We start from the raw sequence: 72,089 nt of genomic DNA on the forward strand, positions 1-72,089 counted from the left end.
AGAATAAAATAAAACATTCTCAGACATTTGAAGAATTATATTAAGATATATGTGTATACATAGTATAAAATATGAATACACATATATTGACTAGGAAGTATTTGAAGCATCACATTATTATAATGGTTATTACATTTTCTAGCTATTGGTCCACAGGATTTCAGAATTAGTATAGAACAATTTTCCATACTACTGATATTATAAATTTGTTATAACTTTCAAGGAGGTGTTTAATTAGAATAAAAATATGACTACTTAAGAACTCAGCAATAATAGATTGAGTCATAATAGCACACAGAAAATAGGGGAACAAAAGAGCAAAGTATTGTAAAGCACAATTTTTTTGTGTGAAGAGATGGTCAGATTGAATTCTACTTGAGAGGAAGCAATTGACTCCCTAAAGTATTTCTGTGGTATGCTTGAGGCAAACATTCATCTTAACTCAGGAAGTAAGTTGAAACAAGTGAGACTGACAGACTTCCGTGTGGTAGTCCTCCAAGACAGAGAGGTCACTGGGTTTGGGCTAGGTTGTCATGTTAAGAGGGCCTTGAGATTCTGTCTGTGTAGCCTTTTCCACCCTTCTCAAACACTTGCCTCCAACTTAGGGAAGTAGGTTGACCTCTAAAAACATTTTTAAGAAGATTCAACTTTCATAAAAACATCTTTAGTGCTGCTTCTCATTTCCTTATATTGAAACTTCTATAGTCCCTGAATAGTTTTCCTAATACTCCAGCCTGTCTCTGTTATACAATATGTTGTCTGGTCTTCCTTCTGTTTGGAAAGTTCACCTTGATATTCAAATGGATGATTTTTCCTAAATCAGATTTAACTATATGACATGGGTTTTAAAAGACTAATCATAAAAAAGCCATTTCTCCATTGAGTAAAATTTTAGAATTTTACATTGTCTTTCAAGCAGCCACTAACATGGCTACCATTTTACTTGAATGTCTCTGGATATTAATACTTTGGACAAACAATTATTTATTGTTAGGCACACTGACAGATTACCATCCCCAATCAAGCCAAATCTTATTTTATCTCCCTCCTCATGACCACACCACGAAAAGAACATAGACTAAAAGCTATCTTAAACATTTGAAAAAGTAAGAACTAGTGTAGTAAAACATTTATTGAGGCCCATGCAAAAACTGGTCTATACTAAGAAATTTAAGAGCAGGGCTCAAGGTGTGACATTTTAATTACTAATGTAAGCATAACTTTACCTACTCTATCAGTTTTAGCTTTCTTCTGGACTACAGAAGAACACACTTTCTTTGAGGTAATTGAAAATTCAATGGACTTGATCTCCACTGAGGGTGTTATCCATAATTAAATGGTAATTTTCTGGGATTTGGTCAAGGCTTTAGTAAAAGGGTAAACATATGGGCTGGCTAAACTTAGTGGAGATGACCTTACATTTTGAATCCCTTTTCATATTCTGTGGCTTAAAATGTACATGCTAAAATAAACCAAAATAAATATAAGCTGTAACTTCCATTCTCACAAAGACCATATGGTGCCCTGTTCCTTACTGTATAAGGACATAGTTTAAACTTGGTCTACACTTCAAGAACAAGTATGGGTATATTATGCTGATTAAAAATGTTGGTATACACAGATTCCCCGCCCCAAGATTTCAGCTTTCACACCCTCCTCTCAAAATGGCATACCTAATGCAAGATGGACATGAAGCTACCACCAGTATTCAGGGTTGATTTTATGGAAGACTTAGATCCTGTCAACCATTAAATGTTATATACAAGAAATAACTATATCCTTACTCATATTGTAGTTTGCTGTTCTCTTGAGCACAAAATTGAACCTGAAGGATGATTTTAGTATTCCAACTTTGCGGTCAGATATATGAGACTCTCTGTCCTTATTTATTCTGTGAAAATGATTACAAAAATGTAGAAAAGTTGACACAAAAGATGTAGTTTTAAAAACAGTTCTGGAACTTCCCAAGACTAGAAATGTATATTTTATTTAATTTGCCTTGATAACCTAAAAATTACAAAGTGAAATGTAGTTGTTGATTAGAATGAGGGCTTTTGCTTTTAGAGAAGGAAATATTTTCTTGTACTTGGAGTGATTACGCTCTGTAAATATTCACAAGAGACAATATTCAGCTAGTACACTAAGAATGTATTACCTGATGTTGAGACATTTTCATGTAGGCTGTTATTAAGGAGGCATTTCCTCAAGATTCTCAGAGGACCCTCTGTTTGCCTGACATTCTTGTCCTTCTCTTGGGATTGAAAGTTCATAAGTCACAGAGGGAATGACTGTCTCGGGGAGAGGACTCCAAAACTTTATTTATGTATTAACTCTGTGTTTTTTTTTTTTGGTCTTTGTTTAATACTAAACATTGCAGATCCCTGATTATTGTGTTTAAAAATTAAAATATTTATAAAAGATGTAATTGACAGTTTTTGATCAAGTTTCTTATTTTAAATACCTATGAAACACAAAATGAAATAACATCCCCTTTAAGGAATGGGAGAAATACCAAAAAAGTCAATATTTTAAAAACAACATGATATAATGTGGTATACTGACAGTCCAAATAGCACCCTTTTGATATATACACCCATTTGATAAAAATTTCCAGGGTTTTTGAAAATCAAGTCAGAATTTTGGAAATAAGTGCTATTTTCCTTTAGTTTCTCTCACCCTGTAATTGACTTTAGATCAATTACTGGCCTGATCTAATTTTGATTCTTACCCCCTGGTTTTTAAATTCATTGTAGTCAAGTCTTATGGCTTGTATGAATATATATTTTTAAATATCTAATATTCATCATCTATAAAATGGACAAATGTTGACTCAATAGAAATTATTTTTGAAGGTTATTTATCAGAATTGTGATATAGGAGAATCTAAACAGGATATAATTAATTGTTAATTTTTTTCAATTTTATTTACAGTGTTAATTTCAAAATTATTCTGTTTATTCAACTTAAAGGTAAGAAATAAAGAAAAATTATCTTTTAAAGTTTAATATTAGCAAAAATTTTATTTTTTCTACCTATTCAGGGTTAATTTCAAAGGATATTAATCTCATGTGTAATTCTTTTAAAAATCCTATCCAATGAATGATGTCAAAGAGCAGTGCTCATTCTACTTACCAGCTCTTTTTCATAATCCGGAGTCAATGTGTCAGTTAACATAATTCAAGAACAGAGACAAACCTGGGCACAACTATAAAGTAATTGAAGTCTCCTTCTGATCTTATCCACCATTTCTTTTAACACCCATCCTCATACTTCTGGACTATCTATGACTAGGACGCATCCCTCCTATATTCTTTTTCCATGATTAAAGAATTACCTTAAGACAAATTTTCAGAAATACGTTTTCTAAAAGGTCAAGTAATCATATATGAAAGCACTTTTTGGAATTTTCCATTTTAATAAGTCACAGAGTTTATAATCAAGGAAATGATCACCTACACTTAGTTTAGGTTGGCTTAGTTTCATATGGAGAATGAACTGTGGGTGAATCTCACGATCACAATGTTGGCAGTAGCTGATTTAATCTTTTGAATGGTTCTATTTAAAAAAATATTCAAAATCCAACCACATTTCACAGTTCTGATAATTATCATTCCAGTTCATAGGAAATCAAAAATATAGCATATTAGTTTGTCTAATATGCAATTTGTTTTCAACCAAACATTTTGTTATTCCAGCTGTTTTAATACAGTTATTTACAGTGAAAACTGAGCAGGAATCCAGCAACTACTTAGACCAACCATCTAGATTTATTCTTTTTGTTTGTTTGTTTTAGACTTACTCTTAATGAAAGATCTTTATCAATGGGACTAGAGTGGTAAAATAAAATTGAGTGCTGAGGCAAGGAATAAATACCACTCTCAGACATTTTAAAAAGAAGACAATCAGGAAAGGAGTGTTTCACTAATTTCCCAAATCATTCTCCATTGTTCCAGGCATTTAAAAATATAAACTGCAGAGAAGTATGCCTGAAATTGCTGGACTCTGTATTGTCCAAATATAATTGAATATTTAAGGATCTAGTTTTGAGAAGTACAAATAGGATGGAATTAATGCAGGAACACATCCACATTTATACTAGAAGAATGTGAGATTTGTAATTTGAGAACATGATCAGACACAGCACAGGCATGACTTTTAAAAAGGATCTAGAACAAGGCAATAACCAGAAAGAGATCATTTAATAGCCACACTTGACAACTTTACCTGCTTTCCAGTGGTGAAGGATATATAGGGATTACCATGTCATATTATAGTTCCAACTCCATAGTACATTAGAAGTAATGCTAATTGGCATCTATAGAATCTTTAATATGTGACAGCCATTATTTTAATACATTTTTATACATTAACAATTTATCCAAATGCCTACACTCTTGTTCTTGCTCTAACTGTATTTTCTTATTTATGTACCAGATCTTGTGCAAGAGCATCTAGGATGGACACCGATTCTTCATTTCAATATACAAATCAGGTGATTCTTATCCAGTCTTCATGTTTGAAAACATTGGTTATATTATTTCATCAAATTATCACATTAACAAAATTATATAGGCAGTACCCCTAATTTATGTGTAAAGATTCCTATAAATAAATAATCTAATTTTAAACTTAAATGATAAATAATATCATATTTAGTAGGTCATTATGTGCCAACATAATGAGGTTTCAGTAAGTGACTGACTGTATATACAATGGTAGTCTAATAGAAATATAATGGAGAAGAAAAATCCTGTCACCCAGGGACAACAAACCTATGGTAACATTGTAGTACAAAGATTATTTACATTTGTAGTAACAGTGGTGTAAACAAACCTAAAGCCCTAGAAAATTATAGCACATAAATTATGTATAGTACATAATAGTAGGTAATGATAATACACCGCTGTGCTACTAGTTTGTACATTTATGATGCTATACTTTTATAGCTATTTTAGAGTATATTTCTTACAAATTTTTACTATAAAATAGTATGTCATGTTACACTGTCACCAGCCTCAGACATCTTGTATTTATATCACTTGATTGTATCATTTCCTCTTGTGCTTTTTTTGGGGGGGATATTGGGGGTACTGGAAATTGAACTCAGGGTCACCCAGCCACTGAACCTCATCCCCAGCCCTATATTGTATTTTATTTAGAGAGAGGGTCTCACTGAGTTGTTTATTTCCTTGCTGTTGCTGAGGCTGGCTTTGAATGGGAGATCCTCCTCTCTCAACCTCCCGAGCCACCACACCCGGCTCCTCTTGTGCTTGTTTTTGTTTCATATTGTTTTGTTCAGCATTCGCCTAAAAGAAATACATTATACTATATATATAGGATAACTATTATGGTTGGATATGAGGTATACCCCAAAAGCTCCTGTTTATGCAGGCATATTCAAAGGTGAAATGAAATAATAGGTTTATGAGAGTTTTAACTGAATCCATCTATTCTAGTTTGAATGGACTGACTGGATAAAACTCTAGGCTTGTAGGCTGTGACTGGAGGGGGTGGAGTCACTGGGGGTATGGCCTGAAAGGGTTTCTCTTCCCTGAAGCCCTTTTCCTTGTCTGCCCCCTACTTTTCCTGACTCCAGCATAAGTTGAACAGCTTTCCTTCAGGGATCCCTTCCCTCATGATGTGCTGCTGCCTCAACTTGGGCTCAGAGCAATAGAGTTAACTATCTATGGATTGAAACCATGAACCCTAAGTAAACTTATCCTACTCTAAGTTGTTCTAGTTGGATGTTTTCATCACAGCAATGGAAGACTACTTATATAACAATAACCAAGACAATGACAATAAACAATAAAATAATAGAATTACTATACATTACCATATCTGTCCATATCTATGCTATAAAGCCTAGGCCTGGATATGTAGTAGAGTCTACCATCTAGGTTTGTGTGAGTGCACTCTATGATGTTCACATAGCATTAAAATCACTTAGTGACACATTTCTTTCATTAATGATGAATGACTATATTTAAAGAAGTACAAAAATAAGAACCATAAATTAAAATTAAATTCATTTCAATTTTACATCCTGTGTATGTTTTGCTCTAAATAGTGAATAAAATCCTGGTAGTTTTATTAAGCTAATATTGTGTGTTCTGATATTATTAGAAAGAACACAAAATTAAAAATATGGAAGAGGGCTGGGGATGTGGCTCAAGCGGTAGTGCGCTCGCCTGGCATGCGCGGGGCACTGGGTTCAATCCTGAGCACCACATAAAAATAAAATAAAGATGTTGTGTCCACTGAAAACTAAAAAATAAATATTAAAAAATTTTCTCTCTCTCTCTCTCTCTCTCTCTAAAAAAAATATGGAAGAAATAATGTACTTTTCCATCAAGGTGAACATTTCTCCTTATACTTAACAGGGGGGAGAGAGAGCTGATTCTCACATATGGGTGATTCATTTATTTTTGCAAGCCTGGAATCAACTCAGGGTTAGGAGGAAAACCTATCATGGGTGTGGAGATACTTTGCATTAGATTATGGAAGCTGAGCTTTAAAGGGGGGGGGGGCAAAGCAGAGTTGGGAATGGCATATTCTTCTTTGATTTTGTGAGACAGAATACCCAGAAATATGGCAACTAGAGTAGCATTTTCATTTCTTGACTGGGAAATGAAAAGACTCTGCCATTTCTATTTTATACTAATAAATATGGGGCAAAGAGCCATACTGGAGATGTGGCTGTTCAGACAAGTCAAATTATGAAAGGATGAAGGAGACAACAGCACTGAACTTGGAGGAATTTATTAAAGCCTATGTAAGTATAAGTTGGATGTCACTTCAGAGACTATACCAAGAAGGTATGGAAGAAAGATGATTTGTTCAGCATAGCCCTCTCTGGTTGAAATTTTAGACTAGGGAATAAATTAGTTTTTTTGCATGGCACTTTGATTAGTTCAGATAAAAGAGTAATTATAGAAGACTGCTGTTATTGGGGAATGGTGGCTGCCTGAATTAACTGAGCTTTAATGCAATACTAAATGTTGCTTTTGCTTTGGAATAAATAGAGTAGTAGTTGACAAAGTCAGTAATGGGTTTGAGGAAACACTAATTAATTCAAAGGGCTAACATATGGTTGAAATCTTTATCCTGGAAAGACAGTGAGCTGAAACTGAAGCAAAACTAAAGGCATTTGAGACATGTGCATAATAAGTTATCTTACTGCACAGAGCACTTCACTGGAAGAACTGATGACTGATTAACTTTAGCAAGCAAAAGTGTACCCTTAAGGAAGCAATGGAAAGAGTGCATCTATAATAATAAACTATGATTATAAAATCAATTATTCTAAAACAAATGTGACTATGGTTTTTACAAAAATGAATTTTTGAAGAAGACTTGAAAATAACATTAAAGGACTAAGTCATGAATAAAATAACAGGTTTTCTTAATTTGAAGTCTGATTATCTACTGAATAATTTAGACTTTAAAATTAAGCATATCTATCAATAATAGAAATAACCAATAAAATAGAGAATTATAATAAATTGCTTCTATTTATTCCCAAGATAAAAATTAGTGAAAAGTATATATAAAACAAATTCATCAATGAAACAGAAGGAAATAAATTTTAAAAAGGGAGGTAAGACAATGAATGCTAAAAAACAAAAATGTAATTGTGGAAAAAATTAGATCAATTTGTAATCAAATAATTCTATCAAATTAAACAAAGGTATTAAAAGATGGAGGCACCTAGATTAGATTTAAAAGTCAGCTAAATATTACTTATAAGAATATATTTTAAAATTCAATGATATTTAATAAATGGTAGGAAAAAAATATAATATCCTGTATATTTGTAGGCATTTATTTTTCTAAAAGACTTAGAATCGATTTCCAACATGGCGGCGGGCGTGGAGAGATCAAGTCTCTGATCTCTTCAGCTGTGCAGGCATAGGAAGTCGTAAACAACCTAAATCTGTTTGCTCAGGATCACTAGGCAATGCTGAGCTGACGTGGGTCTTGGGCAAACAGTCTGGGCCACTCAGAGCACACACTGAGCCCGGATCGGTTGAATTCAAGCTCCTGTTCGCCTGCTTCCCACAGACAAACAGCTGTGACTCAGCACTAATCCATCCGGATGGCTGAAACAACTGGTCAGCCCTTCTGATCCTACAGAGGTAAATGCCAACCGAGCCTTCATAGGTAGTGGCCACAGGTTTGAAACGGGGCTTGGGAGAGACAGTAAGGACCCACCTGTTGCATTGGTCACCCGGCAAAGGGAAACGAACTGTCGCCATTTGCAAGAGATACCACCATGGCAGAGAACTGACGTCATCAGACTGCAGCGGAGGAGATAACTTCATTGAAACCTGCAGGTACAGGTGTGTAATTCCCTAGCCTTCCCTCTCCACACATTGGGGAAACCTTAAGGGCCCCTCCTAGCTCTCCCGTGAGCGCGATAGCCAGACCGAGGGAATCAGAGGTGGCGTGGGACCTGTGGCGCGGAACTACTGCTCCCACCAGGGCTGACAGCTGAGGTCTCTTGCACCAGCTACCAGGGGCATGGCTACCGGAGGGCAAGTAAAATTCACTGAGGATTCCCAGCCCCAAGCTCTACAAACTTAGGGTCTGAGGGAATGGCAAACTGGAAGAGTGTGCCCAGTCGTTCATGAAAACAGGGCTCCCAGGAGCAACAGACCTGGCGTGTAGCCAGTATTGTGGTGAGCGGCACCCGTGAGAGGGGCCTGGCTAGAGGAAAAGTGGGGAAGTGACTAGACACAAGAGGAGGCCCTAGGCACTCAGGATTGGAGACTCACCCAGTCTGGGAGGAGGAGCTACTGCACAGTGATTGGTCCCCGCATATTGACAGGAGAAACTTGGCCTGGTGGGCACAGCGCCACCTACTGGAAGAGAAGTTAATCAAACTATAAGACTGCATTTATTAGTTTTTTTTTCTTTTTTCTTTTCTCTTTTTTTTTTCATTTGGGTTTTTCTATCATTTTCATTTTTTTTCTTGTTGTTTTTTTTAATTTTTTTTTACAGTTTTTTAAAATTTTTTTTCTTCTAATTTTAATTTTAATTTTTTTATTATTTTTTAAATTTTTTTTTCTTTTTTTATTTCCTATTTTTTTTCTTCTTTTCTTTTCATTCCTTTCAATTATCTTATCCCCCCTTCCTTGAATTCTACCTGCTTACTCTCATTCTCTTTAGTGACTTCTTCCCTTCCCTTCTAATACCTTACTTCCCAAGCATCAAATAAATTTATAGGAGTAAACAGTAACTCAGCAGTCAAACAGAACAAGAAGTAAAATGAGCAGCTTCAAAAATCAAGGAACAAAAGGAGTACAAACAATGCAGGACAGCCTAAGTATTCAGGAGGACCTAGCGTCATCAGAAAAATGGTCATATAAAGAACTCAAGGAACACCTAAGACAGATGGAATGGAACCTTAAAGAGGATACAAGACAGCAAATTCAAGCAGAGAAAGAACACATTGAGAATGAATTATATAAACAGATAAAAGAAGAAGTTAAGCATCTTTATCAGGAGATAGAGATTATAAAAAATAATCAAACAATAATTCTAGAAATGAAGGAAATGATAAACCAAATTAAAAACTCAATTGAGAGTATCACTAACAGAGTGGAGCAAGTAGAAGCCAGAACATCAGATAATGAAGACAAAATATATCATCTTGAAAAGAGTCTAGCCAACTCAGAAAGGCTGGTAAAAAATCACGAGTAAAACATCAAAGAGTTATGGGATAACATAAAAAAACCAAACTTACGAGTCATCGGGATAGAAGAAGGTACAGAGATTCAAACCAAAGAAATGAGTAACTTGCTGAATGAAATAATTACAGAAAACTTTCCAGAAATAAAAAAGGAAACAGATATACAAATTGAAGATGCATACAGGACACCAAGCACACAAAATCACAGTAGACCAATGCCAAGACACATTGTTATGAAGATATCCAATATACAGAACAAAGAGAAAATATTAAAAGCTACAAGAGAAAGGAGACAGATTACATTCAGGGGTAAACCAATAAGGTTAACAACAGATTTTTCATCACAGACACTGAAAGCACAAAGGTCATGGAACAATGTATTTCAAACACTGAAAGACAATGGATGCCAGCCAAGAATTCTATATCCAGAAAAACTAAGCTTCAGGTATGACAACGAAATAAAAATCTTTCATGATAAACAAAAGTTAAAAGAATTTGCAGCCAGAAAACCACCATTGCAAAGCATCTTGAGCAAAACACTACACAAGGAAGAAATGAAAAACAATAACCAAAACCATCAGTGGGAACTGCCTCAGTAAAGACAGAGGGCGAAGGGAAAGATAATCATGGAGAAACAAACTAAATTTTTTTTAAAAAGGATAAGTAATCAAACATGGATGGAAGTACAAACCATATATCAATAGTAACTCTGAATGTTAATGGCTTAAACTCTCCAATAAAGCGACATAGGCTGGTATCATGGATTAAAAAAACAAATCCAACAATATGCTGCCTCCAGGAGACACATCTGATTGGAAAAGACATACACAGGCTCAAGGAAAAAGGTTGGGAAAAAATATACCATGCACACGCTCCTTGTAAGCAAGCAGGGGTGGCCATCCTCATATCGAATAAAATCGACTTCAAGACTAAGTTAATCAAAAGGGATAAAGAAGGACATTATATACTGTTAAACGGAACCATTCACCAACAAGACATAACAATTATCAATATTTATGGACCAAATAATGGTGCTGCGACATTCATAAAACAAATTCCCCTCAAGTTCAAGAATCAAATAGACCACAACACAATAATTATGGGTGACTTCAACACACCTCTCTCACCATTGGACAGATCCTCCAAACAAAAGTTGAATAAAGAAACTATAGAACTCAATACCACAATCAATAACCTAGACTTAACTGACATATATAGAATATATCAACCATCATCAAATGGATATACTTTTTTCTCAGCAGCACATGGATCCTTCTCAAAAATAGACCATATATTATGCCATAGGGCAACCCTCAGTAAATATAAAGGGGTGGAGATAATACCATACATTTTATATGATCATAATGGAATGAAACTGATAATCAATGATAAAAGAAGGAAGGAAAAATCCTACATCACATGGAAAATGAACAATATGTTACTGAATGATCAATGGGTTACAGAAGACATAAAGGAGGAAATCAAAAAATTCTTAGAGATAAATGAAAATACAGACACAACATATCAGAATCTATGGGACACAATGAAAGCAGTTTTAAGAGGAAAATTCATCGCCTGGTGGTCATTCCTCAAAAAAAAAAAAAAAAAACCAACAAATAAATGAGCTCACACTTCATCTCAAAGCCCTAGAAAAGGAAGAGCAAAGCAACAGCAAATGTAGCAGAAGGCAAGAAAGATTAAAATCAGAGCAGAAATCAATGAAATTGAAACAAAAGAAACTATTGAAAAAATTAACAAAACTAAAAGTTGGTTCTTTAAAAAAATAAATAAGATCGACAGACCTTTAACCATGCTAACGAAGAGAAGAAGAGAGAGAACTCAAATTACTAACATACGGGATGAAAAAGGCAATATCACAACAGATGCTACAGAAATACAGAATACAATTAGAAATTATTTTGAAAACCTATATTCCAATAAAATAGAAGATAGTGAAGACATCGATAAATTTCGTAAGTCATATGATTTGCCCAGACTGAGTCAGGAGGATACACACAATTTGAACAGACCAATATCAATGGATGAAATTGAATAAGCCATCAAAAGACTACCAACCAAGAAAAGCCCAGGACCGGATGGGTATACAGCAGAGTTTTACAAAACCTTTAAAGAAGAATTAATACCAATATTTTCAAGTTATTTCAGGAAATAGAAAAAGAGGGAGCTCTTCCAAATTCATTCTATGAGGCCAACATCACCCTGATTCCAAAACCAGACAAAGACACTTCAAAGAAAGAAAACTACAGACCAATATCTCTAATGAACCTAGATGCAAAAATCCTCAATAAAATTCTGGCGAACCGAATACAAAAACACATGAAAAAAATTGTGCACCATGATCAAGTAGGATTCATCCCTGGGATGCAAGGATGGTTCAATATACAGAAATCAATAAATGTTATTCACCACATCAATAGACTTAAAGATAAGAACCATATGCTCATCTCGATAGACGCAGAAAAAGCATTTGACAAAGTACAGCATCCCTTTATGTTCAAAACGTTAGAAAAACTAGGGATAACAGGAACTTACCTTGACATTGTAAAAGCTATCTATGCTAAGCCTCAGGCTAGCATCATTCTGAATGGACAAAAGTTAAAGGCATTCCCTCTAAAATCCGGAACAAGACAGGGATGCCCTCTATCACCACTTCTATTCAATATAGTTCTTGAAACACTGGCCAGAGCAATTAGACTGATGAAAGAAATTAAAGACATAAAAATAGGAAAAGAAGAACTTAAATTATCACTATTTGCAGATGACATGATTCTATACCTAGAAGACCCAAAAGGGTCTACAAAGAAACTACTAGAACTAATAAATGAATTCAGCAAAGTGGCAGGATATAAAATCAACACGCATAAATCAAAGGCATTTGTGTATATCAGCAACAAAACTTCTGAAACGGAAATGAGGAAAAACACTCCATTCACAATATCCTCAAAAAAAAATAAAATACTTGGGAATCAACCTAACAAAAGAGGTGAAAGATTTATACAATGAAAACTACAGAACCCTAAAGAGAGAAGTAGAATAAGATCTTAGAAAATGGAAAAATATACCCTGTTCATGGATAGGCAGAACTAACATCATCAAAATGGCGACATTACCAAAAGTTCTCTATAGGTTTAATGCAATGCCAATCAGAATCCCAACGGCATTTCTTGTAGAAATAGATAAAGCAATCATGAAATTCATATGGAAAAATAAAAGACCCAGAATAGCAAAAGCAATTCTAAGCAGGCATTGTGAATCAGGCGGTATAGCGATACCAGATTTCAAACTATATTACAGAGCAATAGTGACAAAAACAGCATGGTACTGGTACCAAAACAGGCGGGTGGACCAATGGTATAGAATAGAGGACACAGAGACTAATCCACAAAGTTACAACTATCTTATATTTGATAAAGGGGCTAAAAGCATGCAATGGAGGAAGGATAGCATCTTCAACAAATTGTGCTGGGAAAACTGGAAATCCATATGCAACAAAATGAAACTGAATCCCTTTCTCTCACCATGCACAAAAGTTAACTCAAAATGGATCAAGGAGCTTGATATCAAATCAGAGACTCTGTGTCTGATAGAAGAAAAAGTTGGCTCCGATCTACATATTGTGGGGTCTGGCTCCAAATTCCTGAATAGGACACCCATAGCACAAGAGTTAATAACAAGAATCAACAAGTGGGACTTACTTAAACTGAAAAGTTTTTTCTCAGCAAGAGAAACAATAAGAGAGGTAAATAGGGAGCCTACATCCTGGGAACAAATTTTTACTCCTCACACTTCAGATAGAGCCCTAATATCCAGAGTATACAAAGAACTCAAAAAATTAGACAATAAGATAACAAATAACCCAATCAACAAATGGGCCAAGGACCTGAACAGACACTTCTCAGAGGAGGGCATACAATCAATCAACAAGTACATGAAAAAATGCTCACCATCTCTAGCAGTCAGAGAAATGCAAATCAAAACCACCCTAAGATATCATCTCACTCCAGTAAGATTGGCAGCCACTATAAAGTCAAACAACAACAAGTGCTGGTGAGGATGTGGAGAAAAGGGTACACTTGTACATTGCTGGTGGGACTGCAAATTGGTGCAGCCAATTTGGAAAGCAGTTTGGAGATTCCTGGGAAAGCTGGGAATGGAACCACCATTTGACCCAGCTATTGCCCTTCTCGGACTATTCCCTGAAGACCTTAAAAGAGCATGCTACAGGGATACTGCCACATCGATGTTCATAGTAGCACAATTCACAATAGCTAGTCTGTGGAACCAACCCAGATGCCCTTCAATAGATGAATGGATAAAAAAAAATGTGGCATCTATACACAATGGAGTACTATGCAGGAATAAAAAATGACAAAATCATAGAATTTGCAGGGAAATGGATGGCACTAGAGCAGATTATGCTTAGTGAAGCTAGCCAATCCCTTAAAAACAAATACCAAATGTCTTCTTTGATATAACTAGAGCAACTATGAACAGAGCAGGGAGGAAGAGCAGGAAGAAAAGATTAACATTAAACAGAGACATGAGATGGGAGGGAAAGGGAGAGAAAAGGGAAATTGCATGGAAATGAAGGGAGACCCTCATTGCTATACAAAATTACATATAAGGGGTTGTGAGAGGAATGGGAAAATAAACAAGGAGAGAAATGAATTACAGTAGATGGGGTAGAGAAAGAAGATGGGAGGGGAGGGGAGGGGGGATAGTAGGGGATAGGAAAGATAGCAGAATACAACAATTACTAATAGGGCATTATGTAAAATTGTGGATGTGTAACTGACGTGATTCTGCAATCTGCATTTGGGGTAAAATTGGGAGTTCATAACCCACTTCAATCTAATGTATGAAATATGATATGTCAAGAGCTTTGTAATGTTGTGAACAACCAATAAAAAATAATAAAATTAAAAAAAAAAAGACTTAGAATCAGTTCTTTCAAGTCCTTTAAAAAGTTGGTAATTTCACAATTTATATGTCTGTATATACATTTCTCCCTGCATATGTGTGTGTGTGTGTGTGTGTGTGTGTATACACACACATACATACATACATATATATCTGATGTAAATTTTAATACAATTGTGACATTTGGTTATTTTACTCTAAAATATGAAGGACATTTTCAATTATTTAAATCTTAAAGATTCTTCCATACAATTTCAGTTTTTGTGATAAAGTCCTGTATTTCTTATGAAGTACTTAAAGGTGATTAAAATTATTCTGAATGCTCTTTAATGTTCCAATCCTAATTTTAGATGCATTTGTTAGAGTTTTTTAAAGAAAAACTATTAAATTTTGGATTATTAAATTTTATAACACCTTTTAATCAATTTTATTTAATAGAATCGAGTGCATTTGAGAGGCAGAGGATTGGGGATTAAACCCAGGAGCACTCTTCCAATGAGTCACATCTCCAATCCTTTTTTTTTTTTTTTCTCTCTCTCCCTCTATTTTGAGACAGGGTCTCATTCAACTTAGACTTGCTAAGTTTCCAAAACTGGGCTCAAATTTGGAATCCTCTTTTCTCAGCCTCCAAAAGCAGCAGGGGTTATATGCTACACCAGAAATCAAGTGCATTTTTAAGGTAAACAAATTACATTATCCACAATATTTAATTCTTTACCCTCTGCTTCTTATTTGTCATTGACTTATGCTATTTTGTAGAGTATTTAAGGCAGTCCTGAGTAATGAGTTACCAGAACCATCCTTCCCCTTCCTAGATTTTCATTGAAATAGCATTAGTGATTGTCATTTAAAAAATATTTTCTTAAAAATTAAATGTTCATTTTATACCTTTGTCTTTGTTTTCTACCTTTATTTTATTGAAGATTTTCATTTGAAAGATTTACTGAAATTGGAATATTCCATTATTTCTTTCTATTGCTTGTAATAAAAAGGAAATACATTCAGGAAGTTTAAAAAATCTTAAATGATTAAAACAAAGTCTAAAACTAAGTATGATAATGAGAAATTATTTACCTTCTGAGCCTATGAAACAAACTACAGGGATAATAATAATATGTAAGAAAACTAGAGACATCGTCTTTTAAATTCAGGAATTAACAAAGACACTCTCACTAGTGTTCTCCTAGAAACATTAGACTTGTAGGAGACTGGAGGACATGAAATAAGCTAGACCCAGAAAGACAAGTTCTGTATGTTCTCTCTTATATGTAGAAGCAAAAAATAGTAGACATGAATGTCAAATAGTAATTATTAGAATTTGGAGGTTAGGCGTAGGAATGTACAGATGATGTATTTATTTGATCAGTAGGGGATATATGCATATGATGAGGTATCATACTGATCTCCATTGATATGTACAATTACTAAATGTTAAAAATGATGTGTAACATTGTCAGAAGTGGCAAATGAATTATGGTATAAAATCCTATTAACAGATACCAACAAAACATTTTTTTCACTATTCTTGTATATGAGCAAAAATGGAGCCTGTGAAACCTTTTTGAATAATGAAATATATCCTGAATAAAGAGCAAGATACACCATATTTATAGCTCGATGACTGAACATTATAATACTGTCAATTCTACTAAATTTATCAACTCAATGCTGTTTCAATATATTCAGCCATTGTTTTTTTTCTTAGAACTTGAAGATTTTTAAAAACTTATTAATGTTGAATAAATATCCCAAAACAGTCAAATATTTCTGAAAATCCATAAGTAACAGCAGTGCACTACCAGGTATTGAAATTTATTTAAAAATACTATCAACACTTTTATAAATATGCCAGTATGTTGTTAGGGGGATAAATAGAGACATTATAAAAATACTCAGTTTCAGAGTCAATTCTAATTCTAATTAGTATACCAATTCTAACTCTATATGTGGTTGCTAGGAAATCTTTTTAAAAAGCTATTAAATTTTGGATTATTAAAATTTACCCAACCTCTTTACCTGTTTATTAGTTAATTTTTCATATTTAGAGGACATTAGTGGATTTTAAGTTTTTACCAACTTACAAAAAGTAATATAAATCAATAAAGAATAGCTAGACTATATACTTTGATTGGTATCACTAATATTCATTAAATTTTAGTATCTTCTAGTTACAACCAAGTTTATTATTTCTCAGCATTTTTTACTTTCAGTTAAGTATTTGTCATGGGTTATGGTCAAGGAAATATGAAGTAAGCTCTTTTGAAGTAATGAGAAGTCCAACTCAAGTTCTTTTGATGATCAATAAATACATATGTACATTCATAGACTCCAGGGGCCCAAAGATTGTTGAAAAAGGCATGGGTCTGATTTGGGGATCAACAAAAGCTCAATAAAACTCTGATGCCAGCGTAGCTAAAGGAAATTTTAAGAAAGATTGTAGCTATTTTATAAAAACATTTCCATTAAAGAATGTCTCCTTTTGGTTTTTGAAAACATCATTAAAATCTGTCAAGTTTACATATAATTTTTCAAGAATTCATAGGGAGGGCCAAACCTTAGCTGAGTGCCCAAATATTAAATATTTAAAAAGTATATGTGACAGTGGCAGGGAATTTGCCTGGCATATGCAAGGCTCTGGGTTCATTTTTTCTAAAGTTACATAAAAACCAAAATCAACATATAAACATATATCAAATGTGTATGTTGTGTTGGGGGCCACAGCCGTGTCGGGATGACACATGGCATTTTTGCCAGAAGTAGTGGTTGAGAGGTGATGCCAGCGAGCCATTAAAATGATGACTTTTGAGTTCTCTTGGAGTTCCCATTAAGTTTGGTTGAGATCTCGCAGGGATTCCTGAAGAGTTCGAGTTGGTTGGTGAAGTTCCAGTAGTGGGAGTTCCGGTTGGTGTGTGGTGTGTCCCGGAGAAGGCCGTTTGTTCTTGCTTGAGTGGCTCATGATTTGTGCCCAGCCAGACTGCGGCAATGTTGAAGCAGGATTCTATCATTGGAAGCAGTTAAGAAAATTGAAATCCAATCGGCATTGAACAAAAATTTAGAGAGATCTGGATTTTCCAGTTCTGTGATGGTTAGAGTTGTGGAAGATCTTGAAGGAGAATGGAGTTGCAGTGGACAGTTAAACTATTGAAAAAAAGGCAATTGAGAGTAAAAGCAGGAAAAAAAAGTTTTGTTTGTAAACAATCAATTCTCTAAACACATAATGACTAGGCCTAAGACACTGTAGTCAGCTGCAGCTATTTAACCAAGGTGACAATAAGAGCAATAGCAAATGGAGCCAACACATAATTCTCTTTCATTTACTAGGTGAGCCGACCTTAATTTCAACCTTGGCAAACACTTTAAGTACACCATCTGGGCAAAGCAAATCTAGTGTGGGAGTCAAGAATTTATAGTGTAATAATGCTTTATCAGTTTATTTCACAGATAATGGCATCTTAATTATTATCAATGACGTGCATGCCTTTGCTTACTCCTCCTTCTTTGATGTCTTTCTAAGCCATTTAAACTGTTGCTGATGTTTTCAAATCTGATTTTTCTAGGATCTAATATCTATATTCCCAAAACACATAAGAAGTTATCAGACTAAATTTTCACAAAATAAATAACATACATGTGTTTCCAATATGGTTTTGATGCATTCAACTGATAATGAAATTGAATAAAATTATCTAAATGAAAAATATTTGAAAAGTTAAGAAAGAAACTGTCTACAGAATTATTTTGAATTAAGATAATTTGGGGAAAACACATTATATAACTTGTGAAGTACAATTTTTCATGGTTACTGGATAGTACTGTTAATGGCTGGTTCTTAATTTTGATGATGTTTAACTAAATAAAAGCACATTTATTTAATTATATCTCTTTAATATTCACCTTAGTCATGTGATATATAGGGGAGACTCTGATGCCCATAAGAATCTTTAATCTCCATGACTTGAATTATCAGTGTGAAGTCAACACTTTATGTTTAATTGTTTTTACTGGAAGAAAGCGTATGTTGATCAATGCTTGTCAAGTTTCCTTCAATTCCTTGGAGTCAGCTCTTCCTATGGATGACTTAAACATTAATGACTCACACCTGTAAGCATTGAAAATGATTTTTCTCCTCTCTGTTCTCTCTTGACCTCTTTATTACACGTGAATTATCTCACAAGGGATCATGGGATTTCACCATCATTCAAAGTATCTACAATTTTAGAGAAAGTCTATTTTCACACATTAGAAATGTTCTCAATGTAAATATATAATATTGCTAGGAGCCACAAGCAAATAATATGATGCATGGCACTTTCGGTTGTAAGGTGACGCCAGCTAGCCAATGAGATGATATGATTATGTTAAGATTTACATTCATATGGAAATTGGACTCCTGCTGTTCACCTTGGCCTGGCATCTAAAGCCTGTTGTACTGCTGCTAAGACTTGCCCTTGTTCATTAATGTCTCTACATAATTTAATATATGTGTTTAAATCTTCATGTCTCCATTGTCTAATGACCTCTCTGCAGCAACGATTTGCTTGGTCATAAGCCAGTTGTTTTATAAATGGCATTGCCTGTTCCAAATATTCTAGAGGCTGTCTGAATAAGCCTATCTACAAATTCAGCGTAAGGTTCATTAGTTCCTTGTATTACCTTAGATAATTGACCTTGTAAATCTCCATGCCCCTGTAAAGTTTTCCATGCCCTAACTGCATCTACAGCAATTTGTGCGTATACGCCAGGGTCATATTCAATTTGCTGTCTTTGACCCTCATAAGGTCCCTTTCCTAATAACATATCTAGATTTCTTTGAGGGTAACCAGCTTCTGCATTTCGCCTAGCTGTCTCCATGCAAAATTCCTCATTGGCAACCTTCCATAACAAATATTGTCCTCCATTTAGCACAGGTCGACACATGTTAGCCCAATCTGCTGGTGTCATGTCCAAGTTGGTAACAGATTCGACCATGCTTACCGTGAAGGGAGCTTGCGGCCCATAGGTTGTTACAGCCTCCTTTAATTGCTTTACTGTTTTGAAATCTAAAGCACGGTGAATTCGTTGCCCTCCTGCCTGCTCAAGTACAGGGCATGCTAATCTTTGGGGTCCTGCCTCAGAATTCTGTCCATAAACTACGGGAGTTGAGGGCCGCTCAGCTGTAGATGGAGCTGATGGTTGAATTATGTCCTCTGGTGATAGAACGGAGTTAGTAGCAGCCTCCTGTTGTAATTCTCCACCTGATGGCTGTTTTTCCTCTAAGCTTTCTTTGTTTAAATTTTCCTCTGTCTGACTAGCTTGAGAGACCTTCTCTTTTGCTTGACCTAGCGTTTTTTCTACCATAGTTTGGACCTTTAACAATTTACTTGACAGTTTTTTGGTTTGTTTTTTACTAGATTCTAATCTACTATAAAGGTAACGTAACCCAATAAGATAGGATAAAACAAAGCCGAAGCAGAATGAAACAAAAACAAAGCAGAGAATGGTTATATCAATTTTCTCTTTCTCAGGGCCGAATAACTTCAAACCTTGAGCCAACCATTTTTCCCAGTTCGCCTGAGAAAATTCTAGGGCTAGGGAGCTTGAAATAAAAACAAAATAAATCAAAACAAGAACACATTGATTTTTGAAATGGTCACCCATTCTGTCGCCTTCCCTCAGGGGTGAGCAATTTTACTCACCTCTAAGTTTCAGGCGTTCCCCGTCCGGGCCACCAATTGCCTCAGTCTGGCTGGGCACAGAATCACGAGCCACTCAAGCAGGAACAAAACTTTATTTTTGAAAAAGCCGCCAATACTCCGTACGCGCCGGCAAGCCAAAAACCGGTCCACCCCCGCGCGTCTACCGGAACCAGGGGGGCCCCGACCTCCCCCGGAATTCCCTCCTACTATCCTTCCCCAACCAATGGGAACTCTCCAGGAGTCCCATAACATGAGTCCCGTAGCAGGCCAAGGTGAACAGCAGGAGTCCAATTTCCATATGAATGTAAATCTTACCATAATCATATCATCTCAATGGCTAGCTGGCGTAACCTTACAACCGAAAGTGCCATGCATCATATTATTTGCTTGTGGCTCCTAGCATCTGCCCCCTTCTGTTTAATTAAGCAACAGGCAATGTGGCTAGGGACCGTGCCTGGTAGGTTGTCCAATTCAACATATGGTTCTTACCCGTCATCGGAAAACTGACCTCTAGGCGTCAGCCTCCTGTCTTAGGTTGATACCACTGCAACTGAATCATACCCGTCACTGACTACCGGTCCAGTATATAGCCATACCTGTGGATAGGCCTCTGCACCAGTGGGGGGGTGAGGTTCTTTGCCTCACCTCTGTTGGCCCCCAAATTTGACCTTGGTGCCGGTGGGGGGGTGAAGTTCTTTGCCTCACCTCAGTTGGCCCCCAAAATTAGACCATCACTAGTAGAAGGGAGGAGGAACTGATGCATCAATGAATAATAACTCAACAAGTAATGCTCAATCACTGAGTCAATTTATTTTGGGAGGAAATGGACATATTGATAGATTCCTCCACTTTGAACTGCTTACAAAACTTGCCTGGACTATGTATCACTTGTATGCATTGTCCTCTATCTGTTAATGCAGCGAATTATGGTAGTGGTGGCGTATCTTTGCTGATGTGTCACCAGTGATGCAATTTTTCCTAAAGAGCCATCTATTGACTTGATGTCGTGGCATTTCTGTATCCTCCTCCCTCAAAACATGTACACAAAACTTACAGAAGATCATTTGTGACATTTTCCTGGTAAGTCAGCTGTAGCACAGTGATACCAAGTGTGGGTCCCAACAGATTGCTGGCATTTTATTGATGTATCTACCATTTACAATAGTTGCATCCTGAATTGAGGCACCTAGTCTATCTGCCTGCCATCCCACTTGTTTTCTTCATAATTTTTTAGTCTATTTTTACTCTTTACTGAATTAAGAAATAAGAATATTCACAGAAGGATCTTAAAAATAGCATTATGCAATGACAATATAATTTATCACTGAGGCAATTTAAAGAAACTATTCTGGAAAGTTAAAAATAATAAAAGAATAGTCTTTTCCTACAAATTTCTCAGCCATTTACAATGTTTTACCAAAGGGCAATGAAAAAAGATGTGAGGCTAAAAGTGTGTAGATTAAATTTATGGATTATGAATCCCGATACGTTCAGTACTTCCATAGAATTTTTTATTAGGGAACCATAGCACAATTCAGAAACTGTGAATGTTCACAGAGATATTTCAGTTTTAATAAGCTTTAATTTAAGTTTTAATTAAGTTAAGATAGTTATCAGTCAATAAAAACTATTTGGTGTCTAATGATTAGGAATTATTTTAGGAAGCAAGATAAAGTTTAGAGGCACAAAACAAGATAAACATCCGAACAGCTTTCAAACTAATACTGAAAATAAGGTACATTAAAACACATAGTAATTAAAAACAGCAAATATTTGCTAAAGTAATGGCTCAAACAATAAACTATCCAAAATGTCTACACATTTAAAACCTAATTTTTATTTTATTGTGTTTATATGCATAACGTTCTTATTAACTAACTCACTGATTCTCAAAAAGTTTGTTGAAGCTTGAAAGATTTCTTGTGGAGTCTTCAAAAGAATACAGTGCTAAACAGACCTGGATTCAAATTCAGATGCCATTTAACAGTTATCTCTATGGGAAAACTAGTTTAAATGTGCTTAATCTCCGTTTCTCATCTGTAAGAGAAGATAATAAGGCTTACAGCTAATTTAGATAAATCTCATAGTATAGTGCTGGTCTATAGATGCAGTTTCAATAAAGTATCATCCACAATGTGCCAGGAACTTCACTAGCCCACTATGATTCTAGATGAATAATTCACTGTGAAATGCTTTACATGGGTCATATATTTACTATCATTAGTGAAATCCAGCCAACCTCCTTTATGCTGCTCAGTGAGGTCTAACATTATCACCCCGGAGCACCACAAAGAATTGTTCAAGAACAAAGCAGCTACTTTATAAATCAATGCCTACAAATTTTTTTGGTGAGTTCAGAATTTTTTTTTTTTAAGTACGTTCAAGAAAATCTTCTAGCAGTGAAGGGTGTGTGTGTGTGTACGATGCTGTACCACATTTTGTGAAAATCTTTTCAGCTGATTTTTGAAGTATGTTGTAGCAACCAAACTAAAACTCATCTATTTACATAAGTAATGAATTTACATGAACTGAATTTACAAGAAATTTGGTAGTCATACATTTTATAGCTGGCTATAGGAAACAGGTAAAGAATCAAGTCTCTGTGAGCCTGATGAGCTTTTATGTACACTGAAAGGGGGCTGAAAGGAGTGAAAATATAAATTAGAGAATTAGGACGGCTAGTGAGAAAAAAATAAAAAATTTGTAATGGCGTGGGTCTTGGAATTAACAAATTTACTTATCTCTACTTGGAATTCACAAATGTCTATTGAGTAATAAATGTCAGATGATGTATTAAGTACGGGAGATACAGTACTGAAAGAAATAAAATAAAACCTAACACAGACTACGCCTTGCAGGAGCTTTCATTTAAGTGAAAATGAGAGGCAGTCTAGTGATTACAGTATCAATCATGAAGACTTTGATGGGGCAAAAACAGAGAATGTTTATCTAACTTATTATGGTGGAGCCATATTACAAAAGGTTTTAACCTTGCTGTCAGGAGTCACAAGAGACTTCCAGGGGTTCAGGTGTGAAGAGACTCGATTTTGCATGTGACTGAACATACAGTGAATGAGCTTCCAATTTGCAGAGCCAAGCATCTCTCTAAGTATCCTGGAAGAAGTGTTGACAGCCTATTCCTCTGATTTTCCAGCTTAAAAAAAAAAACATGACTTTTTTATGACTTGTTTTGTTGTGATAGATTGTGAAGCTTTCCTTTTTTTCCACATATATATATATATATATATATATATATATATATATATTCTAAATGGTTATGAAAGAGAGTAGAATGCATTTTCACACATAATACATAAATGGAGTATGACTTCTCATTCTTCTGATTGTACATGATATAAATCCCACTGGTCAGGTAATCAAATATGTGCATAAGGTAATAATATTTGATTAATTCTACTAATCCTGCTTTTATCCCCCACATTCCCTCCCCTCCCTTCACTACCCTCTATATAATTCAAAGTACCTTTATTATTCCATAGCCAACTCCCCATTATTGTGAATTACCAATAGGTTATTCAAAGCATTCAACCTTTGTTTTTTGGGGATTGGCTTATTTCTCTTACTATGATGTTCTCCATCCAGCTCCATCCATTATGGCAAATGCCATAATTTTATTCTTCTTTAAGGCTGAGTAACATTCTATTGTGTGTGTGTGTGTGTGTGTGTGTGTGTGTGTGTGTGTGTGTGTATATATATATATATATATATATATCACATTTTCTTTATCCATTTATCTCTTGAAGGGTATCTAGCTTGATTCCATAGTTCAGCAATTGTGAATTGAGCTGCTATAAACATTGATGTGGCTACATCATTGTAGCATGCTGATTTTAAGTCCTTTGGGTATAAACTAAGAAGTGGGATAGCTAGGTTAAATGGTGGTTCCATTTCAACTTTTCTGAGGAATCTTCATATTGCTCTCTACAATGGTTTCACCAATTTGCAGTCTCATCAGCAATGTCTGAGTGTACCTTTTCCCTTACATCCTCACCAACATTTATTGTTGCTTGTATTCTTGATAATTGCCATTTTGACTGGGGTGAGATAAAATCTTAGAATAGTTTTGATTTGCATTTCTCTAATGATTTCTAATGATTTAAAGTAATGTTGTACTTTTTTTCATATATTTGTTGGTCATTTGTATTTCTTATTCTGTGAAGTGGCTGTTTACTTCCTTAGCCCAAGGTTACTTGATTTTTTGGTGTTGAGTTTTTTGAGTTCTTTAGATAGCCTGGAGATTAATGCTCTGTCTGAGGTGCATGTGATAAAGAGTTTCTCCCATTCTGTAGGTTCTCTCTTCATGTTACTGATTGCTTCCTTTGCTGTGAATAAGCTTTTTAGTTTGAATCTTTCCCTTTTATTAATTCTTAATTTTACTTCTTGCCCTTTTGGAGTTTTGTTAAGGAAGTCAGTTCCTAAGATGATATGGTAAAGATTTCGGTCTACTTTTTATTCTATTAGGTGCAGTATCTCTGTTCTAGTGCCTAAGTCTCTGATTCACTTTGAGCTGAGTTTTTACAGGGTAAGAGATAGGGGTTTAATTTCATTTTGCTACATATGAATTTCCAGTTTTCCCAGTACAATTTGTTGAAGAAGCTATCTTTTCTCCAGTGAATATTTCTGGCACCTTTATTTAGTAAGAAATAACTGTATTTATGTGTGTTTGTCTCTATGTCTCTTTTGGTGCCAATATCATGCCATTTTTGTTACTATGGCTCTGTAGTATAGTTTAAGGTCTGTTATTGTGATGCTTCCTGCTTCACTTTTCTTGCTAAGGATTGCTTTGGCTATTCTGGGTCTCATTTTTCCAAATGAATTTCATGATTGCTTTGTATATTTCTGTGAAGGATGTCATTGGTATTTTAATAGGATAGAATTGAATAGAATTTTAAAGGTCATGAGAGGAAAGTATCAGATTACATACAGGAGGAAACTAATTTGGATTTCAGTTGTTTTCACAATCCAGACTCTCAAAGTTAGGAGGTCCTGGAACAATTTATACCAAGTTCTCAAAATAAATGGATGACAACCAAGAATTTTATATCCAGGACATTTTGCCTCAAATTTGAAGATGAAATAAAAATCTTCCATGGTAAAACAAAAAAAAAAAATTCACACCTAGAGAGCCTACACTACAGAACATTCTCAACAAAATATTCCATGAGGAGATAATGAAAATCATCAATGTGCTGTTTTCCTTTAATGATTTTCTTGATTTTGGAAGGTACCCCCATAGTCATTAGTGACCCCATTTCTTTCTCTCCATTCCCTGGGGAACTTTCCTTCATGTTGTACATAAACCAAATTTTTCATGTAACTAGAATAACTGAGCATATGACATCATGGTGCAGTTGTCTAGATTTTAACTAGGTCTTTTCTTGGAGTTCTATTTTAAGCATCATTTCCATCTCCTCAGCTTTTCTTAATGATTACAACAAGGAAGCTTTGGTTTACCACTGGGCTGTGCATATGTGAATGGACTAAAACAAAGGTCAGATGAAGAGCATTATTTAAAAATGCTGTCTTTTGAGTGAATGCACAGGCATTAGGAATGAGGTAGCACAGAGCTGCCACTGGTGAAAAGGAATAGATTTTACATGAATAAGAACGATAAATCTGAAATCCTCTACTCCAAAAATGATTAAATATAATGGGGTTTTCAAATGTTGACTAAAACATCTTAATTCAGACCTCTATACTAAACTTTAAAAAAAATATTACGGTAAAAATTGAAGTTTGTGAAAAAATGCAAATGTTAACCGAATGGCCCAAAGCATAACTACTAGTTTTGTTTTGCATAAATGTTGTTTGCAGTTTTAAAATCTACTCCATTCCACTATGCATATTCTAATAATATCAGAGGGATTTTATGGCATGTAGTAAATTCCGTGTCACTACTTGAATTTCTACTTGGCTTAATAATCTTTCAGTTACACACTAGGCATTCCCTTCTCCACTCTAATGGATCCTTCTATGATATCCTGACAATCACTGAATCTTGTTATTTCTGTTCTCTAAAAAAATTCTCAAAATCACTCATTTTCCTTTTCTACTCCCACAGTCTCAGATTATGTTATATTCTTATTGCTTTCCTGAATGTAGTCTCCAGACTGATGGTTCTCAGGGTACACAGCAGAGCTGCAACTCAATTTGCCAAATTTTTCTTTTACTTGTGTCAGTATTCTGGTATTAAAAGTGAGGTGCCTCTGTAAAATTTTTCAGCCATTTATATGATTTTAATATGCCAGACCTCTCTACAAATATGAAAGATTGAGAATTAAGACACAGAAGTAACCCTGATAAATATTGAAATCTTGAAATTCACTAAGCCCTGTTCTAAGGGCTTACGTTAAGTATTATTTTATTTAACACATTCTGAAGCTCTCTGAGGTAATCTTGATTGCTAACCCTAGTTTGCAAAATAGAAAATTAAAGCACAAGAAGCTTGAAGAACTTGTCACTTAGGTAAAGTAACAGAACTGTTTTATTTTTGTTCTCCAAGGAGAATGTCTAATATAATGATAGTGAGCATGGAATTCTGAGTTGGGCAGACATGTGTATAAGGCCTGATCAGCCATTTAGCACACATATTCAAATATTCAGCAAAAATCTAAGAAACAGCAGGCAGAAACCTCAAACAGAGGTGAGTATATAATTATTGCTTTTGTAAAAATAAGGCAGATTTCTATCAATTCTAGAGACATTTCATAATGAGGGATGGTTGCCCTATAGAAAGACAAAGGGTGGACAAACAGGAAGGGTAAATAGATAAATAAATAGAAATCTTAATAAACATCGGTCTCCTAATTGTGCCTCTTCAGTGTAGCACATGAAACTGTCATAGAAATGCTTTTAACAAATGACTTCAGGGAGCACAAAGTCATTTAGATACTATCTAACCAAAAATATTTCATTCCAAACATCAGAAACCAGATAGTGCCTCTACTCATGTGAATATGAAGTTGGAAGCTGGGAGTACAGCTACATGGTTGATCACTATTCGAGTATGAGTGGAGCTCTGGGTTCTAGTTTTTAGTATACTGCAAATGAAAAAAAAAGTGTGAAGCTGGATCCAAATTGATATCTATCCCCCCTCACTCTGTCTCCTCTAATCATATTTGTAGGGAACTTATTTTTCTTTTTACTTATTCACATTTCTAGCAAATATCATTTTAAAATTTCTTTATATTTTACTTTTTAAATTATTCCTTAAACTGTCCTACTCTCACAAAGCATAGGTTGAATTGGTTTTGTGTGTTTTAATTGGATAAATTGAAGTGTGCAGAATTGCAACCTTGCTTGAAACCTTAAGAGAACAGAAAGCAAGTGAGTTTGAGAGTTGTCTATACTATCTGAATTTGGGTTAACCCTTTAGGATTTTAGCCCTAGGGATGTTTCCTGTTTTCACTGGGTTGTGTGGAATAGAAATTAATAATTGATAAGAAAATATAAGATAATCTATATGGCAGTTGGAAAAGATAGTAAACTGAGGGTTTGTATGTTTTTGCTAATTTTGTATGTTTTCAGTCATTTTTGGTTTGGAAAATATGTTGACTCATTTACAAATAATAATATACATTTTTCCACAAGCATGAATTCAATTTCCTTTTGTATCATCATTTTTAAAACTTTTAATGGTAGATTTTTTGGGTGTCATTAACATATTTTTAAAAATTCTGACAATATACAGTTTAACATCTAGAATATTAATTTAATCTTTGTGTTGTATGCTCATTTTTTTATGCTGGTATAGTTAACCATGTACTTATCTTGTAAAACAAAATTATATAAAAGTACAAAATATTTAATAGCCACAATTTTTCCTAAGGAATAGAGCAGCAGTAAAAGAGAATAAATTTTTTTTAAAAAGTAGAGGAGATATAAGAAAGGACACTTAGAAGCTTGTTTTTAATCACTGAAGCATAGAATTGATAGATTGTTGTTGTTATGTGTGGAATGATAGCCTCTTATTATATGTTAGTATATGAGTCACTGCCTTGGAATGAAAAATAATGGAACAGCTAAACAGAAAAAAAAGGTGCATACAGTATCACTACTTCTCAGTGATAAAGATTTTTAAAATGACTCTACTAGAAGGTAAATAATTGGATTGAAATGTTTTAATCTTGAAGTGTTTATATAATGTAATATTTGTGGTACTAATTGAAGACAAAAAATGATGGGGAGACTCATTAATTCTAACCATATAGACAACTGATCAGGTAGCATGCATTGGTGAAGACTTCTAATTAGCATGCACTATGAGCACTAAAGTTCCCTTTTCTGAGATTTTATTTTATATATGTCCCATAGTTTATAATATGTATACTTGAAGAGATATTCTAGTGAAGGCTCCCTTCTTGAGAGATAATTGATAAACATTTTTCCATAAACTTTCAGATTTTATGAAGATGCTTTATTGGTAATGGAATGAAGATCTTGTTATAGCAAGGAAGAATACAAATAAAATTATCATATGAGATGCAGAATTGTGTTGGGGAAAGCCCTGAATACCAAAAGGATACTCTAAAGATGTCACAAAACTGAGAAGTTGGAAAAGACATAAAGTAAAAATAAACTTTGACAGAATTTTGCATTTGACAGTGGCAGAAAGCTACCTTTTCTCATTATGAAGGTAAGTATATGTGCATATGTGTTAGATAAATAAATTCTGTAATATTTCTCCTGTCAAATTATTTAACTGCTCATTAATTACCTATATGCTTTGAGTCATGCTTCTTTTCATATTACACAACCCTGTTCTGGGGCAGTGAGATAGGTTGTCAAGCCACCTAAGAGGACTCTAGAGATGTAATATGAGATACAGAGATATAAGGTTTTATGAGAAATTCTTACAGAAGAAGTCCAGTGATCATGCTCTGGACAGGCATTTTACCAGAAGGTCCAGTGGTAGCAGACTGGATGTGTGTACTTCTGCTCCATGGAATGCCTCTAGTATCTCACCAGAACTTATCATCTCCTATCCCTGATGGTGTTTTTTTTTCCAGAGGTAGCTATGTGGACAAGCATTTCCCACTCTATGATGCTCTGATCTGAACAGTAGGGAGAGGACTTTTTTAGTTTAGAAGCAGTGTCTAGCTTGGTTTTGTCTCATTCTGTGACTAGCAACCCCAAGGAAATTGCATGCAGGACAATAGCTCTCTACAGATAACACTAACTTGCCCTAATTCTCAGTATACATGAGACAAAACCAAAGTCCTTCAAAATAATGTGTCTGGATGTTTCAGCTCAGACTAACTTTTACTTGTTCTTACTTGCCCTTACTTGTCCAGGTATTTGGAAACAGAAAGGAGCATTCAGGGACATGGTATTTTACTGTTCCCATTTTCTTTAAGGATGACATATCTCTAACTTATTGAAGCATAAGAATGATTCAGTAGCTTTGTTTGGTTATGTTTCTCTACCAGCATGGTACAATTTCTTTAATAGTTATATCAGTACCATGGGATTATGTATGATATACACAAATATATAAAATGCATACTATTGAATAATCATGAAATTAAACAACAAAATGAAACATTTTACCAGTTTGAAACTTTTTGCATCTCCTCTATATGTTTACCCAATTTTATTGGTTGTTCTCTATTGATTCACTGCAACACAATTGATATTACCTTGCCAGAGTGTCCATAACAAAGTACCATACACTGGATGGATTAAACACCAAAAATTTATTGCTGCATAAGTTTGAAAAGCATAAGTTCAACATCAATATATTGGCAGGACTGATTTTATTTTGAGTCCTCTCTTCTTATCATACAGGTGGCTAACTTTTAGCTATGTCTTTATATGGTCTTTTCCTATGTGTGCATGCACACTGTCTATTCACTAATCTCTTCTTGTAAGAATATTGATCATTTGATTAGAGCCCACCCATATGACCCCATTTTTCCTAAATTGTCCTTTTAAAAGTCTCAGGTACAAAAATAGTTATATTCTGAGATTTTGGAGTTTAGACATGAAATTTAAAGGGAGATAATTAAGCCATATCATTACACTTCCAGCTTTTACTCATTTGAATCAACTATTTGCCCTCATGATTGAATTCTGTAATGTGGTCTTGTATTTATTTTGATAAAGTGGTATATGTTCAAAACATTGTGCTTATAATAGGGATTCAGTGATCTGCAACACATAGACTTTCTGCTTTAAAAAGTTCCCTAAACACTAGCCTATTTTTCCATTAGACCACCAATCATTTTCACTCAAATTTAAGACAGAAACTGATTGTTCAGTACAACTTCTGATAACTTGAGAATCCTCTTGTTATCCATGCCATGGATATCAAACAATATGTGATCAATATCTCTTGGATTGTTCATTCTGTGGGAAGCAAATTGCCAAAAAATTGCCATGTGCTGAAGATGCTCAAGCTTCCTAAAGAAATGCAGAGGGGAAATGAGGAATCCTGACCTCCACCAACACCATGTACCAGGCATGCAAAACAAACTTTCTTTGTAGTGGATCCTTCAGTACTCAGATTACTGTAGCCCATCTGACATCCTGACCACAATCTGTTTCAGTGACCCTGAACTAGGAAGAGCCATAGAAGACCTCTGATTTTTCTGACACAAGAAGCTGTAAGATCATGTTTAGTGTGGATTTTATGCATATTTGTATACTTTATATGCATATTGACCTTATTTATGCCTGAACCAATTTTGTGTAATTGAAGTCTTGATAAGAAGAGTTTTGTCACATGTAATCGTTTATATACCATAAAAATTTACAAATATATATTTCAAGCCATTAATTGTTATTATAACTTTTCATTTCCACTGAATATCTTCATTGTTAATTTTAAACATCTCATATTTTTGTTATTTGTTTCTGAATTATGCACAAGAAAATGCAGAGAAATGGAGCAAGATGAGGGTGGTTGAATAAAATATGGCATAGGATACAGGGACATAGGGTGGTGGGGGAAAGAGGAGATAGGAAAAGGTAGGAAGAGGGGGTGATTGGGAAAGAGATTCTTGTGAGAGGGAGGAGATGAACAAAGGGAGAAGAGTTGGGCAAATCTCAAAATTAAAAAAAAAGAAATAAAGTGTCTCCATTTGATCTATGTTGAAATAACTTAAAATGAATTATTATAAAAATCTGTTATACTATAATTAAAAAACTTCCCCAAAGGATACTCAGTCTAGATTTTGTCCATTATTGTATTATAGATGCAAGAAAATAATAATTCAATCATTTATTTCCACTTAATCATCTTTTAATTTACTTATTTTATGAAAGAGCAAGAGAGAGAGAGAGAGAAAGAGAGAGAGAGAGAGAGAGAGTTAGTTCTGAGAATATATTGATTTGTTCCCTGCCTGAAACTGAATGACTTTTATAGGTGACTACTCTGTTCTCAAGACTCACAGAGTGAATATCTTCTTTGCCTCAGTGTGACCACTCTCCTTCCACAATTGAAGGAATGAATGATTTTATCATTAAACATCCAATGTTTACTGAATGAATGAATTACACATGAACATACAACTTGTATATAATAAATGTATTAATTAAATGGTAGTTTATATTCTTATTAGGAGACATATATTGCTATCTAAATTATAAATGACTAAATACACAGGCCATTTTTATTGGAATGGATGGTTTAAATGAAGTCCTAGCGCATTCAAAATAAGTTCACAGAGGTAAAAACATGATAAAATATGTGATTAAGATGGTGGATTCTAATTTTTTATTGTTGTTTTACCTATGTATCACAAAACTATGACATCATAACAAAAGTGGTTGCTATAGTTTAGATATTTGGTATCCCCCAAAAGCTCAAGTGTAAGACAATGCAAGAAGGTTCAGAGGTGAACTGTTTGGGTCATGAGAACCTTAACCCAATCATTGAATTAATCTCCTAATAGAGATTAACTAGGTGGTAGCTAAAGGCAGGTAGGATGTGGCTGGAAGAGGTGGGTCACTGAGGGTCTGCCTTTGGGTTATGTATTTTGTTGTGGTGAGGAGAGCTTTCTCTCTCTCTGCTACCTGGTAACATGCCACAACTGCTTTCTTCCACCATGCTCATCTACCTCACCTCGAGCCCCAAGGAATGCAGTTAGCCACGTACCTCTGAAATTGTGAGACCCAAATGTGATTTTCCTCCTGTAATTGTTCTTGTCAGATCCTTTAGTAACAATAGTGAAAAAGCTGACGAAAACAGTGACCTTACTTACTTTATTTCCCACAGTAGAACCTAGCAATGTGCCTACAATATGGAGGGAGTTCACCAAATATGTCCTGAATGAAGACATGAGTATGTGAGTGTGCTTCTATGTATGCATATAACTATCAGGTAGGAGTAAGTGCATTGGTTTGAACAAAGGTTAGGAAAAGTTTTATGTAAATCCTACAGTCAATCATGTTACACAAACTAACAGCCATGATACTATAATGCTCATACTATCATGAAAATAGCTGGTAGCCTCATATTATAATCTCTTCATTTTATGTACTCCTTGTCATTGATACCTGGAAGTTTTCAGTTCATATGTAGTGCTAATATCAATTTCCTGTCAGGATTCATGACATAATGTTCAATAGTTATGAACTTCCCACTAGTGAGCTTTTAAAGTAGTAGCCAGGCTGAATTGGGTGTCCTCCTCCTAGAGCTTATATACAGAATGCTAAAGACTACATCTTGTATGAACAACAGAAAATTCTTCCTCATGTTCTGGAAGGTTTGAGCAGTTTTGGTGTTCTGAAAGGAACACTTCCGAGTTCATACACTATTGCTATTCTCTTGAGTTCTCACATGTTGGAAGGAACAGAAACTCTCTGGAGCTTCTAATGTGAGGACACAAACCCTTTTTGAAGAACAGAGCCCTCCTGATTCACATCTTAAAAGCTCTACCTCTAAATGCCATCTCATTGGCCCCTAGGATTTAACATGAATTTTGGAGAGACACAAATATTTAGTCTACAGCATTGGGATTCCACTCAGAACCATGTGTCCTCTTGAGTGTGTAGGCTAGATTGAATGCAAGAGTCAAGGAATAACACTGCAAATGAATATTATCCTTTGTTAGCACAATTTTTTATATTATTATCAATTTATTTTTAAGCATTCAATTCTGCTCAACCTGAAACAGATTCAAAGATAGACAGAACATATGCAATACTATAAGTGATTCAATAACATAATTATATTATTTCCACTATTTTGCCCATGGATTGAGTTAGAAAGATGATTCCTGCTAAAAGAGCAAGAATTGACAGCCTGCCTTCCTCCTTAAGCTTGACAGATAGGGTGAAAACTTTTTAAGAATTAGATTTGGTTGACTCTTACACTCTTAATAGTAGAATCATCCAGCTGTATTATTTATAACTACAGACTATTACTGGCTCAAGAGATACTACCCACTCAAAAAGATTTACCCTAGTTGGTAGCTTAAGGAATACTTTATGAAAAGCAATTTGGTTTTTATATAAAATATTAATTCAGATAAAATCATATCTCAGCTTCTCAATCTTTCCACTATTATTATGGAAATTTGCAAATCTCAGCTCCTTTGCTCTGTGTAAATTTGATTTGCACGATGTCCTGTAAATTAAGAAACTTACTTCTAACAGTGCAATTTAACATGGAAGTTGCCACAAGGGAATTTTTCCCCCTGAAAACATTTTTTTCCACTTTACTTTCTTTTCTAAAAAATAGAAATGCTTTTGCATACAATTTCCCAACTCATATTGGTATTAAATGAAAAATAAAACATTTGAAAGATTTTTTTGTTTCTTTTCTACAAGGAGAAGATAAAGTTGAAAGGTTAGATTTTGTTGCTTCTGATTTTTAGTATTACAGTGAATAGTCATTCCTCAAGTATTTAAAGAATAATTATTTAATTATTTATCATAATTTGGATCTTCTTGTTTTTTTTCTTCATTTGGCTCCTTACTCTAACATGAGTTATTTCTAGTGAATAATAAAAGTCCTACTTGGTTTTTATTTATTTTCTGCTTTTTTGAGGGCTTATGAAATGTATATCACATATTTTAAATGGAGGAAATCCTGTCTATCATTTACAAGTCAGGGTAGGAGGGCAATTTTTATGTGGCTGGTCAGACTATCTCACTGAGTGCAATATCACAAGCCATTAACATTTTGAAAGGAGGAATTAATTTAAATGTCTATCATACTCTAGACAGGGGGACAGAGTATTGGAAAGTATTTTTCATGTTGACTTCTTAGGACAGATGAATGAAAGTTGAATCCATATTTTTGATTAAAAAGCTGGAGCTGCTTTCTTGCTTAATTATTCATTAAGAATTTCAAATGTTTCCTTATTGTTCTTGGTGCAGTAGAGGACAAATTCCAGAAAGTAATAAAGTTGAACAGGAGGCTTTGAATGAACTCAGAAATAAATAAGAATAGGCACAAAGTTTGCAATGTGATTCAGGTAACTAGAAAGAAATTCAAAAAGGTATGGAGTTGTAAAATAGTTTCATGGATGTTAACAAAGAGAAATAAGTAACCTTCTGTATATTGTCAAAGACCATAAATAAAGTATATTAAGCAGATTAAGCAAATATTAATAGCGACTAGGCAGGAATAGGTTTTAATTCTGGGAGTTACTTCTGGAAGTCATGATTTGCACCATGATAAAGTCAAATGCCAACTCTTTTTCCTTTTCTCCTTCCTCTTCCTCCTCTGCTTCCTTCTTTTCCTCATTCCTGTACCCTTCCACTTATTCCTTTTACTCTTCTTTTACTCTTTTTTTTCAGAGTTAAGAAGAACCTTATATTGAGAAAAGAAAAATGTAGTATTTCTATGTCAAAAGCAGGAAGTACAGAATGCAGTCTGAGATAAGAAGTGAGGTGACAAGGTCAATTTTTGTGTGCCCATAAATGGTAACAATAATACTGATATTCTACTACTTTCATTTTTACCACTTACATCTACAATACCTGCATATTGAATACTTTGGCACTTAGAAATGAAGTTGATTTATGAGACTGAGCAACTACTAAGTGTCAGAAGAAAAATATTAAATGAAGTTCAACAGATTTAAAATCTTTCATTGTTAGCAACTGCGACAAGTTACATTATGAGGAGATGGAAGAAGTCAGTGTGTTTTTTGGTATCTCAGAGAGATTGTTTTTGCTTGAAGTTCAGACATGCTTTACATTTTATTTATTTACTGTTTTTAAAGTTTTAATTTTATTTTTTATTCTAGCAATATAATTTATTTAGTATCTAAAATAGCATTCCACATGTAATTGATACTTAATTTTTTTCTTTTTTATTATTTGTTCTAATTTAGTTGAATGTGACAGCAAAAAAAATCCTTTAAATTTTAGATGTAGTTTATATCATCTTAATTGGGAAGCTATGAATTCAAATAAAAAGAGATACTTCAGGGGCACAAAATTCAATTTTTTTTTTATCTATGGCCATTTCTTGAATTACATGGAGAAGACATTATTCCTGAAAAAGAAAAGCAAGGAGACGGCTCTGGGATGTGCCAGAGCCTTCAATTCCCTCAACATGTATTACCTTAATTTTCCTCTTCTGAATGGTCTAGTCTGAGTAAGATTTGTTACAAACTGTCCAGGGAAAAAATAGAAGAACTCTTCCTAGTCACTATTGTATGATTTGTATTTGGGAAAAGTTCCTTTATTCTACTAATGACTCAAGAGAGGGGAAATCAATGACACATAATTTCAGGTGATCAGAAGTTAATAGGGTAAGATATAATATTAAGTATCAAATTAGAAGTCATTTTAATAGAGGAGATTGAATGGATAGAGTACAATGACATTGAATATGGACTCATGGAACCAGAGTTAATGCAAAGTTCTTTATGCTTAGATAAGTGACTACGAAAGTTCAAAATGAGACATGACTTAGTAGGTGAAACATCTGTGAAAACTCAAGTGTTATATATGATGCAAAAATAAAACAATGCATGAACACAGTGCGTATACAGGCTCTTGAGTCAACATAGGTTTATTTACATTGTGAGGTTAGAGCTATTTCACATGATTTTTCCAATTTCCCTTTTCTTCATTTGTACTTCAATATGTAAAACTAACCATAACAAAAAATAATTTAGTATAAATGTATAAAGCACTGATATAGTATAGCCATTCAAAAATGATCTGGCAAAAAAAGAATGAAGTACTTTGATATGTTAGCAGCAAAATGTATTTTTATTAAAAAACTTTAATGAAAATAAGCATCTAAGTATGAGAAATTGGCCCCTTGTATGGTGAAATCAGTTAATTTCAACAGAGATTGTAGCACAAATTGAACCACAGAGTCTGTATTCACTTGAAGCAAGAGGTTATCTCAAATACAATAAATAATGTGCTGACTGGCTCTTCTTTATATAATGTAAGAAACTGGGCAGGGCTCAACATTGTCCTTTCTACACAATTCAATCTTTATAAAATGGTTTGATTAATATAAAGGGACGGAGCTTCCTGAAAACAAACAGAAAACATCTGCTTGGATTGAAGTCCTCTTATTTTTTTTCTTCTTATTTATATAGTACCATCTTTATGAATAAATCATAGTCTAATGTCTATGTCTGTACTTTCCTTCCAGTGCTTACTTTCCATGGATTACAACTCAGCAAACTAAACCTTCATTAAATTAACTACAAACTGTAATTCATAGCAGGTTATTAAAAGGATATTATGAAAGGTAATTTCCTTTGTTTTGGTAGGAACAATATCTACAATGTAATATGAACTACAGGATTTTGATGGGGTTAATTTTCTAATACACAGTATAATCAGTGAAATATTGTTCACAGTTTCTGAGGAATTTTGTGTTTGTCATTACATGCATGCAATATATTTACAAGCTTTATCATTTCTATTTCATAGAATTTTATTGTGCTATTACTAACAAACAAAACAAATGTTTATATTAATCCTAATAACTTGGAAGATAGTTATTACAACATATAATAATGATTCCTCGGGGTAAATTGCTTTCTCTCACTACCTCGAGAAATCTATGCCCAGAAGAAAATTCTGCTATGGTAAAATGTTTGGAATTAAAAAATAAAGTTTTGTTGCTTTTTTTCTCTTCAAAGATGATAGCATTTTATTGTCTTTATAAAAATTTTTTATATTTTCATTTGTATGAAATCTGAGTAAGATTTTTGATAAAAATTTATTTTTATACAAGAGAAACATGCAATTCACAGACACAATGAGAGCACAGTAGATACAAATTTATCATAAGTATTTGTATATCACTAGGACTCTGGAATTTCTGGGATGACTATAGTTGGAGTGGGATTCCTCTAGGTTTCAGTTACCTGAGGTATTCCTGGATGGATACTACTATGGATTGAGTATGCTTGGCTGCATACAAACTTACTCCAGGCTAAGAACAACATGGTACCTGCAGCCAAGGAATTCACATCGAAACCCTGTAAAGGAGCAGTTACTTAATAGAATCAGAATGTCTTGTTTCTATGGTGATTTCTCTGGGAGATATCACATGTATGTCTCTGCCCCATTATCTGGTAATAAGAGCATAGTAATTGTTCAGTTAGCATTTGTTAAATTAATGAATAATTACATCAGAGGTAATTTAATTAACTGGATCTATCCACAGAGACTGCTTTCATACTTTGAATGTTTTAGGTGATGACCTGGGATAATTGGGATATTACCCAACAGATGAATAATCTTGGAGTTTTCAATTTTTCCTCCAAGGAAGGAAATAATGAAAAGACTTTTAAAGTACCTATTGACCCATCATCTACTTGTCTACTCTAATGGAGCTTTCCTGAAGTCAGCAAGGTTGAACTCTATCTAGTATTCTGTACTCTATCATTTCAGGGGATTCCATACCCAGCAGTGCCCTTACTTCCTAAGATATTTAATGTCTTACATCTTCACTGAATGTTAAGAAGTAATAGAATTGTAACTTTACACATGGTACACCCTAAGGTGGCTAAACATGTGATCCCTGGCAAGTACATTGTTGTATGTAACCTTGAAGGCAAATTAAACAACAAGATGCTCTAAGCCCAGAGCAGAGAAAAGCAACTTGTAGGAGTAGTAATATTGGTAATATCGCCATTTTGAGACAGATATGAAGGGATTTCAAGGGCAAAGGAAATCTCAGTATTTCTCAAACACTTTGATGTAAATGATAACTTACTTTATCCACATGCAAATAAGGCTATGGGCCAGGAATAATGGACATCTGTTGGATTACTTTTTGTTTTCTCCTACTGGAAAACAAGGTTGTATGTTTTGATGAATTATTAAGGTATCACTGTTCAACTCAAAGAAGTCTTGCAAGGAATTAGATTCCTTTCTGTGCCATGATGCTTGAATGTGTTCAAATAATTGACTCAGCAAACTCTCTTTTTTATTGGTTGTTCAAAACATTACAAAGCTCATGACATATCATCTTTCATACATTTGATTCAAGTGAGTTATGAACTCGCATTTTTACCCCAAATACAAATTGCAGAATCACATCAGTTACACATTCACATTTTTACATAATGCCATATTAGTGACTGTTGTATTCTGCTGCCTTTCCTGTCCCCTACTATCCCCCTCCCCTCCTCTCCCATCTTCCCTCTCTACCTCATCTGTTGTTGTTCAGTTCTCTCCCTTGTTTCCCCCCCCTTTCCCCTCACAACCTCTTATATGTGATTTCGTATAACGTTGAGGGTTTCTTTCCGTTTCCATGCAATTTCCCTTCTCTCTCCCTTTCCCTCCCACCACTCGTCTCTGTTTAATGTTAATCTTTTCCTCATGCTCTTCCTCCCTGCTCAGTTCTTAGTTGCTCTCCTTAAATCAAAGAAGACATTAGTCATTTGTTTTTTAAGGATTGGCTAGCTTCATTTAGCATAATCCGCTCTAATGCCATCCATTTCCTGCAAATTCCATGATATTGTCATTTTTTAGTGCTGAGTAATACTCCATTGTGTATAAATGCCACATTTTTTTAATCCATTCATCTATTGAAGGGCATCAGGGTTGATTCCACAATCTAGCTATTGTGAATTGTGCTGCTATGAACATTGATGTGGCAGTATCCCTGTAGTACGCTCTTTTAAGGTCTTCAGGGAATAGTCCCAGAAGGGCAATAGCTGGGTCAAATGGTGGTTTCATTCCCAGCTTTCCCAGGAATCTCCATACTGCTTTCCAAATTGGCCTAACCAATTTGCAGTCCCACCAGCAATGTACAAGTGTACCCTTTTCCCCACATAATCGCCAGCACTTATTGTTGTTTGACTTCATAATGGCTGCCAATCTTACTGGAGTGAGATGGTATCTTAGGGTGGTTTTGATTTGCATTTCTCTGACTGCTAGAGATGGTGAGCATTTTTTCATGTACTTGTTGATTGATTGTATGCCCTCCTCTGAGAAGTGTCTGTTCAGGTCCTTGGCCCTTTTGTTGATTAGGTTATTTGTTATCTTATTGTTTAATTTTTTGAGTTATTTGTATATTCTGGATATTAGAGCTCTATTTGAAGTGTGAGGAGTAAATATTTGTTCCCAGGATGTAGGCTCCCTATTTACCTCTCTTATTGTTTCTCTTGCTGAGAAAAAACATTTTAGTTTAAGTAAGTCCCTTTTGTTGATTCTTGTTATTAACTCTTGCGCTATGGGTGTCCTATTAAGGAATTTGGAGCCCGAGCCCACAATATGTAGATCAGAGCCACCTTTTTCTTCTATCAGACACAGAGTCTCTGATTTAATATCAAGCTTCTTGATCCATTTTGAGTTAACTTTTGTGCATGGTGAGAGAAGGGGATTCAGTTTCATTTTGTTGCATATGGATTTCCAGTTTTCCCAGCACAATTTGTTGAAGATGCTATCCTTCCTCCATTGCATGCTTTTAGCCCCTTTATCAAATATAAGATAGTTGTAACTTTGTGGATTAGTCTCTGTGTCCTCTATTCTGTACCATTGGTCCACCCGCCTGTTTTGGTACCAGTACCATGCTGTTTTTTTACTATTGCTCTGTAGTATAGTTTAAAATCTGATATCGCTATGCTGCCTGATTCACACTTCCTACTTAGAATTGCTTTTGCTATTCTGGGTCTTTTATTTTTCCATATGAATTTCATGATTGCTTTATCTATTTCTACAAGAAATGCCGTTGGGATTTTGATTGACATTGCATTAATCCTATAGAGAACTTTTGGTAATATCACCATTTTGATGATGTTAGTTCTGCCTATCCATGAACAGGGTATATTTTTCCATCTTCTAAGATCTTCTTCTATTTCTCTCTTTAGGATTCTGTAGTTTTCATTGTATAAATCTTTCACCTCTTTTGTTAGGTTGATTCCCAAGTATTTTATTTATCTTGAGGATATTGTGACTGGAGTGTTTTTCCTCATTTCCATTTCAGAAGTTTTGTCGCTGATATACAGAAATGCCTTTGATTTATGGGTGTTGATTTTATATCCTGCCACTTTGCTGAATTCATTTATCAGTTCTAGTAGTTTTTTTGTAGACCCTTTTGGGTCTTCTAGGTATAGAATCATGTCTTCCGCAAATAATGATATTTTAAGTTCTTCTTTTCCTATTTTTATGTCTTTAATTTCTTTCGTCTGTCTAATTGCTCTGGCCAGTATTTCGAGAACTATATTGAATAGAAGTGGTGATAGAGGGCATCCTTGTCTTGTTCCAGATTTTACAGGGAATGCTTTCAATTTTTCTCCATTCAGAATGATGCTAGCCTGAGGCTTAGCATTGATAGCTTTTACAATGTTGAGGTAAGTTCCTGTAATCCCTAGTTTTTCTAATGTTTTGAACATAAAGGGATGCTGTACTTTGTCAAATGCTTTTTCTGCGTCTATCGAGATGATCATATGGTTCTTATCTTTAACTCCATTGTTGTGGTGAATAACATTTATTGATTTCCGTATATTGAACCATCCTTGCATCCCAGGGATGAATCCTACTTGATCATGGTGCACAATTTTTTTGATGTGTTTTTGTATCCGATTCACCAGAATTTTAATGAGGATTTTTGCACCTAGGTTCATTAGAAATATTGGTCTGTAGTTTTCTTTCTTTGAGGTATATTTGTCTGGTTTCAGAATCAGGATGATGTTGGCCTCAGAATGAATTTGGAAGAGCTCCCTCTTTTTCTATTTCCTGAAAAACTTGAAAAGCATTGGTATTTATTCTTCTTTAAAGGTTTTGTAAAACTCTGCTGTATACCCATCTGGTCCTGGGCTTTTCTTGGTTGGTAGTCTTTTGATTGCTTCTTCTATTTCATCCATTGATATTGGTCTGTTCAAATTGTGTGTATCCTCCTGACTCAGTCTGGGAAAATCATATGACTTAAGAAATTTATCAATGTCTTCACTATCTTCTATTTTATTGGAATATAGGTTTACAAAATAATTCCTAATTATCTTCTGTATTTCTGTAGTATCTGTTGTGATATTGCCTTTTTCATCCCGTATGTTAGTAATTTGAGTTCTCTCTCTTCTTCTCTTGGTTAGCATGGCTAAGTGTCTGTCGATCTTATTTATTTTTTCGAAGAACCAACTTTTAGTTTTGTCAATTTTTTCAATAGTTTATTTTGTTTCAATTTCATTGATTTCTGCTCTGATTTTAATTATTTCTTACCTTCTGCTACATTTGCTGTTGTTTTGCTCTTCCTTTTCTAGGGCTTTGACATGAAGTGTGAGCTCATTTATTTGTTGTTTTTTTCTTTTTTTTGAGGAATGAACTCCAAGAAATGAATTTCCCTCTTAAAACTGCTTTCATTGTGTCCCATAGATTCTGATATGTTGTGTCTGTATTTTCATTTATCTCTAATAATTTTTTGATTTCCTCCTTTATGTCTTCTGTAACCCATTGATCATTCAGTAACATTGTTCATTTTTTAGGTGATGCGGGATTTTTCCTTCCTTCTTTTATCATTGATTTCCAGTTTCATTCCATTATGGTCAGATATGGTGCATGGTATTATCTCCACACCTTTATATTTACTTAGAGTCGCCCTAGGGCATAATATATGGTCTATCTTTGAATAGGATCCATGTGCTGCTGAGAAGAACGTGTATCCACTTGATGATGGTTGATATATTCTATATATGTCAGTTAAGTCTAGGTTATTGATTTGTGCTATTGAGTTCTATAGTTTCTTTATTCAGCTTTTGTCTAGAGGATCTGTCTAATGGCGAGAGCGTTGTGTTGAAGTCACCCATAATTATTGTGTTGTGGTCTATTTGACTCTTGAACTTGAGGAGATTTTGTTTTATGAACATCGCAGCACCATTGTTTGGTGCATACAAATTGATAATTGTTATGTCTTGATGGTGGATGGTTCCTTTTAACAGTATATAGTGTCCTTCTTTATCCCTTTTGATTAACTTAGGTTTGAAGTTGATTTTATTCGATATGAGTATGGCCACTCCTGCTTGCTTCCAAGGGCCATGTGAGTGGTATGATTTTTCCCAACGTTTCACCTTCAGCCTGTGTATGTCTCTTCCTATCATATGAGTCTCCTGAAGGCAGCATATTGTTGGATTTGTTTTTTTAATCCAGGTTACTAGCCTATATCTCTTGATTGGTGAATTTAAGCCGTTAACATTTAAGGTTACAATTGAAATATGGTTTGTACTTCCAGTCATGTTTATTTATTATTTATTTTAGTTTGGCTAGTTTTTCCTCTTTGGTTATTTTTCTCCCCCTTTACTGAGATACCTCCCACTGTTAGTTTTGGGTGCTATTTTTCAATTCCTCTTCTTGTAGTATTTTGCTCAAAATGCTTTGCAGTGCTGGTTTTCTGGCTGCGAATTCTTTAAGCTTTTGTTTATCATGAAATATTTTAATTTCATTGTCAAATCTGAAGTTTAATTTTGCTGGATACAGTATTCTTGGTTGGAACCTATTATTTTTCAGCTTTCAAAGTCTGTGATGAAAAATCAGTCGTTAACCTAATTGGTTTACCCCTGAATGTATTCTGCCTCCTTTCTCTTGTAGCTTTTAATATTCTCTCCTTTTTCTGTATGTTGGCTATCTTCATAATTATATATCTTGGAGTTGGTCTATTACAATTTTGGATGTTTGGGGTCCTGTAGGCTTCTGGGATTTGGCAATCCATTCCATCTTTCATCTCTGTGAAGTTTTCTAGGATTATTTCATTTAATAGGTTGTCTATTCCTTTGGTTTTAACCTCTATGTCTTCTTCCATCCCAAAGACTCTCAAGTTTGGTTTTTTTATGAGATCCCATATCTCTTGGATAGATTTCTCATGAGATTTAAGCATCTTTTCTGTGTTGACTATATTCTTTTCAAGTTGATAAACTTTGTCTTCATTATGTGATGTTCTGACTTCTACTTGATCTAGTCTATTTGTAATATTCTCCTTAGAGTTTTTAATTTGGTTTATGGTTTCCTGCATTTCTAGGATTACTGTTTTTTTTTTTTAAATCTCTATCTCCTTTTAAAGCTCATTCTTTGCAGTTTGAATTTGTTTATTTAATTTATTTTCAAAATATACTTTCATTGCTTGGAATTGCTGTCTCATGTCTTCTCTAATATTCTGTTCCATCTGAGTTAGGTATGCCTTGAGTTCTTTCCCTGTCCAAGTTTCTGATGCTTCTAGGTCCTCCTGTAGATTTAAGTTGTCCTGTATTGTTTGTAATCCTTTTTTCCCTTGTTTTTTCATGTTGTTCATGTTACTTTCCAGCTCTGTTTGACTGCTGTGTAACTGCTTTCTCCTATAAATTTGTTTTGGCTTTGTGTATCTCTGTTGTCTCTCCTTTTTCGTGGGAGATTATGCCTAGAAATGTTGGGCTTTATTGTACTTTAAAGCTGATTCATTCAATTCATAAAAGGCTTCCGGGTTCTGTATGCATATAGTGATTTGTTGTTTGTTCTTAGGACTTTATGTTTAGGTTAGGTGCTATGATGGTATGAGGGTTAGTATGTCTTCGCTACTTTAGTAGATTGCGCTACTGAGGGGGGATACTAACAGGCGATTGGATCAGGGTGTTGGTAGTAGCTAGGTATTTAGGAGCCCTACAGACAGCCTCAAAACATTCACCTATTTGCATTTAGACAATTACACGTAATGGAAGACGTAATGCTTGGGATGAAAGTTGGGGGGTAGGGGAAGGAAGGTGCTCTTAAAAATAAAGAAGGAGATAGAGATTGATAGATTAGAGGAAAATGAAAAGAACAATAAAACTTGAAATGGGAAAGAAAGAAAGAAGGAAAAGAGGAGAAAGGAACAGAGAGAGAAGAAGAAGAAAAATTGAAATCTTATAGATCCATTTTCTTCTCTTCCAGTAGGCGGAGCTGTGCCCTCTGAGTGGAGCTTCTGCCCTCTACGTGCCTATAGCAATCCCTGTAAGTCGGCTCCTGGGAGTCTCTCAGTCTTGTCAGTCCAGAGAGGTTTCACTTCTCCGGTCCCTCCCCCCTTCCTCCTGTCAGCCGGCCAGCCAGGTCCTGTTCACCAGAAGCGGTTCCCCAGAGATCTAGTTACACTTGCAGCCCCACCGTGTGTCCCATTTAAGCCCCAGTGCTGTGGTAAACTGGCGGCTAAGAACTTGGGAGTTGCTGCTGGTGATATGGGGGTTGGGGGTCGGGAATCCCCTCTGCTTCCCTACAGACATGCCCCAGGAGAGATCCCTGAGGTTTCCTGGCTGCTTGTATCTGGATGGGGTGGGAGTCACACACCTGCTAAAGTGGATACTGCTGGGAAGGAATTCCTTCAGCCAAACTCTGATGACATCACCTCTCTGCTATGGCGGGCCCTCAGCTCCCGGTTCACTATTTCATAAATGCTTGGCTAAAGACCTCTTCCTGCCAAGCTGCATCTCGGAGGCTAGCCACCCAGTCACATTAGCTGCGGGCTGGCAGGCGGAGGGGTGGCCGCACCGTGGTGCGCGGACAGCAGCTGGCAGATCTGGACCTCTGCGTCTCGTGGCTGGGATTCGCTCGTCTGGGGCAAACTGTCACTTCCAAAAATCCTAGTAGCTCCCGGCTGTTCTCTCTTCAGTGGAATTTTGCTAGGAGATTCTCCGCTGGTAGAATCTATGCAATTTCTGACCCCTTCACTGAGGGGGTATTGAAAGCGCTGCCTCTCCACCTGCCACCATGTTGGATCCCCAACAAACTCTCTAATACCTTCCTCTTCCTACTTTGAAGGAATATTCTCTTACAGAAAAACTAATTAGCAATATAAATGGAGAGAATTGATATTATAGTTACAGTCAACAATTGTGTGAATATAATTCAACCTAATTCAAACACTTGGGAGGAAAAAAAATATGTAAGTAGTAATTTTGAAACAAGATCCTTGGTGTAAGTAATATAACATTATTTTCTCTTTCACAGGTCAAAAATCCTGAGAACTACTTCTCATCTATACCTTCCATTTAGAATCCACTTATTTTTGCTGGAAGAATAGAAGTTTTCAGATTACGAATTTGATATTAAGATGAATTGTCATTTGAAATAGAGTAAGCATGAGAAAAGTAATTGTCTACTTTCTCAACAATGAGTCAGTAAACTCCAGAAGATAACTATATTATCAAAATAAAATAATCATTGTTGTAGGGAATGAAATGCAATTTATCACACTTTGGTATTTTAACAATCTAATGCAGACATTTGAAAGAAGGCTTTGATGGTGGGTTTTAGATTGAAGAAAGAGTTTAGGGAATGGGACAGAGTCTATGTGATGTTTGAGATATTCAAGCGCAGTCCTTCATCAGGCAGAAACAATAGGGAAAACGTTGCAGTTATTCTGACAGATTGAAAAACAACAAGAACAATATCTCATTTTGGCTCGTTTGAAAAGGTTTAAAAACTCAGTTCCCTTTAATTTACCAGTACTGTGGTACATAGTAATATTTCCTCAGCAATGCTTATTTGTAGAGTTGCAGTAGCTCATGATATATTTTGATGCAACGGAAATGCATCCACCTGGAGGTGCTTACTGAGCTATCACTTGGCCATGAAAAACTTTCTAAAGCAGGTTTTTTAATAAATACATTTTATTGTGCATATTTAAGATATACAGCATAATGTTATAAGATACTAAACAGCAAATGGTTGCTATAGAGGAACAAATTAACATAGTCATAATCTCCTATTGTCAGATTTTTCATCCTTTGGCAAATGAAGCTTTAATCTATGTGTTCAATGACCTTTCTTGCCTTTTCAGATTTCACATATAAGAACACAAAATACTTATTTTTCTGGCTTATTTTACTTAGAATGACATCTTCCAAGTTTATCCATATTGTGGCAAACAGCAGGCAGGGTGTCCTCCTTTTTTTAAGGCTAAATAAGATTTTATTTATATGTAAATAAAATAATTCATCCTTTCATCCATTGATGGACCCCCTAGGTTGCTTCCCTATCTTGTCTACTGTGAAAATTGTTCTACAATGAAAATGGAAAAGTAAATGTCTTTACAAGGTGGTAAGTACATTTTCTTTGGTATATGTCTAAAAGAGAAATGGCTGGTTCATATGGTAATTCTATTTTTAATTTATTTAGAAATCTCCCTACTGTTTTTATAGTAATTCCACCAATCTACATTCCCATTAATATTGTACATTATCATCAACATTTGTTATTTCTTGTCTCCCCCATTATTCCTTTGGTACTGGGATAGAAGGCAGAGACTCCACTTGGGCATGTTTAGCAAATGCTCTACCACTGAGCTACACCTCCAGCCCTTTTTATTTTTAAAATAATATCTACCCTAATAGGTGTTGTGAATTGAATACCCCATCAAAAGATGCATTGATGTCCTAAGCCCCTAGTGCCTGTGTGTCTGTGATCTTTATCAGAAAGAGGGTTATTTCTGATACAGTCAAGTTAAAATGAAGTCATATTGAATGAAGTTGGGCCCTAATCCAGTGACTAAGCTTTTGTAAGAAATAGGAGATACAGCCAGGTATGGTTGTACATACCTGTAATCCCAGTGACCCAGGAAATTGAAAGAGGGTAATCCCAAATTGGAGGCCAGCTAAGACAATTTATCAGGAACTTATCCCAAAATAAAAAAATAAAAAAGGCCTGGGATGTAGCTCAGTAGTAGAGCACCCCTGAGATCAATCTTTAATATCTCACACACACACACACACACACACACACACACACAGGGAAGAAATAGGGAAATAATATACATAGACAGTTTCAGATAAACAGGGAAGGAGAATATATACAGATAAGGGTATAGATTGTGGTTATGCTGTCATAAGCCAGTTGTTCTGAACAATATCATCAGTGCCATGCTCTTTATTTTACGTTTTATTTTGCTAAAAACAGGGTTGTTTTTGGTCTCTACTGAAAAAATAGGGAGAGGCTGAAAAAAGGGGAATAGAAAGACTTGTACTATGAATATAATTACACAATTTTTAACATTTTATATATCTTCTGCTTAGGGCTCTAAGAAACACAAAATATTTCATTCTTCAACAGATCTTTCCTACTTTGGGGATTATTTCAACTTAAAAGAAGCTTTCCACTCTCAAGGCTAGCATTCAGTAATGCTAGCTCTCTTCCATTCTGCATCTTAGACACAATTGGCTCAGCAGGTAGCAATCTGTATGGTTTTCAGATTCACAGGGGGCATCATTATGTTACATTGAGAGAGACCTTAGCTGTGTAAGAAAGTAGTCTAATGTAATGTTATTAAAATAAAATATAGAGGAGACTTTAATTTTTTCCTCCTAAATTCAATGCAACAAGCTTAATAGGTGATACAACAAGTACTTGAAATGCATAAGACCAGAGGGTCTTGTTCAGTGTAGTTAAATTTCATGAGCAGACCTCATAAATGATAATGCTACACCAGCATTGGGCATTGCACTTTATACTATCTTTGTCTGTGTCTTTTTTGTTCGAAAATAAGTATTTAAAAATACATGAACACATTTTCTTCAATTTGAAAAAGACTCGGTAATGCTGCAGAAATAAAAGTAGATTAACACTTGAATACAATGCATTTTTTTAAATAACAGGAAGATACTAGTTTAAAAAATAATCACTTTGTACTTTATATTGCAATCCTTGAGCCGAGGGAAAATTTGAATGATAATGTTATCGATTATAGAGTAAAATTAATTTTAAATAGCAGTGCATGATTTTGATAAAGTTATTTTTTAAAAGTAGAATGCTACATTAAATAAATTTGTAGCCATCAATTCGTATCTGATTTGAAATCAACATTCAAATACTAATTTTAATCTCTGTAGAAACGTTCATTTTTTACAATAGTAAGTCACATTGCAAAATTTGTGTATTATTTTGCTTGTTTTATTGAATCATAAGTAAAATTTTAAGAATTTCATTGTTAAAAGTTTGGACTTGCAAGAAGATCAAACTGCAAAGTAGAAACTGCAGATTAATTATAGTCATATTTTAAAATGTGGAAATTCTTGTGTCTGCTTTTAAATTGAAAATGTCAGTGCTTTACTAATAATTTGTATGCTTAGAATTTAGTTAACTATGTTGCTTGGACAATCATATCTTTTAACTTTAAAAATTATTTGATCATTTATTTTCAGACCATTTAATTAAAAATAAAGTTTAATTTAGAGTATTACTCTTAGTTATATAAAAGCACAATTCATTTTTATGTGTAAGTGCTCAGTGTCCTCAAGTCATTGTAAAGTTGAAAACATATTGTATTCAGATACAACAAAATGAATATCAGACTGATGTGAAGCTAAGATGGCTTTCAGCTTGACCAAATCCTATACTGGTTTCTCTCTGACTATAGAGCATCTTTTTCTTAGAGCATTCACTTTGAAGATTTTCATTTGTAAACTCTGTATCCCTTTTCTTTGAGATGTCTTATCCCAAACTCTGGACAGTTTTATAACACAGTAATGTAATGTCTTTCTCATGGATCTGCAGAGCCATCATAGCAAATGTAATATTATACTTGAGCTTCCTCTTTCTTTCATTCTCCACATCCCACCAGTTAGTAAATTCCATCAGCTATACTATTAAAACACATGTGGAGTCTAATCAATTATTAGTATGTTTACTACTATTACTCTCTTGGAGCCTAGCTGCCCCTGGGTGATTACACAGAGGTCCTGTCTTCTTTACTTTAACATTGTCCCCTTTCTTCTACCAGTCTATCTACATTATTGCCAGAGTTCTTTCATAAAATGATAGATTACATCATCACTCTTCCTCTCTCTGAAACCCTCCAATGTTTTTTTTTTTTTTTTTTTTTTTTTTTTTTTTTTTTTTTTTTTTTTGTCATGCAGAATAAATGGGAATAATTGCTGGTAAACCTACAAAGCTTTATCAGATTGGGATTCTGTCACCTCATACTCATTGACTGGGATTTTTCTCTACTTCTCTCATGTTACACAAATCACATGGGTCCTTTGTTATTTATTCAGTGTTTTACACAGGCATCCATTCTAGGGCGTCTGTACATTCTTCTTCCTCTGCTTAGACAACTTTTCTCCTATAGAAAGTTCATACACTTTCCTCTGCCATCTTTTGTACAATGTTGCATTTGTGACATCTTACTCTGAACATGGTACTGCAAATCATGTTGTGATTCGATCTCCAACTCGTTCTATTACCTTTCTCAGTTGTTATTTTCTCTATGGAGATCATCATAAACTAACATAGCATGCACTATATTCATTTGCATATTCGATCTTTTTTGTTTGTTTGTTTCTCTTCACTAAGGAAAACAGATTCCACTAGGGTAGATGATAATGCTTGCTTTTCCTTTGGAAATATATACATTTGTAGCTACAGATCTCCCACCAACTATGACTTTAGCTAAGTCCACAACTGTGATACACACGCTTGATTAGCATTCAGTCAACATATTTTCTGGCACAGAATATAGCAAATTTTTGTAAATGTTTTGGGTGTCTCTCTCAAGGAATGAGTATTCTGTAGTTTCTGCAGTTTTTAGTGTGTTGTGTTATTCAATCAAAATGTGATTTTTAATAATCATAACATGAAAGAGTTTTATATACTCATTAATAAAATTTAAATAACTTTGGCTGATTTTTCCTTACATTTTGCATTTTATATTTTGAGTTTCTACTATAAAAATAAATGGAAATTTATGATTGTTACATTTTCTTGGTAAACTGGCCATTTATTATGATAAAGTAACTTTGTCTATGAATATGCTTATTGACTTAAGGTCTATATGACCAGAAATTAATATAGCTATGCTAGCTTTTGTTTGTTTAGTGTTTGAATGATAGATATCTTTGTAATCTTTCTCTTTCAATATTTTGTATCTTAATTGGCTGTTACATGCAGAATATATAATATGATCTTTTCTTTTAAATCACTAAGCAATGTCTTTGACATAGTTATTAATATGTTTGACTTTAATTCAGTCATTTTGGATTTGTTCTGCTCATTATATATTCCCTTTTTTCCTCTTTCTTAACTCCTTCTTATGGTAAGGGTTTGTTTCCTCTTTTCTTCTTCATTTTCATGTTAGTTTGACAATATTTATTATTTGTAGTTTGACAATATTTATAGACTGTGGTTTTTTGAGGTTACACTAGAGAATACTTCATGATTTTTCTATCATAAATTTAAGCTTTTTCCATTTCTCAGAAAGCATTTTAATTTAAAATATAAGAAGATGAAAAGAATGAATCTCAATAATCAAGACAGCAGATATTTGCCTCTCTTTGCTGGTAGTAAAGACAAATATTATTTTTATATTAAGATTCATATATTTGTCATATTAATGAAGCATCTGGTCAAAAGGTATTATGATCTATGTGTTTCTTAGGTTTAATTTTGTGGATTTTTCTAAAATAAAATTAATTTTAAAATATTAACTCATTCCAGTCAATAACATTTTAACTCTTACTTATGCATTTCTAATATATTTTTATTATTTCCCATTTAGATAATATATGTTCAGAACCCGTGTCACAAACCACAGAATAGCATTTAGCATGCTGGGTAAGAAACAAGGAATTTTGAGAGGTACTGTAGTTTATGAAGTGATTTTCTTCAGGCACTTAGGGAATTAGCAATGTAATTCCCATTAATTTTAAAGAAAGTGGTTTGGATAATCCATAAAACTATAATGTATCCTTTTGGAAATTTTCATGATGAATTAGCACCATGTTGCCTAACACAGGTGTTAAATTGGTGACGGATGTAATATCAGGTATGACTGCATTAAGGCCAAAGAATAAAAAAAAATCAATTACTTGCAAAGTTAGGGAGGTCTGAAAAATAAAATGGTTGTGTTAAATTTGGCACAGATTGGAAATGTGTCACTAAGAGAAAGAGGTGACTATCAAATGAAACTAATCTGCATACATCATTTAGTGGTGGTTTGGGTATAGATCTGTCTCTCTCTTTTTTTATTTTTCTAATTTTTGCTTAGTGGTGTTTCAAAGAAATGCTTAAATTCTTAATTCATTGTCAGTATTTTGGCACATGTATGATTCACTTTCCATAATAATTAATTTTAATTTCAATAAATCTTATAGAGAAAAAAAAAGCCCTCCCAAATTTCTATTTCAACTATGTCAGTGCAAAACTTTTCTTATCATTATCTCTACAATAAAACATTCCCAATACAATTAAAGGACATTCTTCAGGAAAAGTGAATTTATTGTTACTTTTTATGGTGTTTAGTGAAGTAGCTGAGGCATTATTCTGATATGTGACCCATATAGGCTAATAAGCCAGATTTGTCTTCTATTTCTGGATTATTTTTCTTTAGTCATCTTTATCCAATTATCTTGATACTGATCCAGGTCTCACAGCTCCATGCATACATAGAAGCCAGTACTTATGACACTGGGATTTTGCAAAATAAAAGCATTATTACATGGTCAACCAGGAAAAAGGCCACAAGGTAGGCAGGGGAAGCAACTAAAATCTGCCTCCCTGTTCACTTGGTTTGCAGGCATTCATAGGAAGGGAGAGAAGAGAAAATGCTTGCTGACAGGATGACAAGAAGAAGTTTTGATGGATTTTTGTGCATCATACATCTTCACAATGTGCGTTTCTTTTCAGGAAGAAGTTTTATCATGTGCTGCATGGGGGGAAACTGAGATTGTTATGTCAAAAATGCATTGAGTGGATGAGCTGCCTTCTGTGCACATCTATTCTTAAAAAGCAGGTTTCAAACTATTCTCAAGTGGGTTCTGGAGTCTCTTCAGGAAAGACAACTTACGAATTTTGCAATTTAAGAAAGTTCTGTACAGGTCACACTTTAATTGACTCAATTTTTCTAGTCAAAGAATTATGCAGATATTTGCAAGATACATTCTAACTGCTTTAGGTAGAAATTTATACCCAATTGTCATTTTATAATATAGCAATCAGGTATATAATAATAAATTTATTACTTTTGATTTATAGCTTATACTATCATAAGATGAGTAGGGTAGACACTTCACTGAGGAATTTAGATGTATTTATATTGTTTATTTTTCTAATTTGTGTGGGAAGTTATACATATAATTTAATAATGAGGAAATAATAATTTAACAATGTGATATAAATATCAAGTTGTTAAAGATATGGCACAATGTGTATTAAGAACGTGGAATACCAATTAGTGATTTCAATCTAATCTTGTCATTTATTAAAATGTCTGTTTTTCTACTTTGAAAAATTTTATGGTGATGGGATATGTGGTTAAAAATAATCTCTGTAGTCATGTGTAGGAAACTAGAATCAACCACCTTTATTTTATTTTTTTGCTTTGTTTTGTTGATGCTGGGGATTAAATCTGGGGCCTCCCTTATGCTAGGTAGGTAACTCCACTACTAAGCCACAAGCCCAGCCCTAAACCACTTTCAAAAATGCCTCTTTGTCATAAGTATTATTTTGTGAAGCAGCAGATATAGAAGTTCTGAAGACGGAGCATTTTTTTTTTCTTTTCATAAGGGAAATTTTCACTTATAAAGAAAACTTCCATTTATAAGGATGTCTCTGTCTGGTGTATACCAAGAAAGGTTACTCTTATTCTCACAAAATTCTTACCAATGGAGAAAGCACTTTCATGGTTTGGATTTCTAATGTCCTTCAAAAGCTCATGTTTCAAAAATACGCTCCTCAATACATCAAGGTTCAGAGATGGGACTTTCAGGCAATAATAAATCAGGAGCCTATAACATCATCTGTGGATTAACCCATTAAAGGATTTATAATTTGAATTGACTATTGTGTGATAACTGTAGGCAAGGAGAACATGGCTAGAGAAAGTAAGTGTGGTGATCCCAACACAAACTTTTCCTCCTCTAAGTTGTTCTTTCAAATATTTTGGTCCCAGTGATGAAAAGATAAACATTGATTTAAACTGGTGTAATGAATGTGTAGTATAGCTTTCTTAGTCTCCTGCCCATGACTTACTTTCTCAACCTGAAGTTCAAAACTATATTTCCTTTATCCTAAGATGGTATGTAATCCTAAATTATAAATTTCCATTTGAGTTACTCGTCTTAGAGTTTCTCCCGTTTATACACACACACACACACACACACACACACTCACACACACGCACGCACACACACACACAACATCTACTAATTTCTATGTAAAAATAAAGGTATATGTATTTTTTTCCTATTTATCTTGTTTTTTTCTTCTCTTTTGGGGGGAGTTGGTACTAGGGATTGAACTCAGGGGCACTCAACCACTGAGTCACATCTCCAGCCCTATTTTGTTTATTCAGAGACAGAATCTTAGAAGAATCTTTAATCTTGAGACAGAATCAGAGAAGTGCTTAGCTCTTCACTTTTGATGAGCCTGTCTTTGAACTTGCAGTCCTCCTGCCTCAGCCTCCTGAGCTGCTGGGATTACAGGTGTGTACCACTGTACCCTTCCTTGTTAATATTTTTATTTATTACAGAGAGCCAGCCTAAAACCTAGTAGTATGGTAGAATTTTTTTTTCTCTTGTCACACGTTCATGAGTAAAGAAACCACATGGGAATACTATTAAGCATACATAGTATAGTGTCTCAACCCAAGAGGGTCTTATTTAAAAGGCCTAAAGTGAACCTGGGGACTACAAATTTAATAAGTAATCCTCATCTTAATTATGGTATATACATGGAGCCTGGATATCAGTCACCATGGGGACTGAGACACTCCTTTTTTAAAAGAAGAAGAAAATAAAATCTAGCTTAGTGAATCTTTAAGAAAGTTGAAAAACAACCCCTATTATTTGGATAGCAGAAAAAAAAAACTAGTCATATTTGAAGTATATTTTTATAAGAACAGTTTGCATTGACCTATTAATAGAGCATTTTGGAATCCTATCTACAATAACAAATTTTGCAATTAAGTGAAAATTCAATGTGTTTTTTTGTTAATATGAGAGCCTATTGTTTTGTGTTGCTTTTGGTATGGTGCATATATATAAAGATATAGTTATTTTCTAACAATAAAAACTAAATATGTTTCATGATTTTTCACAAGTAGATTCAATAATTTTGTTTCCAAATACATAATTTTAAACCACAATCCATATGTACCTAACAATGCCTTTTCATGTAATCAAAGTGTTAAAAATCACTGTTAAAAATCACTAACAGATTTTTGTACAAATAAAAATAGATCAGCATAATAGATTGTATAAAACTAGGGCTGTTCACAAAGAGCATAAATATCCTATAAATTTAAAATTAGAGTTTATGGAAATATTTTTCTAAATTATTTAGTTTTTTAAACTATTTTTTTTCATTAAGTATTATTATGATATTTTTGCCAGAGTCCTAGGTCAGAGGGAGGTCTGACTTTGGGGAGTTTCAACAAATTAGGTCTGGCTACTAACCCCCAAAATGATTTTCAGTCATTAAGGGGATTGAAAGTGGTTAGAAAAATTTATGACTAATCAAGCTTCTATTATTAGTTTTTATATAGACACTCTGCAGAGTTGAGCTGGAATCTAACTAATAATTTAAGATAATAAAGAAAACAGATACAAAATGAATGGAGAGATTCTAAGCTTTCATTATGTTTTTAGTTACACATTAGACATCTCAGGACCAAGTGGAAAGTCAGTGTTTTAAACAAAGCTGTCTCTAAGTCTTCACTACATTAAACCTGCACTTGAATGAAAAAAAAATTATCAAGAAAATACAACTCGTAATACTTACGTGGTATTTTTAGTATCACTATAACAAGCATCTGCTTGGGAATAAGCAAAAATATACTTGTAAGCTTAATAATGTATAATAAAGAAATTTTTAAAAAGAATATACCATGTAAGCAGGAACTATAAAAGAGTTTGTGAGGTTGTAATATCCAAACTATAATTTAAACCAAATGTGTTAATACAGAGGAAGAGGACTACATTATATTAATAAGAATCAATACATCAATATAACCACACATGTGCCTGATAATACAGTACCAAAATATGTGAAGCAGAAACTGTCAGAAATAGAGACAGAAAAACAGAAACTTATCAAAAATGCCCAAGGATCTTAGTTTTAATAGTAGATAGAACACCTAGGCAGACAATAAAACAATGAAAAAAAATAGAAAACTGAGAGTATTGATTAAATAGATCTTGAAGCCATAGAATGCACCGCTGAACAGCAGAATATACATCCTTCTCAGCCTAACTGGGTATTCTACATATATATACTAGGTCACAAAGCAATCTCAATTACAGGCCAAGTAGTGAATCATTTATAATTTTAAGACCTTATAGTCCTTTTCACAACTTTTCTACTTGATAAATGTAGAACAATGATAGCCAAGAATGATGCAGGAATAACTAAATGTGTAAATGTTCTTAAAAAAGTTTTTTTAATAAAAATAGTTAGGGGTCAAATTTGGCTCACAGTCTATAGTTCGCTTGTATCTGGGTTAGGGGAAAGGAAAAAAAAGAGTTTTATGTAATATAATTATGAGCTGTTAATACCTGTCTGTTATGGTTTTAAGATGAGGTGCTCCTCAAAAGCTCATATATGAGATAATGAAAGAATGTTCAGAGGTGAAATGATTAGATTATGAAAGTTATGACCTAATCAGTAGCTTAATTCTCAGATATAGATTAATTCTCAGGTATAGATTAGCTAGAATGATAATCATAGAAAGTAGGTCACTGAGTTTGTGCCTTCGTGTTTATATTTATACCTGGTGAGCAGAGCTCTCTCTGTCTCTGCTTCCTGGTTGTCATATTCTGAGCTTTTTTTTCTCTCTCACACCCTTCCACCATGATGTTCTGCCTCATTTGAGGCCCAGAGCTACAGAGTCAGCCAACCATCTACTAAACCTCTTAAACTATGAGCCAAAACAAACTTTTCCTCTTCTAAGATTTTCTTGTTGGGTATGTTGGTTACTGTGACACAAACCTAACTAAAACACTATCATTTGAAACTATAATTTTAGCTTTCTAACTCATATGCTTTCAACTCCATGTCCCTATACTCTAACCTAGGTGAGAGCAAAGTATAGCTTATGGGCCAAATCTGTTGACCAGCTCTCTGTATCTTGACAAGGATAAAAGAAAAATTTTTGATGGGGAAAACTGATTTTGTTTTTATACAGGAGTTGAAATAAATGGAGAGAAAGTTATTAGAACGTTAAAAAACAGTACATAATCACAAGGTCAAACCACTGAATTGTGGGAAGTATTATTCAGGGCCCCACACAAGAAAAAATCCACATGAAATTAACTAAAGCAAAATCATAAAAAAAAGAAAAAATTAAAGGAGAAAAAGCTACATAGATTCACAATTTGTAATTATAAAAGGAATTGAGATTTATGGTAATTAAGATAACAGAACAATGATGCAACAAAAATAAGACTGAAGTCTAAATAGAAAAAAGATTAGGTATAGAGAACTAAAAGCTAACGTCCACTATCTACACTGAAGAATATGTAGTAGTTTTTTTTTTTTTTTTTTTTTTTTTTTGTTAATATTTATTTTTTAGTTCTCGGGGGACACAACATCTTTGTTGGTATGTGGTGCTGAGGTTCGAACCCGGGCCGCACGCATGCCAGGCGAGCGCGCTACCGCTTGAGCCACATCCCCAGCCCCTGTAGTAGTTTTTAAAATACTAAAGTGTTTTACTATTCTTGATAAAAGAAAACAAATACTGCTTCTTCCAGTCCTCATGCTTCTCTTTACTGCTACAACTCCCCTAGATCCTTTTTATATGTCTCTGTTCCCTGCAAGATTCATAAGGTCATGAGCGGCTGCATGACAGCAAGTTCTAGACTCCACCTTCAGCTCTAAGTTCTGTACCACTTTGATAGATTAATGTTTTCTATTGAATTTTTACTTATTTTAAATACCATCCCAGATTCCACCAAGGCAAGAAGTAATAATGCAAGAATTTGCATGTTGTCATGTGACCTTGTCCAACAGACCTTTGGGATCCCAACTCATAAAATATAGGCCAGTGTTAAATAAAGCTGAAGACAGGAAGACAACAACCAGAAATTCAAGCTTAGCAGGATGTAGATAACTCTTCAGGTTATGGCTTGGGATTACCAAATCATTTCTGATTCCTGTGAGGTTACTGAATAATGTGATACCAGAGAAAAAAGAGGTTAAAACAGCTCTATTAAATTGTTGATATCTAATAAATATATTTTTACCTATAGAATATCAATTATTTGATACAAAATAACCAATACTTTTCTCCATCAAATTTAGGGACACTGCACGGAGATAGGGTATGTTGTTAGGATTACAAAAAGATACTCTTTTAAGGGGAATGAAAAGTCAAAAAGCACCCTTACCTAGACTAACTAGAGAAATGGTTGTTTCCTTTAAGCTGGAACCCCATGCCAGCAACATGTGGAACAGAGCGTGGGCTAGACTGCAAGGCTTGCCTGACATAGTGCACCAAGACCTTGACCAAGTACTTTCAGCAAAATACAACTTACACCATTGTATATGGACTCTGATCAATCTATTTGATTCATAGAATTGGGTGTTAAGCTTAGTTGATTGTTCATATAGATTGGTTATCTTGGAGCAGAATAATACAGTCTGTGAAAAAAAAAATGTTATATCTAAGCAGCTGTGGGGAATCCAGGACAGAATTCATAAATTGTACATCTCTCATATTTTTCTAAGCACACCAGATTACTCATATTGTCCTCATTTTTTCTACTATTCTTAGTTTCACTATCAAAATAATTATGTGAGGTTGAATTTACATGCTTTAGGCATTGGGCAGAGCGGTTTCCAAACTTATTTTAAAGTTAAAACCCTTCACTATATCATTTCTTCTTCATGGTAGTTAGGAACTCTTATGATAACTTTTTCCTATGCTCTTATAAACTGCCTCTATAAATCACCTGGACCATAATCACACTCCATCTTGCTGAATGTGTGGGCCTCTTGCTGTAAGCTTCTTTCTTCCAAAAGTTAGCCAAGTATTCAAATACATATGCATTATACAAGCAAAGTGCATTATTTATGAATTTGGATTGACAGAGTAAAGTTATCACAGACATTCATTTCAAACTTGAAATTATTAGGAAAGAATTGATTTTATTCTTCAAATAGGCACATGGCTTGGCATTGGAAATGCATTTTTAGATATCTAAGACCCAGGGAAGGTATAATATATCACACAGGAAATGACTTTCTGGTGATATTCTATTTCAATACATCATTGGTACAATGATTCTTTAATAATATATTGCCAAGTGTCACATATCAACACAGCACTTTGGAGGAGAGAAGTCACTTTATTTATTTATTATTGCTGTTTATCATTGCAGAGTCACCAGCTGACACTCAGGGTCATGAACCCAGAGAAGAGATTCTGTATCACTGTCATTATGATAAGCAAAGTCTTCAATGATAAACTAAATAAAACTGAACTTGCCTTGTGGACACTCAAAGACCAGTTGTCACAATTTTTATGGATGGTAAATGTTATTTATGTTGTCAAAAAGCAAGTGGAAATTTTAATATAAATATCATTTTAAAATTTATAGTTATTTATAATTTTTCACAAAATGTAAAAATTATTAGACTTATTATTAATATTTGTTATGAATTGTGACATTTATTTTTTATGATGTGGATGAACAATCTTATTTCTTTCATTGCAATCATTTTATATGCTCTAAAAATGACACAGTTTGTTAACTTGTCAATACCTCTCTTCTACGTAAAACTATAGCACATTTTTTTTTCTCCTGTGTTTGAAAATGCAAGGGCTGTGAAAGAAAATTGTCCTTGGAAAACTCATTTGATTTATATTATTTTCACTATAGCTTTTCCCTATTAAGTTATTTATTTGCATCATTCCTACATCAATATCATTCTTTCCATATAACCAGTTTTCATCTTCTGTAATCTGATAAAAACATGCCTTAAGGAAGAAGGCAGAAACTGCCACATTCCAATCTTCCACTGAGATATTATTTTATGATATTTTTGTTTTCTCCTCATGAGCAAACGTAGTTATTCCTGTTTTGTAAACAGTGCTTGGAGAAGATGTATACTCTCACAAGTAATGGAAAGAAAGAAATAATTGAAAGAAATAATTCAGGAAAAGAACCTTGATTCTTGAAAAGAGAGACATTATTATTCAATTTAAAAACCTCTTCAAGATACTGTGTCAATCATGACATTAAAGTCTATATCAAAATTGTGCTAATAACAATAATAATATAAGGAAAAATTTAATTATGTCATATTAATAGGAATGAAGAAATAATTTCTTCCAGTGTGATTTGAATAATGTTTCTGAAACTCACATTCACATATTTACATTGAAAGTCACTTAAAGAAAGAGTAATCCTTTCTCTTTTTCCTACCTACCCATCAGGAGTATTCTTGAGGCTCCATGTGGTTTTTCCAAGATTTTTAATGTTTGTGTGTTCCTGCAATAAACACTCTGTGCAATAGTAGCTATTATATTACAGAATCATACTTTACATATCGTTATTCAAGATTATGTGCTTATAATAAATCTTGTACTAATTTAGAGCCAGAAAACGTTATATGCTGCACAATTGAAGCTTTCAGTATATTAAACAGGAAACATGTACAGGCAACTCATTCAAAACAATAGAATGAGATTAAATAAACCATCAAAATAACTGAACCAAAAGCCAAGATACATGACAGATATGATGTTTAAACATTATAAAACAGGTGACAGAAGGCTGCGATTCCTGAAAACCGTGAAACAAATAAAGTAAACCTAAAGCCATCCCCAGCTGATTGTCTGGAGCAGCTTCCATCATGAAATGCAGGAGAGTAGAACCCAAATAGAACCCAGCATTTTTGAAGAGTCAAGGATATTTATTTATTTATTTAAGACAGTAAAAAAGGCACGGAGTCTGGAATTTGTGGAATATGATGTTGGGGGAAAGGATACTGTAGAGAAAAAAATGCTCCAGCCATCTGGAGACAGCCGTTAGTCTTTGGCTGGCATAATATGGAAGTATGAGTTTAAAAGGTAACCACATGTAGGAATAGGCAGGGCAATTTTTTGAGTTCACAGAAGGTTGGGAATAGTTTATTTTCTCACAAGGCAGAAGACAAATAACTTATTACAATGGAAGCAACAAATAAAAAGTGCAGAAGGAGGTTGTCTGAGTAGGCTGCTCTCTACTCATCCTAAAACGTGCTCTATACCCATCCTAAAATGGCTTAATAAAAAAGCATCAGTGGAGTCTAATTCCAGCTCACTGAAATGTGAGGAAGAACAAGATCTAACAGCGAAGAAATAAAACAGAATCAAGCAAATAAAAATATATAATTCACCATGTCAAATATCCAAACAAGTATTAGCAACCATATAAGAAAAAACACAGAAGAATATGATCAACAATCCAAAGATAACTGAGAGAAACAGAAAAAAATTATGTAGGTATTAAGATTAGCAAATGAATGGCATTAATTGAGCTATTAGAATCAAAATATATTCTATATGTTCAAGAATATAGACAGAAATTTGAGTGATAAATTACACAGATGAAATTTATTTTTAAATGGAAAAGCTGAAAATACAAAACATGGTATCTGGAGGAAAAGAAAAAAAATACTAAAAAAGATTAAAGAAAAACCTATCCAAAATAAGACACATAGGGGGAAAAATAGTCATCTTTAAAATATTAACACATCAGTGATATAGAGAAAATATCAGCAACCTAACACATATTTTGAAGACCCAGCAGAAGAAAGGAATCACAAACATATTTGGAGAAATCATAGATAAGATTTTCCAAATTTGGCAAAAACCTATTAATCTACAGTTACAGGATGCTCAATGATTCAGGGGCAAAATTAGTGTATAGAACTGCAGCAAGAACATCATAAGCAAATTGCTGAAAACACAAGATAAATTTTAAAAAATTTAAAAGCAGAAATAGGAACAAAGTTATATTCATAGGCATAGAGGAATGAATAAAAAGGTAGCATTTTTTTAAGCAGAAATCACATAAAACTTTTACCCAGAAAATTATTTTCAAAAATTTAAACAAACTTTTTTATCAAATAACAGAAGACACAAAAAGATAAGCCAATTTCAGTAGACACGTTACGAATAATTTTAAACATTACACTTCCATAAGAAAAAAATTAATTTCACATGAAAATTCACATCTACTCAAAGGAATTGAGAAAGTTGGTTGTGATATCTATGTAGGTAATTACAAAAATAATTATTTTTAGATTTATAATATAATTGATTATTTAACAATTATCATGGCATTTATGGCATATGATGAAAACCATATAATACAGTAGCATTAATGTTGAAAAGGAGGAATAAAGGCATATATTTTAAGGTTCACAAATTATATTTTAAATCATAGTATGCAGGCATACAAACATGCACAAGCACACACAAAATTTTATGACAAGTAAAACTAGAATGTAATTAAAATGTAATCAAAAAAGAATATTTCACCACCATCCAGCAGACCCATGCTGGAGCCCTGGCCTGGGACCACCCTGCAGACCCCGGCCGGAGCCTAAGCCAAGGTTAGGCCCAGGACCGCTCCACTGACTGGCAGACCCACGCAGAAGCCCAGGCCTAGCCCACCTCCATCTTGGGACACTGCAGCCACTGCCATAGCCCTCTCCATGCAGTAGCCTCCACCTTGGGAAAACAGATAGGTCCTGGAGGCAGCTGCATCTCCAAACAGGCAACCCATCCTTTCAGCACCATCTTTGAAAGTGGCTGGGGGACCCCCCCACACACACACTACTATTGAGTTACCTCTGCTATTGCCACCACCACCTTTAGTTGTAGTAGCATTTATCTTGGGACACCAGCCAGGGACTAGAAACTCAACACCAAGGTGAGTAGAGGTAATCTGCAAGGACACTGCAAGATTATAGGGTAGAAACTGGGAAGGAAATTGCCCCAAACAAACCAAGATACTACAAAAATAGAATCCACAGATAGCACAGTTGATGAAACGTCAGAGAAGGAGTTCAGAATGTACATAATTAAAATGATCTACAAATTAAAGAATGACCTAAGTGAGCAAACACAGGTAAAAATCACTCCAACAAAGATATAAGAAAGAAAATACAGGCAACATCAGAAAATGAAGACAAAATATACAGTCTTGAAAATAAAGTTGACCACACAGTGAAGATGCTAAGAAACCATGAACAGAACATCCAAGAATTATGGGATAGCATAAAAAAATAAAATACAATATTTATTGGGATAGAGGAAGGGACAGAGATTCAAACCAAAGAATACACAACATTAACAAGACAGGGATGCCCTTTTTCACCACTTCTATTTAACATAGTCCTTGAAACTCTAGCCAGAGCAATTAAACAAACAAAAGAAATTAAAGGGATATGAATAGGAAAATAATTTAAACCATCATTATTTGCTGATGACATGATTCTATACTTAGAAAATCCAAAAAACTCCACCAGAAAACTTCTAAAATTAATTAATTAATGCAGCAAAGTAGCAGGATATAAAATCAATACCCATAAATCAAAGGCATTTCTATACATCACTGATGAATCCTCTGAAAGAAAAATTATGAAAACTACCCCATTCACAACAGCTCAAAAAAATAAAATACTTGGGAATCAACAAAAGAAGTCAAAGACCTCTACAATGAAAACTACAGAAAACTCAGGAGAGAAATTGAAGAAGACCTTAGAAAATGGAAAGATCTCCCATGCTCTTGGATAGGCAAAATTAACACTGTCAAGATGGCCATACTACCCAAAGCACTATACAGATTCAATGCGATTTCTATTAAAATCCCAATGTCATTCCTTATAGAAATAGCAAAAGCAATCATGAAATTCATTTAGAAAAATAAGAGACCCAGAATAGCCAAAGCAATCCTTAGCAAGAAGAATGAAGCATGAGGCATCACAATACCAGACCTTAAATTATGCTACAAAGCTAGAGTCTAAAACAAAAATGGCATGGTATTGGCACCAAGATAGACATGTAGACCAATTTTACAGAATAGAAGACACAGAGATGAACGCATATAAATACAGTTACCTCATCTAGACAAAGGAGCTGAAAACATACAGTGGAAAAAAGATAGCCTCTTAACAAGTGGTGCTGGAGAACTGAAATCTATATGGAGCAAAATGAAAATAAACCCGTATGTCTCACCATGCACAAAACTCAATTCAAAGTGAATCAAGGACTTAGAAATTAGAACAGAGACCATACATCTAATAAAGTAAAAAAGTAGGCCCAAATATTCATCATATTGGATTAGGCCCCGATTGCCTTAACAAGACCCTTAAAGTGCAAGAAATAAAATCAAGAATTAATAAATGGGATGGAATCAAACTAAAAAGCTTCTACTCAGCAAAATAAACAATCAACGAGGTGAATAGAGAGACTACCTACATTTTGGGAGCAAATATTTGCCAAAAGTACACCAGATAGATAGTGCACTAATCCCTAGGATATATAAAGAACTCAAAAAACACCAAAGAAACAAACAACCTAACTAATAAATGGGCTAAGGAGCTGAACAGATACTTCTCAGAAGAAGATATACCATATATATCAACAAATATATGAAAAAAATATTCAACATCTCTAGAAATTAGAGAAATGCAAATCAAAAGTACCCTAAGAATTCATCTCACACCAGTGAGAATGGCAGCTATTATGCATACAAACAACAATAAGTGTTGGCAAGGATGAGGGGAAAAGGCACACTCATACATTGCTGGTGGGACTGAAAATTGGTGCAATCACTCTGGAAAGCAGTATGAAGATTCCTCAGAAAACTTGGAATGGAACCACCATTTGACCCAGCTATTCCACTCCTTGATCTATACCCAAAAGACTTAAAAACAGCATGCTATAGTAATGCAGCCACATCAATGTTTATAGCAGTTCAATTTACAATAGCTGAACTATGGTAGCAACCTAGAATACCGTTCAATAGATGAATGGATAAAGAAACTCTGGTATATATTCACAATGAAATATTATTCAGCATTAAATGAAAAAAGTTATGGCCTTTGCAGGTAAATGGAAGGAGTTGGAGAATATCATGCTAAATGAAATAAGCCAATCCCCCCAAACCAAAGTCCGAATGTTCTCTCTGATAAGTGGATGCTGATCCACAATGGGGTGGGGGGTGTTGCATGGGGAAAATGGAGAAACTTTGATTGAGCAAGAGGGATGAAGGGGAGGGAAGAAGGTATGTGGGTAGGGAAGATGATGGAACGTGATGGACATTATTACCCGAGGTATATGTATGACTCCACACATGTGTGACACTATATCATGTACAATCAGAAAAATGTGAAGTCATGCTGCAATTGTATATACAATGAATTGTATATAAAATAAATTAAAATGCATTCTGCTGTCATATATACTTAATTAAAATAAGTAATTTTTTTTTAAAAAAGAACATTTCATTCATCCTATATAAGGTGGGGAAAGAAAAAAAACAAGAAAAAAGGAATTGGAAGTTAGTATGCTAAAATTAAGCCATTTGGATAATTATATTATTTGTGAAATGATCTCAAAACCCTATTTGAAAGATAAAGATGCTCAGATTATCTGAAAATACCATCTAGGTATATGCTTTCTACAACATATTTTCCCTGCCTTTCCATGGGAAGAAAAAAAAAGCTTGCTTTTTTGTAATTATTGCTTTTTTTCTTCAAAATACATAGGAAACATACTGTAGAAATTACTGAAGACATGCCTGTTAGACACAAATGTAGCAAGGATGCTGTAAGAACAATGCATCTAGTTAGGATTCTCACATTCTGGAAATGGAAAGGATGTTGAGGGACCAATTTGATGTACCTTTCTGCTCCAGGTTATAACTATGGAGAATTTTAATATATTGTTCATAAAAATTTCACTTACAATCAAGCCCCCAAGTAAATTTGTTTCAATGTATCCTTGAATGATGCTGTTAAAATTCTTATTAGGAGTTCAAATATATAGGTTATATAAGATGATTATGAAAGTTTATTTAATCATTACTTTTGACAAGTTTTAACAAACAAACCTGAAAGAACTCTCAGTAAGCATTATTTTATTAAAAATAATCTGAAATAAAACAAAACATCCACAAGAATAATTACACCGATTCTTCTATTATAATTCAAATGCATTCTATCTTATTTGTTGACACTTATTTCAAGAAATATTTCTCATAGTTATAAAATTACAAGAAACATGTTTTTATACTTTTCCTGTCTTTTTCTGAGAATAAAGAGAGAGCCTCAGTACAATAATTTCATGGTGAGACTCATAAGTGAGAACGGACCACTTGGAGAATGCTTATTGATTACAGTTTGTTTTAACACTCAGTGGTTGCAAGCCTCCAGGTGTATTGCAAAAAAGAGAAAAAAAAATCTCTCTACTATTCCAGCTGTTCATAAAATAGGAGCCATCTAACACGCTCATATCCAAGAACAGAATCCAAAATTTAGCTTTTAAAGTTTTCTCCAAAGCCCAAGTTTTAAAATTATTTTATTTATAAATTCTAGTACATATAACTTTCTGATAATTTTACAAAGAAAATGAAGAACACAAGTAATGAAAATATTCGACCTTGTGACATTTACATCTTTAAAAAGGAGAGTTGTGAAGAATAAAAAAAGGAGAATGTAGTTTAATGTACAGAAAATATTTGATTTTAGACAGACTTTGAAGAAAATTCTTCCACATTATTTATGGACTTATATTGAATTTGCAAAATAGGAAAATTTATTTAAACTGTCATCCAGCTATTACTATAACAAGATACCTAAGATAATCAAATTAAAAATAAGAATGGTTGATTTTGGTCACAGTTTGGGTTTCAACAAATGGCCATTTGGTCTAATTACTTCTGGGCCTGTAGCCAGGCAGTACATCATGGTGGGAGTGCATGGCAGAGGAGCTGCTCACCTCATGTCAGCCAAGAAGCAAAGAGAGAGAAAGAGTAGGAGCTAGGGTTCTAATATCCCCTTCCAAGTAGACTCCGCTGCTTAAAGATACTACCACTTCCCAACAGTGTAATGACTGGGACCAATCTTTTAACAAGTGGGCCTTGGGGGAACACATATTACCTTATATAGCGTCCATAATGACTTTATGAGGTAGATATTTTGAAGAAGTCCTTCACAGATAAATAGTCTTTATTATTGTGACTAGTGCATAATCTTCTTAAAGTTGCTTTACTGAACACCACTCAAGGTTTTCTTCATTTTTCCTCAGACCAAAGATACAGTATAGCCAATATACATAGACTTAATTTGTGCTACAGAATGACATATAAAGTTGGTGGCCAATATAGAAAAATAAGCACTAATAAGTTCAAATTAATTCAAACCACTTTTATATTAATAAATACTGAGAAATTGGGTTCCTATTCTGTGTAAGCTGATATCCCATATCTTACAATTAGTTCATTATAATATTTATCCTTTTAATTTTCCTTATTTTTTATAGGGATATTGTCATAAAATTGTGGTAGGTAATTTTATGTTTATTTGTTACCTATTTATCTACTAATATGTATGTTTCATGAGATATACATTTACTTAAAAATCTCTCTGGTAGATAAAAAGTACTCAATTTGTGCTTTACAAATGAAGGCAAGGGAGAAAAGAAATTTATTTCCTCCTTTTGAATGTGTATAAACTGAGTCTATGAGAGATCGTGTAAAATGGAAGAAATAACAGAAATTGGAAAAACTAACATTTTAAAAATAAAAGCTGCTTGATTTAAGAACCATGCTTTCCCAATGGTCATTTTTAGTGGGGAAAAATAAGTAGAAAAACTGTAGTTAATATATTTGCATTTGATTTAAGGTAGATTTGAAAAGTATTTTCTGAAGTTAAATTATAACAATCTATTACAATTTCACCTGACTTTGGTCCCTCAGCATGAATTCCTGAAACAGCATAGTGACAAAGCTACAAAATACTAAGCATTTTAGGAAATAAAACAGTGAAATAGTATTAGTTATGTGGAAGGTGAAAACTGAACTCTATTAACATTTGAGATTATAAATTGTTTCTTTAACCTTGATATCAGATTGAGATAAGGAATACAACCATAATAGATTGGTATCCTCTCGCCTGAGCTTTTCTAGATTTGTGAGGAGGTTTAGGAACACCATGGAGAATCTGGGCTAGGCAGAACATGGTTATGAAGTCCTATGCCAGGGGTGTTTTTACAAAAAAATAACTATGCATTACATATATCTTAAGCTATTTATTTTATTTCATATGAATATATTTTATGTATAAATATATATAAATATAAACATAAGTGTATTATGTGTATGCATATACATATGCATATATAATGCATGTATGTATTGATGAATATGTATTGTAAATAAATCCCCTAGGTCCTTAGGATCATAGCATTTCCCTCAGTTTTATGTTGGTAAAATTGAAAAGTGATTTTATATAAATGTCAAATATATATATATATATATATATATATATATATATATATATGTTTGTGTGTGTATATATATGTATACATAATATATATAATCAAATTAATTAATTAGATTATTAAACTAGTTAATATAAACATCACCTCACACAGTTACTTTTTTTTTTGTTTGTAATGGATACTTATAGGACCTATTCTTTTAGAAAGTTAAGGAAAAAATACACTACTATTAACTATATTCACCATGCAATGTATTCAATAGCCAGGATTTATTCATCCTGCCAAACTGAAACAATGTACTCTTTGAACAATGTTTCCTCATTTCCCCCAGCTTCCCATCATTAACAATAACCTTTATACTCGGCTTTCATGAGTTCTCTCTTTTAGAGATCATATATAAATGGAACCATGAAGTATTTTTATTTCTTTGACTGGATTATTTCATCATTATGATATCTTCTAGGTTCACCTGTGTTATCACAAATAACAATTTCTTTTTTGAATGTTGAATAGCATTCCATTTCTTGTGTAAGTATGTGTGTGTGGGGGTGTATGCTATATTTTCTTTATTTATCCACTGATGGATGTTTAGGTTGAATTAATTGCTTGGCTATTGCAAATGATAGTCCAGTAAACATGGGACATGGTGGTTTAATTTTGTTTGGAAATATACCCAAAAGTTGGATTGCTGCAGTAATCATATAGTAGTTGTAGTTTTAATTTTGGGGGGAACTTCCATACTCTTTCACATAATGGCCATCCAAAATTTTATTACCATCCCCACTTTCTCTGCATTCTCACCAGCACTTTTTCTTTTGTCTTTTGTTTACAGTCATTCTAACTAGTGTGAGGTATTATATGATTATGTTTTTAATTTGCATTTCTCTGGTGGTTAGTGATGTTGAGTAGTTTATCATATACCTGCTGGATATTTCTGTGTCTTCTTTTAGATATGTCTCTTCGGTTCCTTTGCTTGTAGCAACCAAGAAAAGTCCAGGACCAGATGGATTCTCAGCCAAGTTTTACAAGACCTTTAAAGCATAGTTCATACCAATACTCCTCAAATTATTTCATTAAATAGAAAAGGAGGCAACCCTTACAAACTCATTCTATGAGGCTAGTATCATGCTGGTACCTAAGCCAAACAGACATATCAAGGAAAGAAAACTTCCTGGTGAGCACAGATGCAAAAATTCTCAATAAAATTCTGACAAATAGCATACAAAAACATATTTAAAAGATGATCAAGTGTGGTTCATTCCAGGGATGCAAGGTTGGTTTGGCATACAGAAATTAATACATGTAATTCATCACATCAATAAACAAAGATAAAAATCATGTGATTTTTCAATAGATGCAGAAGAAGCAGTTGATAAAATATAACACCATTTAACATTCAGAACACTAGAAAAATTAAGGATAGTAGGGACATACCTCACATTGTAAAAGCTATCTCTGCTAAACTTAAGGTCAACATACTTCTACATGGAGAAAAATTGGAAACATTCTAAGAACTGGACCAAGACAGGGATGCCCTCTATCACCAATCCTATCCAATATAGTCCTTGAAACTCTAGACAGAAAAATTAGACAGAAAGGTATATGAAAAGGTATAAGAAAAGAACTCTGACTATCATTATTTGGTGAAGACAAGATTCTATACTTAGAGGATGCAAAAAACTCCACCAGGAAACTCCTAGAATTAATAAATTAATTCAGCAAAGTAGCAGGACAGAAAATCAACATCCATAAATCAAATGCATTTCTCTATATCAGTGATGAACCCTCAGAGCAATTAGGAAGACTACCCCATTCACAATAGCCTAAAAATTATATAAATAAGTGTTTTCTTGCTGTTGAGTGACAGCTGTTTCTTATTTATTTTGAACATTAATCCCTTATCAAATGTATTATTTTCAAATATTTTCTCACACTATCTAGGCTGTGTTTTCACCTTGTTGACTGTTTCTTTTAATGTTCAAAATCTTTGTTAGTTTGATGAAATCTGTTTTCTATTTTTCCTACACTTTGGGGAGGGATCATATCCAATATGTAATTGATCCAACTAATATCAAGAAGTTTTTTTTTTTACCTTCAGGTAGCACTCTACTAACTGAGCTATGTGCCAAGCCCAGTTTCAGGTCTTACATTTACATGTTTAGTCAAGTTCAAATTGAATTTTATATATGGTATAAAATAAGGTTAAATTTTCATTTTTTGCATGCAGCTGGATATTCAGTTTTACTAATATCATTTAATGAAGAGATTATCTTTTCACAATGTGAATTCTTGGCACCTTTGTTGAAAATCAGTTGACTAAAATTTGCAAACTTGCATTTGGGCTCTCTATTCTGTTCCATTAGTCTATGTGTATGTGTTTTATACCAGGTCCATGTTGTTTTGATTACTAGAGCTGTGTAATATATTTGGAAATTAGGTGGTATCATCTCCCATTTTGTTATTTTTTTGCTTAAGATTACTTTGGTTATTTAGTGTCTCTTATGTTTTCATACAAATTTTAGAATTGGCTTAATATTTAGATGAAAAGTGCCACTGAAATATTGATGGGCATTATACTGAATCTGTAGTTCATTTTGGTTGTATGAATTTTTAACAATATTAATTTTTCCATGCTACGAAGAAGGAGTCTGTTTCATTTATTTGTATTTTATTCAATTTATTTCATCATTTTTAAAGTCATCATTGTACAAATTTAAAAAAGCTAAACTTATTTAGATGTTTTTGTTCATATTTCTCTGTTTTCTATGTGATACTTTCATAAAAATTAAATGGAATTAATTATCTCTTATAGTGACTGTTTCTAGAATTTTAAAGCTACCTTATTATATTATCCATCTTTGTTGAATTATCCCATCTGTTCTTTCATGATTTGACATTTTCATTCGGCTTATTTTATAAATCATAGTTATTGTAACAGTTGTAGTTATTGTAACATCTGTAACTGTTATTTCCAATACTTGTAACATCATTTATTCTGGTACTAGGGTTGTATTTCTTTTTACTTTTTTTGTTTCTTTTATATGTTTTAAATTAAATGTCAAAATTTAGGATATCAATAGTAACAGTAATAAATATTCTTTAGGCCTAGAGAGTAGAATGGTCCCTTTTCTACCAGTTCTTTGACTTAAGATGTGTCACCGTAGTCAGGAGTTGCACTGAATTTGGTTATTATTGTTACCATCAAATCCTGCTTACAAAAGGCCTGCTATGCTGAAATTTTTTTCTGAGTATTTCTGATTCACTCTCAGTTTCAACAGTTTATTGAGCTTTCCTGATTAGTTTATTAATAAAAATAAATAAACTCTTTATTTTTAAGAGCACTTTAAAAAAATTTCTAACATTTACACTTTTCTTACTTTTTTAAAATTTGCCATTTCTTTGTTTAGATTTCCCACTTCTTTCCATATCTTTTCCATTGATTCCACAAAGTATTTATTACTTTACTAAGATCACCATCCAACAATTCTAATGCTGCATGATTTCTAGATTGGCTTCATTGAATATTTCTTTAAAGAAAAATCCAACATTTTCTTTATTTATGTCATTATTTTAATGTAATTTAGTGCATGTCAAACATGTGTGAAAATAATAAATGTGGATAGTGAAGCAAATAATATTTACCACCAGACAACAGAACATCAGTAATATAAGCTTCTTTAAGGGTAATGGGCTATAATAAAACTAGATCTCTTTTTTGTTGTAGTTTTTAGGAGAACTCATGATCTGACCACAACTTTGTTCTCCTCCCTTTCTCTCTATTTCTCTCCCTTTTGATGTGGCAGCTTGACTTCTATCTTCTTGGATCAATGTATAGTTATCTTTGCTCTCTAATCCCTATAGAGGTACACTGCATGTCAGAGTAATCTTTTCCCATTTTTTTCTCATGCTGCCTACTGTCAGAAGTCTGCTGGAGTGCATTCAGGGGTTGCCTAAGTGCTTT

Source organism: Spermophilus citellus (genome assembly GCF_964194105.1).
Source record: "Spermophilus citellus genome assembly, chromosome: 15".
Lineage (NCBI taxonomy): Eukaryota > Metazoa > Chordata > Mammalia > Rodentia > Sciuridae > Spermophilus > Spermophilus citellus.